Source organism: Trachypithecus francoisi, unplaced genomic scaffold, assembly GCF_009764315.1.
Source record: "Trachypithecus francoisi isolate TF-2019V2 unplaced genomic scaffold, Tfra_2.0 Contig00293, whole genome shotgun sequence".
In the NCBI taxonomy this organism is placed as follows: Eukaryota; Metazoa; Chordata; class Mammalia; order Primates; family Cercopithecidae; genus Trachypithecus; species Trachypithecus francoisi.
In genome coordinates, this window is record NW_022680549.1 from 67293 (window position 1) to 135704 (window position 68412).

The window sequence follows — 68412 nt, forward strand, 5'->3', positions numbered from 1 at the left end:
GCCTGACCAACATGGAGAAACCCAACTCTCCTAAAAATACAAAATTAGCCGGGCATTGTGGTGCATGCCTGTAATCCCAGCTAACCGGGAGGCCAAGGCAGGAGAAACGCTTGAACCCAGGAGGCGGAGGCTGTGGTGAGCCGAGATCACACCATTATACTCCAGCCTGGGCAACAAGAGCAAAACTCCAACTCAAAAAAAAAAGCTGTGTATGTTGAACTGAGAATGCAATAGACAGCAAGAAAGGTTCGGTGGCATCTTTGAAGGAGCCTTCATCTCCTATACTTTCAGGGTAGACATGATGGAAGACTGAGCCCAGGGCCTCATTGTGCATATAGGAGCTCCAAGTAAATGCTTAGGAGTGGGGACGTAGTGGGACCCTGAGACTTAGAATAGGAGCATCTAAGCGGTCACAGACAAGGCTGAGACTTTGGTACTTTTGAATTCTCAAATCCTGTCTGTTCAGGCAGGTCCTGCTTTGTAGAGGTAACTGTTATCCCTGCCTAAGGGACTTTCTGTGACTGCACCTAGGACAGTTGCTTCACTAAAAAGGGACACCAGATCTTCTCTTCATTCCTCAAACATCAAAAGGAGAATTAGATCCCAACATAGCGTATTTGGGCATTACAAGGCCTGCTCCAGAAAGAGAATGTCTATACACTAAAGAAGTTGCAGGACCTTGCCAATTCAAATCCACAAGGGTCTTGGGAGCACGTGTGGGAGTGGATTCTGAGCATCACGTTAGCCCAAAGATGGTAAATTCAAGGCTTGGCTGGGTGTGGTGGCTCGCACCTGTAATCCCAGCACTTTGGGAGGCTGAGGCGGGCGGATCACCTGAGGTCAGGAGTTTGAGACCAGCCTGGCCAATGTGGTGAAACTCTGTTTCTACTAAAAATACAAAAAATTAGCTGGGCATGATAGTGGGTACATGCCTGTAGTCCCAGCTACTCGGGAAGCTGAGGCAGGAGAATCGCTTGAATCCAGGAGGTGGAGGTTGCAGTGAGCCGAGATCACACCACTGCACTCCAGCCTAGATGAAAGAATGAGACTCTGTCTCAAAAAATAAATTAATTAATAAAATAAAATAAAAATATAAATAAATAAATAAAAGGCTTGATTGGGCTGAATTCACTGATATATTTACCCAGGTTTGGGTTTTGGAGTTGGCATGAATAGTCTACAACGACTAACTCAGACTTGACTTAATAGAGACGTAAAGATAAAGTTCCACCACCCAGTAGCAGCTGGCTTAGAGGGCAGTGAAATGGCTGCTGAAAGTTCATTTACAGGGTTAGCCTGGAGACGACACCCTGTCGGCTTCAAGTGTTGGCCTGCAGGATGCACTTATGCCTTTTAAAAGCTGCTAACATTGGAGTTGTCTCCTTCAAAACTAGAAAGTGTACATCTAGATGCTGGGCGCGGTGGCTCACAACTGTAATCCCTGCACTTTGGGAGGCTGAGGCGGGTGCATCAGGAGGTCAGGAGTTTGAGACTAGCCTGGCCGAGATGGTGAAACCCCGTCTTTACTAAAAATACAAAAAATTAGCTGGGCATGGTGGCGGGTGCCTGTAATCCCAGCTACTTGGGAGGCTGAGGCAGGAGAATCATGTGAACCTGGGAGGCAGAGGTTGTGGTACACCGAGATCACACCACTGCACTCTAGCCTGTGCAAGAAAGCAAGACTCCATCTCAAAAAAAAAAAAAAAGAAAAAGAAAGAAAAAAGAAAGTGTACATCTTGGAAACAGAGGGTGAAGTAGTAGCTACTCTCACTCTTACATCTAAGAACACACTTGAAGAACTCTTGCTGCCAATCCCCATGACCTTGAATTTGGAGTCTGAATATTCTAGTGCCTAAGGTGGGGACTGTTTCTACCAGGGGATTGTACTACCCTGGTCATGGTTCTGATAAATTGGAAGCTAAGGCTTCCCTTAGGCCATCTGAGGATCCTCATGTCACTGATCCAGCAGGCAGGGAAGGAAAGACGTGTGTCTTTCCTTTTGGCCACCCAACACCTGAACCTTCTTCCTATATATCTAGGGTATAAGCAGATGACCTGGGCTCGGTCATATAAAAACACTCAGCCCCTTGTCAGGCATGGTGGCTCATGCCTGTAAGTCCAGCACTTTGGGAGGCTGAGGCAGGAGAATCGCTTGAACCTGTGAGGCGGAGGTTGCAATGAGCCGAGACAGCACCAGTGCCTTCCAGCCTGGGCAATAGAGCAGGACTCAGTCTCAGAAATAAAAATAAAAAAGTTAAAAATAAAAACACTCAGCCGTAAGTCAAATGGAACATGAGTAGCCCCACCTCCAGTGGCATAGGATAGAGTTCCTAGAGCAGGTGCAGCAGTGCTTACTGGCAGTCTCTAGGATTCAGCACTGGAAAGGTGGGAGGAGCAAGCAGCAGCATCTACAGTTCAGAGAACCAGTCTTCCCTGTAATTCAGAGAGATGCCAGTCTCCTCCTCATGAATCATTTTACCACCTAAACCACTAGAGTTGACTCCTATGGTCTGCGACTGACAACTCTTAGTGAAGCTGTTGTACTATTCTCTATTTCTCTGCTTTTGAAGTATTTCATGATAAAGAAAATGAATAACTAAGGAGGAAAGATGTAGGATCATCTTAATAAAAGCAGAAAAAGCATACAATAACATTCAACATTCATAAATAACAGTAATAGGCTGTACGCAGTGGCTCACACCTGTAGTCCCAGCACTTTGGGAGGCCAAGGTGGGCAGATCACAAGGTCAGGAGTTTGAGACCAGCCTGGCCAATATGGTGAAACCCCATCTCTACTAAAAATACCAAAGTGTGGCCGGGCACGGTGGCTCACACCTGAAATCCCAGCACTTCGGGAGGCCGAGGAGGGCGGATCATGAGGTCAGGAGTTCGAGACCATCCTGGCCAATATGGTGAAACCCCATCTCTACTCCTACAAAAATTAGTTGGGCATGGTGGCAGGCACCTGTAATCCCAGCTACTCAGGAGCCTGAGGCAAGAGTTGCTTGAACCGGGAGGCAGAGGTTGCAGTGAGGTGAGATCGCGCCACTGCACTCCAGCCTGGGCAACAGAGTGAGACTCCATCTTAAAAATAAACAAATAAATAACAGTAATAACAAATCCATAGAAAACTAGACTAGCTGCCAACTTCCTTAACATGATGAACATTTTCTATCAAAACACACAGGAGAAATAATAATGGAAATGTGGAAGCCTTATCTTTAAGATGAGAAACAAATAATGAAAGCCCATTGTCATCATTTCTATTTAACATTGGAGGGCCAGGCTGGGCATGGTGGCTCATGCCTGTAATCCTGGCACTTTGAGAGGCCAAGGTGGGTGGATCACTTGAGATCAAGAGTTCGAGACCAGCCTGGCCAACATGGTGAAACCCTGTCTCTACTAAAAATACAAAAATTAGCCAGGCATGGTGGCAGGCGCCTGTAATCCCAGCTTCTCAGGAGGCTGAGGCAGGAGAATCGCTTGAACCCAGGAGGCAGAGATTGTAATGAGCCGAGATCGCACCACTGAACTCCAGCCTGGGAGACAGAGCAAGACTCTGTCTCAAAAAAAGCAAAAACAAAAAATCCCATTTACAATACCAACAATAGTTATAAAATGCTTAAGAATAAATCCAGCTGGGTGCAGTGGCTCACGCCTGTAATCCTAGCACTTTGGGAGGCCAAAGTGGGCAAATCACTTGAGGCCAGGAGTTTGAGACCAGCCTAGCCAACATGATGAAACCCTGTCTCTACTAAAAATACAAAAATTAGCCAGGTGTGGTGGTGTGCACCTGTAATCCTAGCTACTTGGGAGGCTGAGGCTGAGGCTGAGGTGGAAGGACTGCTTAAGCCAGGAGGTCTGCAGAGGCTGCAGTGAGTCATGATGGTGCCATTGTACTCCAGCCTGAACAACAGAGCCAGACCCCGTGTCAAAAAAAGAAAAAAAAAAAGTGTAGTATTTGTGCAGGGAGAACCAAAGAACCCAGTGGAACAAAATATAACCAGCAAATGACCCATGCCATATGAAAACAATATGTGGCAGAGAAGACATTACAGATAGTGAAAAGAAGACACTGGTGCTGGCCTAATTAGTTACCCAAATGGGAGAAAATAGTTTGATCCTTACTTCACAGCATACACAAAAATAAATTATAGGTGCATTGAAGACATAATTGTGGAGGCAAAACTCCAAAATGGTTAGAAAAAATATATAGGGATTTGCTTTATAGCAGAGTAGAAAAGAGTTTCTCAAATAAGACAGAAAAAGAATATACTATAAAATTATTTTAGAAACTTCTTACCAAAAGAAAGAAAGGAAACAAGAAGGAAAATTTAAAAACCATAACAACAGTGAAACTAAAGCCACAGACTTTAAGATTCATTTTCAGAAAATATTTTTTTAAACTCCCATAAAATCAAGAAGAAAATAACAAACAACCCAAGTGGAAAATGGGCAAAAGGATATTAACAGGAAACTCACAGAATGGTCAAGGGCATGTGAAAAGAGCCTCCAAACTCATTAACAGGGAAATGAAACTTAAAACGACCCGGAAAGACCACTTTACATCCTTCAGCTTGGCAAGCGCTTGAAGGACTGACAATGGCAAGTGTTGGCAAGGACACGCAGAAATGGGAACTCACACACACTGCTGGCCAGAGTGTAAATTACTACAGTCACTTTGAAGAACAATTTGGCCATAGCTAGTAAAATCAGTGGTGAATAAATCCTTCAGTCCACCAGTTCTGCTTCCGGATATACCACAAGCTCATACACTTGCCCGAAACAGAGTAAACAGCAATGCCCATTGTAATGCTGTCTGTAATAGCAAAAAACTGCAAACAACTCAAATATTCATCAACAGAAGGTTAGAGAAACAAATTGCACACAGTTGAAAAAAAGAAAAAGAACAAGAGCCACATATATCACTATGGATAAATTTCAAAAACAAATTTGAAAGCATGCTGAAGTGGTTTTTTGTTTGTTTGTTTTTGTTTTGTTTTTGACTGAGTCTCACTCTGTTGCCCAGGCTGGAGTGCAGTGGTGTGGTCTCGGCTGACTGCAATCGCTGCCTCTCCGGCACAAGCAATCCTCCCACCTCAGCCTCCTGAAGAGCTGGGACTACAGGCATGCACCACCACACCTTGCTACTTTTTTAGGTGTTTGCTTGTTTGTTTGTTTTGAGACAGAATTTCGCTCTTGTTGCCCAGGCTGGAGAGCAATGGCGCAATCTAGGCTCACCACAACCTCTGCCTTCAGGATTCAAGCGATTCTCCTGCCTCAGCCTCCCGAGTAGCTGGGATTACAGGTACCTGCCACCACACCCAGATAAGTTTTGTATTTTTAGTAGAGATGAGGTTTCTCCAGTTTGGTCAGGCTGGTCTTGAACTCCCAACCTCAGGTGATCTGCCTGCCTCGGCCTCCCAGAGTACTAGGATTACAGGCGTGAGCCCCACGCCCAGCTGAGTTGGTTTTTTTTTTGTGGTGGAGACTGGGTTTCACCATGTTGATGTCTTTCTCAAAATCTTAAACACAGAGTCGCACTGTATCTCCTTATGACCCAGCAATTCCACTTCTGGCTATACATCTAAGAATTGCAAACATACGTTTACACAAAAATTTGTACACAAATGTTCATGGCAGCATTATTCATAAAAGTCAAAAAGTGGATATAACCCAAATGCTCTTCAATTGACAAACGGATAAACAAAATGTGGTATCTCTATACACTGGAATGTTGCTTGGCAGTAAAAAAGGAATGAAGTACTGATCCACGCCACAACAGGGATAAACCTTGAAAACACGCTAAGTGAAATAAGCCAGACACAAACGACAACAGAGTGTATGATTCCATGTATATAAAATGTGCAGCGTAGGCAAGTCCATAGACACAGAGAGTAGATGAGTGGTTGCCTAGGGCTGGGGAGGAAGGGATCAATGGGGAGTGACTGCTAATGGATACGCAGTTTTTTTAGGGAGTGAAGAAATCTTCTGAAATTAGATAGTGGTGATAGCTGCATAACTCCGTGAATACAGTAAAAGTACTGAATTGTACACTTTACAAGGGTCAGTTTCATGGCACATCAATTATACCTCAATTAAAACACACACACACACATTGAGAATCTTATGTTAAAGTTTGGGGCCTGCTCTGCCCATTTCTATATCACTTCCACCATTTGCCCCTAGGAGGAGGTTCAGGACAGCATAATGGGAGTGTGAGCTGGACACTGTTCGAATGCTTGCCCTCCTACAAAGACCCTGAGGAAATGAAGCTGGAGTTCAGTGTCAGAAATCCAGTTTCATAGGCTGCAGTGTGGTCATCAAGAATGTTTGCCACTTTCTCCTATAGCCAAGCAAATGTTTAATTGTAGGAAACAAGTGAGCTTTGGAATGGCATATGATGGTTTAAAATGTTATTCCATATTTTATTTTATTTTATTTTATTTTTTGAGACAGAGTCTTGCTCTGTCATCCAGGCTGGAGTGCAGTGGCATGATCTCGGCTCACTGCAGGCTCTGCCTCCCAGGTTCAAGCGATTCTCATGACTCAGCCTCCTGTGTAGTTGGGTCTACAGGCATGCACCACCACACCTGGCTAATTTTTTTTTTTTTTTTTTTTTTTTTTTTTGTATTTTTAGTAGAGACAGGGTTTCACCACGTTGGCCAGCCTGGTCTTGAACTCCTAGCCTCAAGTGATCCACCCACCTTGGCCTCTTCAAGTGCTAGCGATTACAGTCGTGAGCCACCATGCCTAGCCTAAATGTTACTCCGTATTTTAGATCTGCTTAACTACTCTGAATTTACTTATAAGACTGCTATAGTCATGTCACAAAATCATGGCAGTCTCTTGATAAGCAGTCATTTTCATTCATTTTGTAAGCAGATCTGAATGCTGTGGTATTTCAAATGTCTAAAATATTTGTAAATAAAAATATGAAGCTGGGTGCAGTGGCTCATACCTGTAATTCCTACACTTTGAGAGGCTGAGGTGGGGGGATCACTTGAGCCTGGGAAATCAAAGCTGCAGTGAGCCCTTATCATGCCAGTGCCCTCCAACCTGGGCAACAGAGTAAGACCCTGAGAGGGAAAGAGAGAAAAAGAGAGAGAGAAACAGAGGGAGGGGAGGAAGGAAGGAAGGAAGGAAGGAAGGCAGGCAGGCAGGCAGGCAGGCAGATGGAGGGCTGGGCGAGGTGGCTCACACCTGTAATCCCAGCACTTTGGGAGGCCAAGGCGGGTGGATCACCTGAGGTCAAGAGTTCAAGACCAGCCTGGCCAACATGGTGAAACCCCATCTCTACTAAAAATACAAAAATTATCCGGGCGTGGTGGCAGTGCCTGTAATCCCAGCTACTCAGGAGGTTGAGGCAGGAGAATCGCTTGAACCTAGGAGGCAGAGGTTGCAGTGAGCTGAGATCAAGCCATTACACTCCAGCCTGGGCAACAAGAGCGAAACTCCAAATTAAAAAAGAAAAAAAAAAAGACAGATGGGATTATTCATTTTTATAAAATATTTAACCCAACAAATCCAAAATATCATTTCAGCATGTAAACAATACAGATGGTCCCCAATTTAACCATAGTTCCATTAAAGGATTTTTGACTTTAATAATGGATTTATCGGAACATAACCTCATCATAAGTTGAGGAACATCTGTATAAAAATATATTAATGAGATACCCTACATTCATTATCCTTTGCATGCCAATCTTCAACATACCATGTGGATTTTGCACTTCCCACACACCTCAGTATGGACCAGCCACATCACGTGCCCCCTGCCAGATGCAGCTAGTGGCTTCCACATTGGACAGCTCCATGCTAGAATGACAGTAAGCCACAGAACCAGACTCAGTCCCCTGGCTTCCAGCTCCCAATCAGCCACTTATAGCCATGGGAGCTTTGGAGAGTGCCTTAATAGTCATGAATCTAGGTTAGGCGTCGTGGCTCACGCCTGTAATCCCAACTCTTTGGGAGGCCAAGATGGGTGGATAGCTTGAGGCTTTTTTTTTTTTCTTAGACAGAGTCTTGCTCTGTTGCCAGGCTGGAGTGCAATGGCATGATCTCGGCTCACTGCAACCTCTGCCTCCCAGGTTCAAGCAATTCTCCTGCCTCGGCCTCCTGAGTAGCTGGGACTACATGTGTGCACCACCATGCCCAGCTAATTTTTGTATTTTTAGTAGAGATGGGGTTTCACCATGTTGGCCAGGATGGTCTCGATCTCTTGACCTCGTGATCCACCCACCTCGGCCTCCCAAAGTGCTGGGATCACAGGCGTGAGCCAACGCGCCCGGCCAGCTTGATGATTGAGTCCAGGAATTCAAGACCAGCCTGGACAACATGGTCGAAACCCTGTCTCTACTGAAAAAAATTAGCCGGGCATGGCGACACACGCCTGCAGTCCCAGCTACCCCAGAGGCTGAGGTGGGGAGGATCACTGAACTCTCGAAAGTTAAGGCTGAAGTGATCCAAAATTGTATCACTGCACTCCAGTCTGGGCGACCAGAGTGAGACCCTGTCTCAAAAAACAAACAAAAAAGCTCTGAATCTATGGGTTCTAGCCCTGGGAAATTCTGGATAAAATGGAGTTAACAGTTCACCTGCCTCAGGTGAGATAATGGAAAACTAGAAATGTCCATACCATTGTGATGTCTAATTGAATCTATTTATCAAAACAGTACCCAAATGCTGTATGTTCAAATAAACTCACAGTGTTAGGTAATAACCATGGACAAGATAAAAACTATGGGCTGGATGTGGTGGCTCGCACCTGTTATCCCAGCATTTTGGGAGGCCAAGGTAGGAGGATCACTTGAGGCTGGGAGTTTGAGAGGCCTGGGTAACATAGCAAGACCCTATCTCTATAAAAAAAAATAAAGATATATATAATATATATACATATATTTGTACATGTTTACTTGGGGTGAGGGGTACAGGGAGGGTGGAAAGGAGAAAGTCATAATATTAAGCATCAATAAACAACTCTAGAGCCGGGCACCATGTATCACTCCTGTGATCCCATTTTTTCAAGAGGCTGAGGCAGGAGGATCACTGGAGGCCAGGAGTTCAAGACCAGCCTTGGCAACATAGTGAAACTCTCCCATCTCTAAAACAACAACAACAAAAAAAATTAATTAAAAATTAAAAGAAGACCGGGCGCAGTGGCTCAAGCCTGTAATCCCAGCACTTTGGGAGGCCGAGACGGGCGGATCACGAGGTCAGGAGATCGAGACCATTCTGGCTAACATGGTGAAACCCCGTCTCTACTAAAAATACAAAAAACTAGCCGAGCGAGGTGGCGGGTGCCTGTAGTCCCAGCTACTCGGGAGGCTGAGGCAGGAGAATGGCGTGAACCCGGGAGGCGGAGCTTGCAGTGAGCTGAGATCTGGCCACTGCACTCCAGCCTGGGCGACAGAGTGAGACTCCGTTTAAAAAAAAAAAGAAAAAAGAAAAATTAAAAGAAAAGAAAACTCCATAGCCGTCTTCTCCAGGAAAACAAGTCCCAAAGCCACTTGTCACTGACACAGAGGTGTGCAGAGCCCAAGGAACACAGAGTCATAGTACCTCTGCAAATTGATTGTATTCCAGGCTAAAAGATGCTATTTCTCAAAGAAAGGAGCTTGGAGTGTCTCTGTTTATGAATTCATTTTTGAGGGGTGGAGTGATTTCAAGAGCCCAGGCCATTTCCTGACTGTGCACACTGAGCCGGCCTGGAAGCCTCAGGCCCCAGCCAGGCTGACCATGAGCTAGACCTGGAGTAAGCTTCGTCCCACACTCCCTATCGGTCCAGGCAGCCTGAGTTTCCTGGTGACCCTTGCCTGCACCCAGCTGATTCAAAGGCCTGGCAAGGCCTGGTGCCAGCCAAGAAAATCTGAGGTGGCCAGGTTTGTTATCTGAAATCTCTAAACCTTCAGACCTCTGTGCTTGGCTATATATGTGAAAGTTAAAACAAGGATGTGTGTCACGGTGGTGATTATAATTCAAGAAGGCAAAGATCCCTGCATGACCAGCCTTCAAATGTCAGCCCATGCTGAAGTTAACACATTTAACTCATAGAACAAAATAATTAAAATGAGCAGTGGATGCAAAATGGTACTGCCATTCTAGAAAACAGTTTGGCAGTCTCTTATAAAGTTAAACATACACTTACTTCAAGACCCAACAATCACCCTCCTGGGTATTTATCCCAGAGAAATGAAAATTTATGTTCATATAAAATATTGTACATAAATTATTATAACAGATTTATTGTAATAGTCATGTATCAATCTGGATTCTTCAAAGGAATAGGACCAACAGAAGACAGATATATACATAGTAAATCATATATATAAATGATATATGTAAGAAGCTATATATGTATACACACATATATATCTCAGGGTTCTCCAAAGAAATAGAACCAATTATATATATATTATATATATATATAAAATAAATCATGGCCAGGCATGGTGGCTCACACCTGTAAACCCAATACTTTGGGAGGCCAAGGCAGGAGGATCACTTGAGCCCAGGAGTTTGAGACCACCTGAGCAACATAGTAAGACCCTGTCTCTACAAAAAAAAAAAAATGTTTTTAATTAGCCAGGTGTGAGCCAGGCTCAATGGCTCATGCCTGTAATCCTAGCACTTTGCGGGGCTGAGGCAGCAAATCGCCTTGAGCTCAGGAGATCAAGACCAGCCTGGGCAATGTGGTGAAACTGTCTCTACAAAAAATACAAAAATTAGCCAGGCATGGTGGCACATGCCTGTGGTCCCAGCTACTCAGGAGACTAAGGCTGGAGAGTTTCTTGAACCAGGGAGGTGGAGGTTGCAGTGAGCCAAGATCATGCCACTGCACTCCAGCCTGGGTGACAAAGTGAGACCCTAACTCAAAACAAAACAAAAAAATTATCCAGGTGTTCTGGCGCACACCTGTGGTCCCAGCTACTCAGGAGACTGAGGTGGGAGCATTGCTTGAGCCCGGGAGGTTGAGGCTGCAGTGAGTCATGATCACACCATTGTACTCAAGCCTGGGTGACAGAGCAAGACCCTGCCTCAAAGAAAAAAAAGAAAGAAAAAAAGCAGGTATAAGAAATGATATATATTGATCTATATAGATAAATGATATGTATATAAATCATATATATATTTATAATATATACATTTGTCACAAAGAATTGGCTCACATGATTATGGAGGTTGACAAATCCTAAGATGTGCAGTCAGCCAAGCTGAAGACCAAAGAGGTTCAATGGTGTTGTTCCAGTGCCAAGGCCAGCAGGCTGGATACCCAGGAAGAGCAGATGTTTCAGTTCCAGTCCAAAGGCAGGAAAAAAACTGATGTCTCAGCTCAAAGGCAGTCAGGCAGGAGGAATTCTCTGTTATTCAGGGAAGATAGTCTTTTTGTTCTATTCAGGCCTTCAACTGATTGAATGAGGCCCACCCACCTTAGGGAGGGCAGTCAGCTTTATTCAGTCTATTGACTTAGATGTTAAACTCACCCAAAATCACCCTCACAGAAACACCCAGAATAGTGTTTGATGAACTATCAGGGCACCCTATAGCCCAGTCAAGTTGACACATAAAACTACCATCAAGTCAAAAATCGGAAACAAGCCAAATGTCCCTCAGCAGGTAAACAGATAAACACATGATGGTATATCCATTCAATGGAGTAACTCAGCAATAAAAGGTAAGGAGTAATTGATCCAGGCAACAATGTGGATGGGTCTCAGGGTTTTTTGTTGAGTGGAAAAAGCCAATCTCAAAAGGCCAATCTGATTCCATTTATATAACATTATTTTTTTTTTTAGATGGAGTCTCGCTCTGTTGCCCAGGATGGAGCACAGTGGCATGATCTCGGCTCACTGCAACCTCTGCCTCCCGGGTTCAAGCGATTCTCCTGTCTCAGCCTCCCAAGTAGCTGGGACTATAGGCGCACATCACCATGCCCAGCTAATTTTTGTATTTTTAGTAGAGATAGGGTTTCACCATTTTGGCCAGCATGGTCTCGATCTCGCGGCCTCATGATCCACCCCCCGCCCTTGGCCTCCCAAAGTGCTGAGATTATAGGCATGAGCCAACGTGCCCAGCCAACATTCTTTTGTTTTTTGTTTTTGAGATGGAGTCTTGCTCTGTAGCCCAGGCTGGAGTACAGTGGCACGATCTCAGCTCACTGCAACCTCTGCCTCCCTGGTTCAAGTGATTCTCGTGCCCTGGCCTCCTGAATAGCTGGGATTACAGGCATGCAACACCATGCCCGGCTATGTTTTGTATTTTTAGTAGAGACAGGGTTTCAACACGTTGGCCAGGCTGGTCTCGAACTCTTGACCTCAAGTGATCTACCTGCCTCGGCCTCCCAAAGTGCTGGGATTACAGGCATGAGCCACTGTACCTGGCCTTATATAACATTCCTGAAGTGACAAAATTATAGAGTTGGAGAATAGATCAGTGGTTCCAGGGGTTATAGTAGGAGAAAGGATATGACTGAGGGGTAACAGGAAGAAATTTTTTCTTTTTTTTTTTTTTGAGACAGAGTCTTGAACTGTCACCCAGGCTGAAGTACAGTGGCACGATCTCGGCTCACTGAGACCTCCGCCTCCCAGGCTCAAGCAGTCCTCCCACGTCAGCCTCCTTCATAGTTGGGACTGCAGGAGCGTGCCACTGGGCTCAGCTAATTTTTGTATTTTTTGTAGAGATGGAGTTTCATCACGTTGCCCAGACTAGTCTCAAACTTCAGAGCTCAAGTGATCTACCTGCTTCAGCCTCCCAAAGTGCTAGGATTATAGGCATGAGGCACTATATCTAGCCCCAGGAAGAAATTTCTTAGTGGTGATGGGATACTTCTGTATTTTTATTGTGGGGATGGTTACTTGAATCTATGCACGTGATAAAGTTTCATAAAACTTGTCCAGGCTCAGTGGCCTAGAATCCCAGCACTTTAAGAGGCCAAAGTGAAAGGATCACTTGAGGCCATGAGTTTGAGGTTACAGTGAGCTATGATTGTGCCACTTCTCTCCAGCCTGTCTCAAAAAATTTTTTTTCATAGAATTACATACCAAAAGAAAAAGATGAGTGGGTCTTTTGTGTGTATCTATTATGTTCCCAACACTGCTTTTGGGACTTTACACACAGTAACTGGCTGGGTGCGGTGGCTCACACCTATAATCCGAGCAATTTGGGAGGCCAAGGCAGGCAGATCACTTGAGTCCAGGGGTTCGAGACCAGCCTGGGCCATAGTGAGACCTCATTTCTTTTTTTTTTTTTTTTTGAGACAGAGTCTTGCTCTGTCCCCCAGGCTGGAGTGCAGTGGCGCAATCTCGGCTCACTGCAAGCTCCATCTCCCAGGTTCACGCCATTCTCCTGCCTTAGCCTCCCAAGTAGCTGGGACTAATTTTTGTATTTTTAGTAGAGACGGGGTTTCACCGTGTTAGCCAGGATGGTCTCGATCTCCTAACCTCGTGATCCGCCCGCCTTGGCCTCCCAAAGTCCTGGGATTACAGGCATGAGCCACCACGCCCGGCCGTGAGATCTCATTTCTACAGGAAAAAAATAATAATAATAATGATGATGGTGTGTGCCTGTAGTCCCAGCTACTCGGAAGCTGAGGTGGGAAGATTGCTTGAGCCTGGGAGGTCAGGCTGCAGTGAGCCAACATTGCATCACTGCACTCCAGCCTGGGCGACAGAGTGAGATTCTGTCTCAAAAAATAAAAACAAAAACAAACCAGACAGACAGTCACCTTAGGAATAAACATTATATCCCCACTTTATAGTCAAGGAAACACTGAGAGAGTATAATCACCACCCAGTCACATAGCTGGTAAGCGGTAAAACCAGGGTTTAAACAAAGTGTACCCGACTCCAAGGCTTTGGCCCTTTCTCATGTTCCCTGCTAACATACACACAAACTCCAAGAATGGGGCCTCCATCCCGCCCGTGGGAGATCTTTCTAGCCCTGATGTTGCCTCACACCACGGCGGAGTGTCCGCACTGTGTTTTCTGTACTCCCTGGATAAACACAGAAAGTCCTGCTCTGTGAAGAGGCCGTCAAAATTAGCACAGAGATGAGGCATTGGAGATCAAACTCCAGGACAAGTCCAGAGAGACAGATGGCTCAGCCCGAGGTCAGGGTCCTCTTTATACCTCACTTGAATTTAGACGGCAGGCCGGGCATGAGGGCTCATGCCTGTAATCCCAGCACTTTGGGAAACCGAGGCGGGTGGATCACCTAAGATTAGGAGTTCGAGACCAGCCTGGGCAATAGGGCAAAACCCCGTCTCTACCAAAAAACTAGCCAGGTGTGGTGGCACGCATCTGTAGTCCCAACTACTCAGGGGCCTGAGGCAGGAGAATCCCTTGAACCCGGGAGACAGAGTTTGCAGTGAGCCAAGATTGCTCCATTGCACTCCAGCCTGGGCAACGGAGCAAGTCTCTGCCTCAAGACAAAAAAAAAAAAAAAGAATTTAGATGGCAACCAACTTCCCAAGGGTGTGTGTCCCTGGGCTGCTTCCCCTGACTCCCTCCAGGCTGAGCTGCAGACCCCTCTTCCATGCTTCCACATCAGCAGGATTTACCTTAATTGAGGGCCTAATGTACGGTTCTAGAATCACCAATGTATAATTGTTGACGTGGGAGCCTCTCACAGAACTTGGCCTAGGTAGAAGCCCAGTAAGCGTTTGCTGAGTGAATGAATGAACTGCAAGAATCTCATGCAAGGGCTGTGGACTCAAACACCTTCAGAGGCCAGGCAGACACCACCAATGAATGAGGTTGGGGATGGTGATTCGTAGGGAGTGGAGAGGACAGGGGTGGAGTGGGGACATGTGCCAGAGCCACGGGGCAGCTGCCACTCCGCTTGCCCTCATGCTGCCAGGCAGGAATGTGGGCCATCTATTACCACATCTGATTTTTCAAAAGAAGCCAAAATCCAGTCTTTTATGATAAGCTCCTGATTTGTTCATGTTTTCATGTTGTGGACTAATTTTAAGTTTGTGTTTTTTTTTTTTTTTGAGACGGAGTCTCGCTCTGTTGCCCAGGCTGGAGTGCAGTGGCCGGATCTCAGCTCACTGCAAGCTCCGCCTCCCGGGTTCCCACCATTCTCCTGCCTCAGCCTCCCCAGTAGCTGGGACTAAGGCGCCCGCCACCTCCCCTGGCTAGTTTTTTGTATTTTTTAGTAGAGACGGGGTTTCACCATGTTAGCCAGGATGGTCTCGATCTCCTGACCTCATGATCCGCCCATCTCAGCCTCCCAAAGTGCTGGGATTACAGGCTTGAGCCACCGCGCCCGGCCTTTTTTTTTTTTTTTTTTGAGATGGTTTTTGCTCCGTGGCCCAAATTGGAGTGCTGTGGTGCCATCTCAGTTCACTGCAACCTCCACCTCCCGGGTTCACGCCATTCTCCTGCCTCAGTCTCCTGAGTAGCTGGGACTACAGGCGCCCACCACCATGCCTGGCTAATTTTTTTTTTTTTTTTTTTTTTGTATTTTTAGAAGAGACAGGGTTTCACCGTTTTAGCTGGGATGGTCTCGATCTCCTAAATTCATGATCCACCCGCCTTGGCCTCCCAAAGTGCTGGGATTACAGGCGTAAGCTACCGCACCCGGCCTAATTTTAGGCTTTTTAAATTAAGTGAGGGCCAAACGAAACACATATGCTAGTTGAATACTGCCCAGAGGACATGGTTTAGAATCTCTGCTTTGAAATTTCAGGATGTTCCAGCGTTTCTGATGCAGTAACAGTGATTTTCCTGATGACTACGAGACAAAGGTGTCCACAGCAGGTAAAGGAAAGCCAGTGTCACCAACAGCCATGAGCCAATTCCATGTGGACAGCCGCCTCTGCTGGCATCCCAGTGGGAGGGGCTCCAAGAGCCGATAAGAGCTCTGAAGGCAGGATTGCAGGGAGGACAGGGTGGAGGGTACAGATGACCCATGACTGCCGGCTGGAGTAGTATAAGACTCTTGTATAACTTGAATTCTCATGAAACATGCATTTTTGATGGATTATTAGATTATTTTCATCCTTGCACTAGTGGCACAAAGACCGGACAATCCCATGTAATGGACAAAAGATACTGCCACTTGCACCAGACAGAGGGAAGCTAAGACAAGGTTGGACAAGGTCCTGGGAAAGAGGCCACAGGTGGCAAATCCACCCCGCCTGAAGGACCTCATCTGGGTGCAGACTTCTACCTCCCACCCTTCGCTTCAATACCGGAGGTCTTTCTTGTTTTCCTCACCTAACAGTTCTTTTTCTCAAACTAAGGAAATGAGCGCACATCTCAGAGTGGCCCCAGTTCAAATCCTTCCTCTACCATTTGCTGACTGTGATGAACAGCTCTGGAATCCCCATTTGTCCATCTTTCCAACATGACTCGTAAATGTTGATATCACACCTCCCGGATGTGATAGGATGAGGGCACTTCATCTCTTAGGTGTTCTTCCCAAAATTCTGCAGTCCCAGTATAATCATGAGAAGACCAGAAGGCCGGGCGTGGTGGCTCAAGCCTGTAATCCCAGCACTTTGGGAGGCCGAGACGGGCGGATCACGAGGTCAGGAGATCGAGACCCTCCTGGCTAACACGGTGAAACCCCATCTCTACTAAAAAATACAAAAACTAGCTGGGCGTGGTGGCGGGCGCCTGTAGTCCCAGCTACTCGGGAGGCTGAGGCAGGAGAATGGCGTGAACCCGGGAGGCGGAGCTTGCAGTGAGCTGAGATCCGGCCACTGCACTCCAGCCTGGGTGACAGCGAGACTCTGTCTCAAAAAAAAAAAAAAAAAGAAGAAGACCAGAAACTGTCACCACTCAGAGGATACTAAGGACAGATGAACACTCAACGCAACACAGTGTCCTGATTTAGGTCCAGGAAGGGAAAGAGGCCATTAGTAAGACAACTGCCGTAGTCCAGTTGAAAAACCATGTATCTAGGCCGGGAGCAGTGGCTCATGCCTGTAATCCCAGCACCTTGGGAGGCCTAGACAGGTGGATCATTTTAGATCAGGAGTTTCAGACCAGCCTCGCCAACATGGTAAAACCCCATTTCTACTAAAAATACAAAAGTTAGCCAGGCATAATGGCACGTGCTTGTAATCCCACTACTCAGGAGGCTGAGGCAAGAGAATCACTTGAACCTGGGCAATGGAGGTTGCAGTGAGCTGAGATCCGGCCACTGAAGTCCAACCTGGGTGATAGAGCGAGACTCCGTCTCAAAAAAAAAAAAAAAAAAAAACACAGATAGCCGAGTGCAGTGGCTCACCCCTGTAATTCCAGCACTTTGGGAGGCCAAGGTGGGCAGATAACTGAGGGTTGAGAGTTTGAAACCAGCCTGGCCAACATGGTGAAACCTTGTCTCTACTAAAAATACAAAAAATCAGCCAGGCATGGTGGCGCACGCCTATAATCCCAGCTACTTGGGAGGGTGAGGCAGGAGAACAACTTGAACCAGGGAGGCAGAGGTTGCAGTGAGTGGAGATTGTGCCATTGCACTCCAGCCTGGGCAACAGAGTGAGGCTCCATCTTAAAATAATAATAATAATAATAATAAAATGAAAATTATGGGGCAGGGTGTAGAGGCTCACACCTGTAATCCCAACACTTTAGGAGGCTGAGGCAGGTGGATCACCTGAGGTCAGGAGTTCAAAACCAGCCTGGCCAACACAGTGAAAAAATGCAAAACTAGCCAAGCATGGTGGGGTGCGCCTGTAGTCCCAGCTACTTGGGAGGCTGAGGTGGGAGGATTGCTTGAACCTGGGAGGTGGAGGTTGCCGTGGGCTGAGATCGCACCGCTGCACTTCAGCCTGGGTGACAGTGAAACTCTGTCTCAAAAAATAAAAATAAAAGTTAAATAAAAATAAAAATAGTTAAGATGGCAAATTTTATGTTATATGTATTTTACCACAATTTCTTTTCTCTCTTTTTTTTTTAAAACAGAGTCTCGGCCGGGCGCGGTGGCTCAAGCCTGTAATCCCAGCACTTTGGGAGGCCGAGACGGGCGGATCACGAGGTCAGGAGATCGAGACCATCCTGGCTAACACGGTGAAACCCCGTCTCTACTAAAATATACAAAAAATTAGCCGGGCGAGGTGGCGAGCGCCTGTAGTCCCAGCTACTCGGGAGGCTGAGGCGAGAGAATGGCGTAAACCCGGGAGGCGGAGCTTGCAGTGAGCTGCTGAGATCCGGCCACTGCACTCCAGCCTGGGCGACAGAGCGAGACTCCGTCTCAAAAAAAAAAAAAAAAATAATAATAATAATAATAATAATAATAAAACAGAGTCTCGCTGTGTTGCTCAGGCTGGAGTGTAATGGTGCGATCTCGGCTCACTGCAACCTCCATCTCCCAAGTTCAAGTGATTATCCCGCCTCAGCCTGCCAAGCGGCTGGGATTACAGGCACCCACCACCATGCCTGGCTAATTTTTGTATTTTTAGTAGAGACAGGTTTTCACCATGTTGGCCAGGCTGGTCTCAAACTCCTGACCTCAGGTGATCCGCCCAACTCGTCCTCCAAAGTGCTGGGATTACAGTGTGAGCCACTGTGCCCAACCCACAATTTCTTAAAATAATAAAGAAATCAATACAGATGTGACTGTATATGTGCGTGTGCATGTGTGTGTACACGTCTATATTCCCCAGCTACATCCACTGAGAGGGACAAGGAACAGCCTCCTCCTAGTGGCAATGAGCATATGTAGCATCCAGATCTTGACTTCTAAATACCATTTTCAAAAAGGGGAACCAGGATCTTTGGAGAACAGACTGATTCCAGGGCTGGGACAAAAAAAATACAGATGCTTCTGTAACAGCTTGTACTAAAAAACTCAAAGAATGATGGGTCACCGCCAAAGGACATGGCTGTGAGCTTGAGTGGGCTCCCACTGGCCAAACTGGAAATTATTATTATTATTATTATTATTATTAATTGAGATGGAGTCTCTGTCGCCCAGGCTAGAATGCAGTGGTGCAATCTCAGCTCACTGCAACCTCTGCCAGGTTCAAGCGATTCTCCTGCCTTAGCCTCCCAAATAGCTGGGACTACAGTTGTGTGCCACCACACCTGGCTAATTTTTGGTTTTTTTTGTTTTTTTTTTTGAGACGGAGTCTTGCTCTGTCGCCCAGGCTGGAGTAGAGTGGCCGGATCTCAGCTCACTGCAAGCTCTGCCTCCCGGGTTTACACCATTCTCCTGCCTCAGCCTCCCAAGTAGCTGGGACTACAGGCGCCCGCCACCTCGCCCGGCTAGTTTTTTGTATTTTTAGTAGAGATGGAGTTTCACCGTGTTAGCCAGGATGGTCTCAATCTCCTGACCTCGTGATCCGCCCATCTCAGCCTCCCAAAGTGCTGGGATTACAGGCTTGAGCCACCACGCCGGCCAATGTTTGTATTTTTAGTAGAGATGGGGGTCTCACCATGTTGGCCAGGCTGGTCTCGAACTCCGGACCTCAGGTGATCCACCCGCCTCAGCCTCCCAAAGTGCTGGGATTACATGCATGAGCCACTATGCCTGGCCTGGGAATAATTTAATTATTACGGTGAATCGTGAGAGTCATGGATTATAACCTATTGCATTCACGAGTCCGTGCAGACATAAATAAATCACTTGCCCAAGATCACAGTGGGATAAGGTAGCACTGGGGACAAAGGACACTCACTCTCATTTTCCTTTAGCGCTTCCTTCCCCCCAGATGCTGTGAGTGGTAAGGACATAGAGCAAGCTGGAAGCCCAGAAAATTCCTAGAGAGAGCATCCAGGACATATGGACTTTTGAGATCTGTCCAGTGTCATTTCCTGTTTCAAATCACGCTGGGGGAAGGGGAGGTGCAGGAGGTGCAGTGAGGGAGGGGGTGTGGGGGTGAGAGAGGCTGGAGAGCAGTGGGGAGGCTGGTCCATCAGCTGCGGCTGCCAATGATGCTGAGGGACTGGTCGGGAGGGTACGGGCGAGGGACCTCCTGGAGAGCGAGGTGCCCACATCTGGTTCACATTGAAGGGTAAAAACAAACAGGTTTGTAAGCTGGAAGGAGCCCAGCAGCCTGAGCCAAGCTGTGCTGCTCGGACACTAGGGCACAGCATCCCCTCTTCCACGGGTCACTGGGCCTGGCCAGCTCCCAAGGGCTTGCAGAGGGGACGCAGTTGGAATAAGGCCATCTTCTCTGCTTAGAACCACATTATCTGGGTCCAGCTCCTCCTAATGTACAAACCAGCCTCATCGTGTGTCCGGAGAGGCTGGTTCTTTGATTTGTAGATGACTCATTTCAGGCCCTTGAATGAGACTGAGACTGCACATGTGCCAAACGTCACCATGTCCACCCAGAGGGCTTGTTTGTGCTTCGTGTAATGTCTCCCTTGGCTGGGAAAAGACAGCGGCTTGCTGTGGAATCTGGAGCAACTTTCTTAACTTCTATGAGCCTCAGTTTCCCCAGCTATAAAATGGAAACAACAGCCCCTCCTTAAGGGTCTTGGTTGGCCTATTAGAGTTACTGAGCGTCAGGCCCAGCCAGTGCCGAAAAGCTCTCAGTCAGCATCCACCATTCCTACTGGTCATGTGGACTCCAGCCTTCTCTCTTCTATTGGCTATTTAAAGTTAGCCTGTAGTCCCAGCTCCTTGGGAGGCTGAGGTAGGAGGATCACTTGAACTCGGGAAGCAGAGATTGCAGTGAGTCAAGATCGTGCCACTGCACTCCAGCCTGGGTGACAGAGTGAGACTCTGTCTCAAAAAAAAAAAAAAAAGTTTTAGGTAAAAAAGACTTTCCTCTAGGCCAGGCATGGTGGTTCACACCTGTAATCCCAGCACTTTGGGAGGCCGAGGCAGGTGGATCACCTGAGGTTAGGAGTTCAAGACCAGCCTGGCCAACATGGTGAAACCTTGTCTCTACTAAAAATACAAAAATTAACTGGGCGTGGTGGCATGTGCCTGTAATCCCAGCCACTTAGGAGGCTGAGGCAGGAGGATCACTTGAACCTGGGAGGCGGAGGTTACAGTGATCCAACATTACGCCACTGTACTCCAGCCTAGGTGACAGAGCAAGACTCTGTCTCAAAGAAACAAAGCAAAAGTTTTAGGAAAAAAAGACTTTCCTCTAGGATTTGTATTCCAGCAATTAGTACCATCCTTGGCAATATGAGGCAAGTGGCAGACAGACCACAGATGACTTTCCAGTTTTGCTATTTGGTGGCTGTGTGACACTAAAAAGCTTTTTTTTGAGACGGTGTCTCACTCTGCTGCCCAGGCTGGAGTGCAGTGGCGCGATCTCGGCTCACTGCAAGCTCTGCCTCCCGGATTTACACCATTCTCCTGCCTCAGCCTCCGAGTAACTGGGACTACAGGCGTCCGCCACATTGCCTGGCTAGTTTTTTTTTTTTTTTTTTTGTATTTTTTTAGTAGAGACGGGGTTTCACCGTGTTAGCCAGGATGGTCTTGATCTCCTGACCTCGTGATCCGTCCATCTCAGCCTCCCAAAGTGCTGGGATTACAGACTTGAGCCACCGCGCCCGGCCTAAAAAGCTTTCTTAACCTCTCTTAGCCTCAGCTCCTTCTTCTGTAAAGGCAGAATTCTTGCCCTGCGTCTCAGGTATTTGTGAGAATTCGGAGTGGTAATGCATATCAGAGAAGGGGATGGTTTGTGGTAAATACTGTTTTCCTTCCCAGACCCATATTAAAGGCTCAAAGAATAGTCGTTGGGTGGAGGGGAAACACATCAGGGAAGCACCTTTCAAAATCGCTGGGTACGGCCCTGTCTCTGCTCAGCGCTAGTTCTTTCCTCTTCAGTAAGTGGCACCATGGCCAGGCACAACAGCTCACGCCTGTTATCCCAGCACTTTGGGAGGCCAAGGTAGGGGGATCGCTTGAGCCCAGGAATTTGAGACCAGCCTGGACAATACAGGGAAACCCAATCTCTACAAAAAAAATTTTAAATTTAGCTGAGCATGGTGGCACATGCCTGTAGTCCCAGCTATATGAGAGGCTGAGGCAGGCGGATCACTTGAGCCCAGGAAGCAGAGGTTGCAGTGAGCTGTGATAGTGCCACTGCACTCCAGCCTGGGTGACAGAGTGAGATCCTGACTCAAAAATAAATAAATAAATAAATAAATAAATAAACAAACAAATAAATAAATCCAGGCTCCGTGGCTCATGCCTGTAATCCCAGCACGTTGGGAGGCCGAGGCAGGCAGATCACTTGATGTCAGGAGTTTGAGACCAGCCTGGTCAACATGGCGAGACCCTATCTGTACTAAAAATACAGCAATTAGCCTGGTGTGGTGGTTCATGCCTGTAATCCCAGCTACTCAGAGGCTGAGGCAGGAGAAATGCTTGAATCCGGGAAGTGAATGTTGCAGTGAGCCAAGATTGTGCCACTGAAGTGAAGGTTGCAGTGAGCCAAGATTGTGCCACTGCACTCCAGGCTGGGCGACAGAGCGAGACTCTGCCTCATAAATAAATAAATCGGCAGCAGACAGCAGGGAGCTGATTCATTCTGGAGAGAGCCCTGAGGCTCGCGTCCGGCCAGCACCTTGTAGAGCCCTCAGCTTCCTACCCTGAACTCACCTCTTGCTGTCCCCAAACTTACAGAAAAGGACGTTGCACCTTTGCCAGATGCAACCAGCAGGCTGTCCTCTAGCGCCCTCCAGGGTGTTCTTGGGGAGTCCGCTTCCGTAGGCCCACTTGTTCACCGTCAAAAGCCCTTGGCCGGGTGGCCTTGGTGGCTCACGCCTGTAATCCCAGCACTTTGCGAGGTCAAGGCGAGCGGATCACAAGGTCAGGAGTTTGAAACCAGCCTGGCCAATATGGTGAAACCCCGTGTCTACTAAAAATACAAAAATTGGCCCCGTGTGGTAGCGAGCGCCTGTAGTCCCAGCTACTCAAGAGGCTGAGGCAGGAGAATCGCTTGAACCCAGGAGGCTGCAGTGAGCCGAGATCGCACCATTGCAGCACTACTCCAGCCTGGGAGACAGAGGGAGACTCCGTCTCAAAAAAAAAAAAAAAAAAAAAAGCCCTTGTCCGGGAGCCCCTACAAAGCAAAAGTCTGAGACACCATCTGCCTTGATCCTTGGGAGAAGGTAAAATTAGACAAACTGGTTACACCTTGGCAAATCATGTGACCTCATTATGCTTCCGTTTTCTCATCTGTAGAAAGGACTTTTTTGGTTTTTTTTGGTTTTTTTTGAGACACAGTTTTGCTCTTGTTCCCCAGGCTGGAGAGCAGTGGCACGATCTCAGCTCATTGCAACCTCCGCCTCCCGGGTTCAAGCGATTCTCCTGCCGCAGCCTCCCGAGCAGCTGGGACTACAGGCGCCCGCCACCACGCCTGGCTAATTTTTTGTATTTTTAGTAGAGATGGAGTTTCACCGTGTTAGCCAGGATGATCTCGATCTCCTGCCCTCAGGCAATCCACCCCTCTCGGCCTCCCAAAGTGCTGGGATTACAGACGTGAGCCACAACTCCCTGCCCCTTCATGCAGTTTCTCTTACTCCTTTCAGAAGCAAGGAGTCTGATATTCCATCAGCATGGAACCCACTCCTATAAACCAGCCTGCAATCCCAGCTGGTGAACTACAATCCAATCAGGAATTAAATCTAAATTCCTCCCATCTGATCACTGGGATCCCTACCCATCCAACTCACCCCCTCCTCCTCCAGAAATGTTACCAATCCCCTAAATGCCTCCAATCACCTGCTGAACCACCAGCCAAGAGCTTACTACTTCCTGTCTCCCAAGCTCAGACACTTGATGTAATTGATGGACATGCAGCATTGGGAGCTTTCACATTAAGCTCTTACTCTGAAACTTTGAACATGAAAAAGAGCTGAAAAAAGCAGATCTCCCAATCTCAGTGAAATTATAGGTAAAACTCCAAGTAGAATACCCCAAATAAATTGCATAAGTAATGATAATATCTCATAATGTGTTTATTGTATGCATATATATTAGATATATTTGGAATATATAGGTACTATGTATTCTAAACTTCTATCATCTATCTATCTATCTCCATCTATCTATAGTCACCCCAAAGGCTAAAAGAAAGTTTTCCACACTCAAGAGTGAAATGGGGCTGGGCTCAGTGGCTCACACCTGTAATCCCAACACTTTGGAAGGCTGAGGCAGGAGGATTGCTTGAGGCCAGAAGTTCAAGACCAAGACCAGCCTGGGCAACATAATGAGACCCTGTCTCTACAAAAAAATATAAAAATTAGCCAGCTATGGTGGTGCACACCTGTAGTCCCAGCTACTTGGGAGGCTGAGGTGGGAGGATTGCTGAGGACAAGAGGTGGAGGCTGTAGTAAATCATGATAGCTCCACTGCACTCCAGCCTGGGTAGAAAACTGAGACCCTGTCTCAAAAAAAAAAGAGAGAAAGAGAAGGAGAGAGTGAAATGGAACAAATTATACATCCTTTGCATGACAAGAAAGAGCTAGAAGAATAACATTGTGCAGGGTCCTGGTTTCTCTGAAGTAACTGATGTAATCTGCTCTGTGATCAGAAAGGGACATGATTATAGGTGGAGGCTGGAAAAAGGCTCTTTGAGCCACTGTTTAGATTTTGGGTTAAACCATTTTGCACAACTTGAAAAATAGTATGCTCTCAGAAAAACTATGTATCCAACATCCATCTATCTATCTATCTATCTATCTATCTATCTATCTATCTATCTGAAATGAGTTGCCCCCTTAAACTCCTGCTTTGTAAACCAACACTGACTGAGAGCTTACTTGGTGAGCTGGGTATTCAAATCACCTTTAAAGCACCTCTAGGAGTTAGATACTAGTTTCATCCTCATTTTGCTGAGTTGGAAAGTGAGGCACAGAGCAGTTAAGCAACTTGCTGGAGGTCACACAGCTATTAGGTGTCAGAGCTGGATTGAAATTCAAATCTGATTCCAGAGCCAGCGCTATTTACCACTAAGCTCTACTGCCTCCCTGTGGCGGCTTTCCAGTCAGGAGGGAGTCTGCAGCAGCTTTCACAAATACTGTACCTCCCTCGCCCACAACACACGGAACTCAGTCTCCCCCTGTTGCTTTTCATAGCAAACCCTATGCCCTGTGTTCATACTTTTGACATGCATAAAATCTTGACCCACCATGAGAAAAAAATACTTTGTTGATGTGTGTGTGTTTTAACCAATAACTTCTACTTTCTGTCTTTCTAAACTATTAGAAGGAAAAGCATTTGTTCTCATCTTTCCTATTTTTTGTGTGTTTGTTTGTTTTTTGAGACGGAGTTTCACTCTTGTTGCCCAGGCTAGAGTGCAATGGCATGGTCTTACCTCACGGTAACCTCTGCCTCGCAGGTTCAAGCAATTCTCCTGCCTCAGTCTCCCAAGTAGCTGGGATTACAGGCACCTGCCACCATGTCTGGCTAATTTTTGTATTTTTAGTAAAGATGAGGTTTTGCCATGTTGGTCAGGCTGGTCTCAAACTCCTGACCTCAGGTGATCTACTCACCTTGGCCTCCCAAAGTGCTGGGATTACAGGCCTGAGCCACTGCGCCTGGCCCTCACCCTTCCTATGTAAAACCAAAAGCATTCACTCACTGTCCGTCCACAGCACAGGTTGGAAGCCACTTAGGAGCCCTGGGGGTTGAATCTAGTGAAGAGAATCTGATGATGCTTGGTGCACTTTGGGGTGGATTCATTTTGACACCTAGATCTGAAGTTTTAGAAATACCATTGTTCTTCATATTGATGTTTTAGATAGAGGAAGCACGTTCGTTTTTTCTTTTTTTTCCTTTTTTTTTTTTTTTTTTTGAGACAGAGTCTCACTCTATCACCCAGGTTGGAGTCCAGTGATGCAATCTCATCTCACTGGAGCCTTGACCTCCCTGGCTCAAGCGATCCTCCCACCTCAGCCTCCCAAGTAGCTGGGACTACAGGTGCACACCACTACGCCTGGCTAATTTTTGTATTTTGTAGAAATGGGGTTTTGTCATGTTGCCCACGCTGGTCTTGAACTCCTAGACTCAAGCAATCCTCCTGCTTTGGCCTCCCAAAGTGCTGGGATTATAGGAGTGAGCCACCGCACCTGGCCAAAATGTTCCATGTCTTTATCTGGATGGTGGTTACCTGGGTGTCCAAAAATGCATTTAGTGGCGGGGCACAGTGGCTCACTCCTGTAATCTCGGGACTTTGGGAGGCAGAGGCAGGAGGGTCACTTGAGTCCAGGAGTTCAAGACCAGCCTGAGCAATATAGCAAAACCCCATCTCTACTAAAAATACAAAAATTAGCTGGGCATTGTGACTTGGGCCTATAATCCCAGATACTCAGGAGGCTGAGGCACGAGAATCACTTGAAGCCTGGAGGCAGAGACTGCAGTAAGCCAAGATTGCACCACTGAACTCCAGCCTGGATGATAGAGTGAGACCTTGCCTGAAAAAAAAAAAAACGTTGAGTAGCACACTCCAGATTAGAGCACTTCACACTCATTACTGAATATAAATTGCTCCTTAAGGCCAGGGCACTGTCTCACGCCTGTAATCTCAACACTTTGGGAAGCCGAGGCAGGCAGATCACCTGAAGTCAGGAGCTCGAGACCAGCCTGGCCAACATGGCGAAATCCCGTCTCTACTAAAAATGCAAAAATTAGCCAGGCATGGTGGTGGGTGCCTGTAGTCCCAGCTACTTGGGAGGCTGAGGCAGGAGAATTGCTTGAACCTGGGAGGCGGAGGCTGCAGTGCGCTGATATGGTGCCACTGCACTCCAACGTGGGTGACACAGCGAGACTCGTCTCAAAAAAAAAAATTAAATAAGTTGTATTAATTAAATAAAGACAATCAAAAGGGAGGAATCTAGGAGAATAAGTTATTTTAAGGGCAAACAAGGTTCATAAAACACACACACACACACACACACACACATCCTGTGGTGGTTGTCAGGAGTGGTGTGGGACGACAGAGGAAGAGAAGGCAGGGAGACCAGAGTTGAAGGCTAATCTCTTAGGCAGGAAAGGGCAAAGATATGCCCTTTTCATTGTCACCAGCTTTACTTTTACTTTTTAAAAGTAAATTGTTGGCTGGGTGCAATGGCTCACACCTGCCCAGCACTTTGGAAGGCTGAGGCAGGTGGATCACCTGAGGTCAGGAGTTCAAGACCAGCCTGGCCAACATGGTGAAACCCCATCTCTACTAAAAATACAAAAATCAGCCAGGCCTGATGGCACACACCTGTCAGCTATTCAGGAGGCTGAGGCACAAGAGAATCACTTGAACCCGGGAGGCAGAGGTTGCAATGAGCTGAGATTGCACCACTGCATACCGGAGCCTGGGCAACAGAGCGAGACTTTGTCTCAACAACAACAAAAAGTAAATTGGATCGGAGTGCAGTGACTCACACCTGTAATCCCAACAATTTGGGAGGCCAAGACTGGAGGATTGCTTGAGAAGTCTTCCTGGCTGAAGTGAAAGTTTCCCAGGCTTTCTCACGAGAGAATGTCTTTTAAGTTTACAAAAGGAAAGGCTGAAATTAAATTCCCTGGTATCTTTCTATCTTGCTGAAGCCTGGGGTCTCCCTGGCAGCTGGGCCCGGAGGAGGCAGGAAGTAAATAGCTGTTCTCTGAATGGGCTCTTCCGAGAAACGGGAATGCCTGACTGTATTCAGTGCAAGAAACACAGGACCTCAAAGCTCTGGGGCCCAACCGGGAACTACACAAGTGGTTTCTTTTCCAGAAAGCCCACTCATAAGACGCAGAGGCATCTAATTACCCAGGAACATATGGCACAGTGAGAGGCGAGTCTTCACCACCCAGAAGCTCAGGACAATGTCATCGCTCACAGAGGCATCGATGGGAGGGCTGAGCTCAGGAACCCACGAGAGGCTCAGGGTGCTGCCATGAGCTTAGATCCTAGACTTGAGTGGGCTGAAAGGTCACCAGGCTAAGATTTAGGGCTAACACAGAGGAGACAAGCCAACGCTGAGTCACTTTGAAGCTTGAAATCAGGGTTTTTAACCCCCATGCTATTGACATTTTAGACCAGAAAATTATTTATTGTGGGGGTTGTTCTGTGCATTATGGGGCGTTCAGCAGCATCCCTGGTCACTATCCACTAGATAACCATAGCATCCCCCTTCCCCAAGGTGACAACCAAAAATATCTCCAGGCCAGGCACAGTGGCTCATGCCTGTAATCCCAGCACTTTGGGAGGCCGAGGTGGGCGGATCACCTGAGGTCAGGAGTTCAAGACCAGCCTGACCAACATGGAGAAACCCCATCTCTACTAAAATTACAAAAATTATCCAGACGTGGTGGCAGGCGCCGGTAATCCCAGCTACTCGGGAGGCTGAGGCAGGAGAATCGCTTGAACCCACGAGGTGGACGTTGCAGTGAGCTGAGACCATGCCATTGCACTCCAGCCTGGGCAACAAGAGCGAATCTCCATCTCAAAAAAAAAAAAAAAAAAAAATCCCCAGATTTTTGTGAAATGTCATCTTGGGGGCAATATCTCCCTGGATTGAGAACCACTGCTTTAAATAAAAGCAAACTCTTACACCGGGCGCAGTGGCTCACGCCTGTAATCCCAGCACTTTGGGAGGCCGAGGTAGGTGGATCATTTGAGGTCAGGAGTTCGAGACCAGCCAGACCAACATGGTGAAACCCCGACTATACTAAAAATACAAAATTAGCTGGGTATGGTGGCACGCGACTGTAATCCCAGCGACTTGGGAGGCTGAGGCAGGAGAATCACTTGAACCTGGGAGGCGGAGGTTGCAGTGAGCCTAGATCGCGCCATTGTACCCAGCCTGGGCAACAAAAGTGAATCTCCATCTCAAAAAAAAAAAAAAAAAAAAGCAAAATCTTAGACTTGTCCATTTTTGGGCCATTGCCTGAAATCTTGGACAAAGGCCTCACTGACCCAGTTAAAATACCAGTATCTGAGCCCCACTGTTAGGCTGAGGCAAACTGAGGAGGCAATTAATTACGTGTTGCCTAACTTGCTTCTCCCTTGCAGTTTCAATTGCATTAGGCAGCCAGCTTCCCTTCCCCTCCACGGTTTGAATTGTTGCTGTGCTGGGCAAAAACTGCGGCTGGTCCACCTCAGAGCTGGCCTCATTTCAATAACAGCCGGGAGGACTGGCATGGGGCTTTCCAAGCTTAATTAGCTCATGTTTGTAAAGTTCCTTAGGAAGCTCAGGCCAGTATGCTATGGGAAGTCCAAGTTACTAGGATTCTCGCCACACTTAAAAAAAGAACATTCCCGCATAAAAATGCTGGTAGAGCCAGAAAAGAGCGCTTCAGAGCGTGTGTGTGAATAGCGAAGGGTCCTTGTGAACCACATTTGAGACCGTAAAGAAAGAGAGTAATGCATTCCAACTTTCAGGCCCTCCTCCTATTCTCTAGAGCAGGAAATTATGTAAAGTATTTCCTGAACAGCTGAAGTATGTTAGAAACCTGCTAGCATCCTCCACAGTATCTCCAGGAAATGGACACCGACGAATTTCTTTGCAACAAGAAACTATTTGAGCTCTACTGGCTGTTTCTACCTGAATGAGTTGGATACTCTCAGCCTGGGACCTGGAGAATACAATCTTCTTAGATCATGTTTATGTCAAACTCAGCATCCTACAGCAAGGACACACACGGGAAGAGAATTCCTCTTGTGTATGCACATATATATGAAGAATTCTCTTCTAGTGTGTGTGTGTGTGTGTGTATATAGTATATATGCACATATACACATATATTAGTATACATCAAGAGAGACGGAGACAGAATGAAGAACTTTGTTAGGTAATTTAACAATGTCAGTAATAGCTTGCTAGTTAGTTATTCCCGCTCAGTCTTCGGGTGGGGCAAGAATGAGGTCAGCCTCTTCTGTTTTAGGCAGAATTCTAGAACATGCAACAAAAGGAAACTGCTTGGCCCCATCCCACCTCTAGAGATTTGTTCTCTCCAAGGCCTGCCTATAAATCTCCCAGGGTGGGGATCCAGAAGCATGGTGCCCCGGCAAGCCAAGCTTGAACCTCCCAAGCAAATCAGCGTCGGAATGTTGGTGGGGTCACAGGATCAAGAGCCATCTGGGAGCCAGCTGTGACTTGGGCTGATTCCCATGGTTTCCTATGAGAAGGGTGAGTGTGATCACTACGGCCGAAATACCAAAGAAAAATGGCAATTGTTGCCTCCGGAGCAAAGAACAAGGCCTAGAGCAGAGCCGGTTCCTACAGAGAATGACAGATTGGATTATGCTGGTGAAGGCCAGGCAAGTTCTGTGCTTCCTAACCAGTTAGAAGCCTTTCCTCCTGCGGCGGCCGAGCTTGGATCCAGAGCTTGGGAAGTGTGGGACTTGCCTCTCTGAGACCTGGCTGTCAGCAGGAGGATGAGGAGCCAAACACTTCCCATTGTTAACCCACCCTCTGGGGCTTGCAGGGAAACTGCACTCCTGGCCGAACGAGAAATATAAACCCTTGCCATCTTCTCTTTCCGGGAACAAAGGCGCCACAGATTTTTAGTATTTTATCATGCTTTTGGAACGAATGTCAACTAAATGCCATCTTTTAGGGACAGCAGCTAAACTGTTCAACTGGAGTTCTTTAGTCAAATGGCAGTTACATTCATTGATCTGATGTCTTAAACTACTTAGGCTCAGGGAGTGACATTTAAAAAAAAAAAAAAAGCGGCTGGGTGCAGTGGCTCATGCCTATAATCCCAGCACTTTGGGAGGCCACGGTGGGCAGATCACAAGGTCAGGAGTTCGAGGCCAGCCTGGCCAACATGGTGAAACCCCATCTCTAAAAATATAAAAACTAGCTGGACACAGTGGTGCATGCCTGTAATCCCAGCTACTCGGGAAGCTTAGGCAGGAGAATCACTTGAACCCGGGAGGTGGAGGTTCCAATGAGCCAAGATCACACCATTGCACTCCAGGCTGGGCAACAAGAGCAAGACTCCATCAAAAAAAAAAAAAAAAAGGCCGGGCACAGTGGCTCACACCTGTAATCCTAGCACTTTGGGAGGCCTGGGCAGGTGGATTCCCTGAGCTCAGGAATTTGAGACCAGCCTGGGCAACAACGGTGAAACCCCATCTCTACTAAAATACAAAAAATTAGCTGGGCGTGGCAGCATGTGCCTGTAGTTCCAGCTACACAGGAGGCTAAGGCAGGAGAATCGCTTGAACCTGGGAGGAGGAGGTTGCAGTGAGCCGAGATCACGCCACTGCACTCCAGCCTGCGCAACGGAGCAAGACTCCATCTCAAAAACAAAAAAAGAAAAAAAAAAGCACATTTACAAATGTGTAGAAAATAGGCTGGGTGCAGTGGCTCACATCTGTAATCCCAGCACTTTGGGAGGCCGAGGTAGGTGGATCACCTGAGGTCGGGAGTTCAAGACTAGCCTGGCCAACATGGTGAAACTCTGTCTCCTACTAAAATACAAAAATGAGCTGGGCATGGTGGTGCATGCCAGTAATCCCAGCTATTCGGGAGGCTGAGGTGGGAGAATTGCTTGAACCTGGGAGATAGAGGTTGCACTGAGCCAAGACTTCACCACAGCACTCCAGCCTGGGCAACAGAGTGAGACTTCATCTCAAAAGAAACAAAAAAAGCCGGGCGCGGTGGCTCACACCTGTAATCCCAGCACTTTGGGAGGCCGAGGCAGGTGGATCACCAGGTCAGGAGATCGAGACCATCCTGGCTAACACGGTGAAACCCCATCTCCACTAAAAATACAAAAATGAGCCAAGTGCGGTGGTGGCGCCTGTGGTCCCAGCTACTCGGGAGGCTGAGGCAGGAGAATGGCGGGAACTCGGGAGGCACAGCTTGCAGTGAGCCGAGATCGCGCCACTCACTCCAGCCTGGGCGACAGAGCGAGACTCCGTCTCACAAAAAAAAAAGAAAAAAGAAAAAAGAAAAGAAATGGAAAGGAACTATACCTGAAGCTTGTAATATTTTGAAGGTAGCTCTACCTTTGAGAACCTAATTTTCCCCAGGCTATGATCCCCTTTCTTTGAAAAGCACCCACATGTATTTAACAGTAAACTTTGCATACAGTTTCAGATGTTCAGGAGCCCCGTAACCTATCTTGGATCTCAGGTTACACAGGTTAAGAATTCTTATTCATGCCAAAATATACAATCCATGGTAGAATTTTAGGTTATTATTTTAATCTTTGTGGTATTGTTTTTCAAATTTTCTAAAATTAAGATTATTTCTGTAACTAGGAAAATACATTTTAAAGAGTTACCAGGAAGAAAAGAAAGAGAAAAGGAAGAAAGAGGAAGGAAGGAAGGAAGAAAGGCAGGAAGGAAGGGAGGGAGGGAAGGAAGAAGGAAGGAAAGAAGGAAGGAGGGAGGGAGGGGAGAGAGAAGGAGAGAAAAAAGAAAGAGAAAGAGAAGGAAGGAAGGAAGGAAGGAGGGAAGGAGGGAAAGAGAGAGAAAGTAAAGAAAATGAATTAGCTTTGTGTTCCCTAAGTTAATCTTTGCTGAGTGGCTGAGATGTTGGTTGAAAGGATGGGGAAGAACAGAGTAGGGCGACAGTCATTGGTCACCTACAACTGTAGTCTAAGCCAAAGGGTTGAAAGCGACCATCTTGGCCGGGCGTGGTGTCTCATGTCTGTAATCCCAGCACTTTGGGAGGCCCAGGTGGGCGGATCACCTGAGGTCGGGAGTGTGAGACCAGCCTGACCAACATGGAGAAATCCCCATCTCTACTGAAAATACAAAATTAGCCAGATGTGGTGGCGCATGCCTGTAATCCCAGCTACTCGGGAGGCTGAGGCAGGATAATCTCCTGAACCTGGGAGGCGGAGCTTGCAGTGAGCTGAGATCACGCCATTGCACTCCAGCCTGGGTAACAAGAACGAAACTCCATCTCAAAAAAAAAAAGAAAAAAAGACCATCTCATTTACACGTTTTTCTACATTTCTCCTGTATTTCAACAGTTTTGCTTTTAAAATATGTATTTTTTGCAGCCACAATCAGGAGATGCCTTCTGGGTATCATACTTTGACCATTAACTTGAATTTTGAATTTATTCAAAGTTTTCTTATTTATCCAATCTTTCCTCATATTCCCTTGTTTTTATGGATAAGCTTCCAATATTTCTGCCTAAACTTGTTCAAGTTCTAAACATGAGTTTCTTCATAGTAGAAAATATGGCTTTGTGGTTGCTGTCTCAACAGTCAAGTGTTCGCTCATTTAAGAAACTTCATTAACACTAGTATTGGGGCCTATCAGGTATTGATACTGACAAGCTTCCATTACCAAGTTGGACTTGGGTGGTTCAGTCCTGTTTTCATGGCCAATGAGAAGTGAGGTGAGGAGGTGCTCCAATTATTCTGTCCAATAGAATTAAGAGAAAGGGAACCAGTGGGCACAGGAAGACAGCTGGACCTCTCACTGGGATACTGCAAAGGCTAGGAACAGCCAGTCTAGAAACTTAGTCATAGTGGGCCCTCCTTGAGCCAGTTCCACTGTTCAGAGAGCTATGCCAAGCCCCTAAAAGACCTAAAGACTGACAAAACATTTGACTTTTCGGTAGAATCCTATCATTAGGTCAATCCAGTATGGTGATCTTGTTTTTACTTGTATCTGACTGACAAGGGGAAAAAAAGAGGCCGGGTGCGGTGGCTCAAGCCTGTAATCCCAGCACTTTGGGAGGCCGAGACGGGTGGATCACAAGGTCAGGAGATCAAGACCATCCTGGCTAACACGGTGAAACCCCGTCTCTACTAAAAAATACAAAAAACTAGCCGGGCCAGGTGGCGGGCGCCTGTAGTCCCAGCTACTCGGGAGGCTGAGTCAGGAGAATGGCGTAAACCCCGGAGGCGGAGCTTGCAGTGAGCTGAGATCCGGCCACTGCACTCCAGCCTGGGCCACAGAGCGAGACCCCGTCTCAAAAAAAAAAAAGAAAAAGAAAAAAAGAGAAGAGTACTAATAAACTTAGCCTAGACGGTAAAATATATCAAAATAAGGGTCTATGTAAGAACAAACAGAAATCTTTGGTGTTAAAAGGTTGGAGGCAGCCAGGTGCAGTGCCTCATGCCTCTAATCCCAGCACTTTGGGAAGCTGAGGCAGGAGAGCTTGAGGCCAGGAATTTGAGACAAGCCTGGGCAACACAGCAAGACTGTTTCTTCAGTAACTATGGCTATTCCCAACAAACAAAAAGTTTTGAATAGCTGTAATACTTATCTGGGATATTTCTATTATGTAGGAATTAGTATCTATACTTTTCTTATGCCAGGCACTTAGCTGCCCCACCAAAAGGTCTTTCACTGACATAATAAAGAGGCAGGATTTGAATTCAGACAGATCTGACTCTTAAATACTAGTCCAAGCCGGGCACGGTGGCTCAAGCCTGTAATCCCAGCACTTTGGGAGGCCGAGACGGGCGGATCACAAGGTCAGGAGATTGAGACCATCTTGGCTAACACGGTGAAACCCCGTCTCTACTAACAATACAAAAAACTAGCCAGGTGAGGTGGCGGGCGCCTGTAGTCCCAGCTACTCGGGAGGCTGAGGCAGGAGAATGGCGTAAACCCGGGAGGCGGAGCTTGCAGTGAGCTGAGATCCGGCCACTGCACTCCAGCTCGGGCGACAGAGCAAGACTCCGTCTCAAAAAAAATAAAAAATAGCCGGGCGCGGTGGCTCAAGCCTGTAATCCCAGCACTTTGGGAGGCCGAGACGGGCGGATCACGAGGTCAGGAGATCGAGACCATCCTGGCTAACATGGTGAAACCCCGTCTCTACTAAAAAATACAAAAAAAACTAGCCGGGCGACGTGGCGGGCGCCTGTAGTCCCAGCTGCTCGGGAGGCTGAGGCAGGAGAATGGCGTAAACCCGGGAGGCGGAGCTTGCAGTGAGCTGAGACCCGGCCACTGCACTCCAGCCTGGGCGGCAGAGCAAGACTCCGTCTCAAAAAAAATAAAAAATAAAAAAAAATAAAAAATAAAAAATACTAGTCCATTTCACTGCACCATGCTACCTCCCACAACTAGGATGGGAAAAGACATTTACAATTGTGAAAAGCCTGGAATGCATGAACTGATCAGTTTAAGAGGGTTCGATGCATACACCTCCTACACAGTGTTATGAAACTGTCCCAAATATTTAGGAGGAACTGGGTGTTTACAGACACGAGAATTAGCTTTCAAACTAGGCCAAAAACATGTCGTTTAACATACAAGTGCTCAACATTAAATTGTACTTCCACCCTCAAAAAACCCTAGTTGATAGCTTGGGTGTTTCTTATCATCTTTATTAGCTGGGGTTATGAAACTTAAATGGGTGATGTTGCTGAAACATTTTTCTCGAACACTTTCCCATGCGGAGTTAGAGGGAGGCTGCATGATTTGGCCGGGTTTTCTTCATCACAAATTAGGTCAACAGCCCAATCCCAAAAGAAAGCACCATTAATGAAATGACATGTTTCAAGGGCTTTCCAAAATCAGTCCATGGGGTTTGGCAAGCTCCAGCAAGGGTGGAGAGGGGAAAGGACAGCCAGGCCTTAATGGCCTTCTGAACTTGGGTCCTGTATCTGACAAGGTTTCCAATGGTTCATATGAACAAAACTGACTTTGCTCTTACTGCCGTTATGCAATTAAAGAGGCCAAATGCTGAAATAAAAATCTTACTTAACAGTGAGGATTTACAGTAACAAAAAATTATCCCACGTCTTCTCTTCAGTGATGATGCAGTCACAGAAAGACTGAGGATGAGAGAAAAAAAAATCAACATTAGGAAACAGAATGTTGATTTCCTTTGTTCTAAAAATAATCAAGTAGCTTGATTATTTTCAGCCAAAATGCAATATAGCAATGAAAGAATGAATACTTCGTGAAATGTTTCACGCTGATGTCCAATCTTTTAATGTTACCCTTTTATTTCAACAAGCAAAATAAGTGTTAGCAGTTTTTACTTTGATAATTGCCAGATGATTTTAGGACTATTACCTTTCCTCTCTTGCTTACAACAAAAACAAATACAAAAATGAAAGTTATAGGTAAAGATACGTAATTTATCAATTTTTTTTTTTTTTTTGAGATGGAATCTTGCTCTTGTCATCCAGACTGGAGTTCAGTGGTGCAATCTTGGCTCACTGCAACATCCACCTCCCGCCCCCACGCCCAGTTAATTTTTTGTATTTGTAATAGAGACAGGGTTTTGCCATGTTGGGCAGGTCTTGAACTCCTGACCTCAGATGATCTGCCTGCCTCGGCTTCCCAAAGTGCTGGGATTAAAAGCGTGAGCCACCATGCCCAGCCTATCAAAGTCTTTTTTTCTTTTTTTCTTTTTTTTCCCTTTTTTTGTTTAATTTATTTAAGACCACCTCCTTACAATTTCCAGAGACAAAATACAAAACAAGAAACAGACTTGATTTCAAATACATAACCAGGTGCTGGAGTTAAAGCATTACTGATAACATTGTTACAGAAGGACAGCTTACTCCAGGGCACTTCAGTATTCCTGAGGAGTAAACATGATTTCTCCTGTCTTCCCACTGGGATGTTCTCAAGTGAAGTCACTGCTCCTGCTCGTTGACATATTTTCCATATAGAAGATATGGAGCCTGGAAATCATGCTGACAGTTGGAGTAAGCCATTCCTAATCCTGTGCCAGAACTGAACGCTAATGGCCACATTCTTTTAAAGAAGGTAAGTGAGAAAACAATTCCTAATCCAAAACCAGTACCTATCTTCACCACCGCATCTGCCAGGCACCAGTCCCACTTCCTGCCAACCACCCGTGCCTCCAGCTTTCCTCTCCACCGGCCCCACACTCTGTAACACTATCAAAATCTTAAATGACATTTCAAACTGCTAGATGGCTGGGCACGGTGGCTCATACCTGTAATCCCAGCACTTTGGGAGGCCAAGCTGGGTGGATCACTTGAGGTCAGGAGTTTGAGACCAGCCTGGCCAACATGGCAAAACCCCATCTCTAATAAAAATACAAAAGTTAGCCTGGTGTGGTGGCAGGCACTTGTAATCCTGGCTACTCGGGAGGCTGAGGCAGGAGAATCGCTTAACCTGGGAGGTGGAGGTTGCTGTGAGCCAAGATTGCACCACTGCACTCCAGTCTGGGCGACAAGAGTGAAACTCTGTCTTGAAAAAAAGAAAATAAAAGAAAAGAAAGAAACCCCATCTCTACTAAAAATACAAAAATTGGCGGGTGCAGTGGCTCACGCCTGTAATCCCAACACTTTGAGAGGCTGAGGCCGGCGGATCACGAGATCAGGAGATCGAGACCATCCTGGCTAACATGGTGAAACCCCATCTCTACTAAAAATACAAAAAATTAGCTGGGCGAGGTGGCGGGCGCCTGTAGTCCCAGCTACTCGGGAGCCTGAGGCAGGAGAATGGCGTGAACCCGGGAGGCGGAGCTTGCAGTGAGACGAGATCACGCCACTGCACTCCAGCGTGGGAGACAGAGCAAGACTCCATCTCAAAAAAAAAAGAAAAGAAAAGAAAAGAAAAATTAGTCAAGTGTGGTGGAGGGAGCCTGTAGTCCCAGCTACTCGGGAGGCTGAGGCAGGAGAATCGCTTGAGCCTGGGAGGCTGAGGTTGCCGTGAGCCAAGATCACGCCACTGAACTCTATCCAGCCTGGGCAACAAGAGCGAGACTCCGTCTCAAAAAAAAAAAAAAAGAAAAAGAAAAAAGAAAGAGATTTCAAACTGCTAGGAAACTAAAAATGTTGGTACATTAGTAAATCACTGGCAATTTAGACGTTAACACTACAAGAGGGAGAAGTTGGTGGCTACATAATGTTTTTATCGTGACTTTTACAAATCAAGCTGGTTATAAAGTCATTCTGTCATTCTCAAAGATATTAAGTTACCTACATATAAATTAAATAAAAATCTCCCAATGCCTCTATGGATCTAACGACTCCAAGGAAACTAGCATGTTAAGCATTTTATCTAAAATATGAAAAAAAACTTTTTTGGAAACCAGCTATCTCCTGCTCATTACCTCACTATTGAGTCATGCCTCCTTTAACAAATCCAGACTTTACACTTTCTATCCTTTTACATCAGTCCCTCTGAAGCCATTAAAACTCTCCCATGTTAAAGCAAAAATCTAGGATGTCCAGGTTTACTTCCCCATCACCTTTTCTCAAGCTGAAGACTTTTGGATTCAGTATCCAAGAAGGGACTCGAGTTGGGGAGAGGAAGCGAGGAGCAAGTAAGTAGGAAAGGAAGGGCCGTTTGTACTGTTAATGTCTCTTCCCCCTTCCCTTTATGGGAGCCTTTGTACAGGAAAAGCTGAGAAAGTAATCAATGGTTCCAAACAACATGCTCTATGCTTAACGAGGACCATGTGTAACACAGGGGTTTAGTGTTCCATTTTATTTTTTGTTGTTTTTTGTTTTTGTTTTTGTTTTGTTTTTGAGACAGGGTCTCATTCTGTCTCCCAGGTTGGAGTGAAATGGCGCGATCTCAGCTCACTGCAACCTCCGCCACCCAGGTTCAAGCGATTCTTCTGCCTCGGCCTCCCAAGTAGCTTACAGGCGCCCACGACTGCATCCCACTAATTTTTGTTTTGTGTGTGTGTTTTCTTTTCTTTCTTTTTTTTTTTTTTTGGGACGGAGTCTTGCTCTGTCGCCCAGGCTGGAGTGCAGTGGCCGGATCTCAGCTCACTGCAAGCTCCGCCTCCCGGATTTACGCCATTCTCCTGCCTCAGCCTCCCGAGTAGCTGGGACTGCAGGCGCCCGCCACCTCGCCCGGCTAGTTTTTTGTATTTTTTTAGTAGAGCCGGAGTTTCACCGGGTTAGCCAGGATGGTCTTGATCTCTTGACCTTGTGATCCACCCGTCTCGGCCTCCCAAAGTGCTGGGATTACAGGCTTGAGCCACCGCGCCCGGCTGTGTTTTTTTTTTTTTTTCAAAGTAGAGACAGGTTTCACCATGTTGGCCGGGCTGGTCTCAAACTCCTGACCTCTAGTGATCTGCCTGCCTCAGCCTCCCAAAGTGCTGGGATCACAGTGGTGAGCCACCACACGCGGCCTAGTGTCCCATTTTAGCAACTTGGCTGTAGGGGGTGCTTCAAATAAGTATTAGCCAGTGCTCTATACCTAAACAAGGGAAGGATTAAACATCATTCCATGCAAGGATTTTAAAATGCAACTGTTACCTGCAAAAGGCAAAATATATTTATATGCATGTTGATGAACTAGGGGAAGAAAATCCTTGTGTTTGTAGCCAAGAAGGTAAATGGAGACTTGTTGCAGTATATTACTACTGACTTGAAAAGATGTCTTGGCTGAGCACGGTGGCTTACACCTGTAATCCCAGCACTTTGGGAGGCCAAGGCAGTGGATCATGAGGCCAAGAGATCGAGACCATCCTGGCCAACATGGTGAAGCCCCATCTCTACTAAAAATACAAAAATAAGCTGGGTGTGGTGGCACACACCTGTAATCCCAGCTACTCGGAAGGCTGAGGCAGGAGAATTGCTTGAACCCAGGAGGTGGAGGTTGCAGTGAGCATTTCACTTAAAGACTTGTGTGGTACTACTGTAGTTAACACTTTGTGGTTTCTACTCAGAATCCATTGCCTGTTCCAGTGACAGCACATTCCTTAAGAGTGGTGGCTATCAGCTGGATGCGGTGGCTCACACCTATAATTCCAGCACTTTGGGAGGCCAAGGTGGGTGATCATGAGGTCAGGAGTTCAAGAGCAGCCTGGCCAAGACAGTGAAACCCCATCTCTACTAAAAATACAAAAATGAGCCGGGCGTGGTGGTGGGTGCCCGTAATCCCAGCTACTCAGGAGGCTGAGGAAGAGAATCGCTTAAACCTGGGAGGCAGAGGTTACAATGAGCCAAGATCGTGCCACTGCACTCCAGCCTGGGCGACGGAGCGAGACTCCATCTCAAAAAGAATAGTGTCTATCAACCTACACTGTACAGGAGCCCTTGGGAATTACATTTTTAAAAAGGACCCAAGGTGGACCCTCACGCCCCTCATCAACTAAACAGAACTGGGTACTTTCCCAGGTGAGGCCCGTGTGCAGCCATGATTGACCTTGAAATCCCATTCAGCCTTGAAGTTTGGGAGGAATGAATTCCGCTTGTAGCTCCAGGAGAGATTTATGATTAAATTTAAGGTGTTTAGCCCATCTCCCTGGCCAAGGAGACTTAAGGAGACACTGGCTGAGGGTTTCTGGAAAACGTTATTCATTCTTCTGTAAAAACTGCAGCCAGGACTACTCTGGTTCATCACACCAGTTTGGATGGGTTACCTTTTACCAGCGACACATTAAAGGCTCCAAATTAGAAAGCCACACACAGGCATGGTGAAGTAAAGAAAAGGGTGGACTTTAATGTTTATTTATAGGATGCTGCAAGATATGAAATTCCACATAGAAATCAGAAACCTAGTCAGAGGACAAGCTTCATACAGTATGTACAGTTGGAACTGTTCAGGTATAGTTTCAGTGTAAAAAGTGCTACAATAACAAACCACATTTAAAAAGAGTTCTTAGTAGAGAAACAATAAGACAAAATACCAAACATGGTACACAACAAATGTATGCCTCAGCTACGTGTTCTAAAAGGTAAAGGTCCCAGGAGCCCCATCTTCAACTTGGAGGGTGTAGCCTTCAGAGGTAGTTTCCGGCACAACGTTTTGATCTTCCTCTTCCTGGAAATATACTAAAAAATAAATATAAAAAGAATATAATTATTTCAAGCAGCAGCCTATCTAGAAGTCTGTGTTTAATCTCTAGGTCTTGATCTGCATATTATACCTTTAATCCTGTATGATATTCTAGTATTTGAGATAGGGGAGGGAGGGTCTCTGAAACTTTGCCAATTCCTGAGTGCCTGGGGAGTTGCGGGGACCGGGGATAAGGAATGCTACTACAGTCACAGAAACAGGCCGAGATTTTTTTCTTCCCCAACTGTCACTTTTCAATAGGAAAAGACTGTATTAGGCCCAGAGCACGGCGGTGGGTTTGGCCTACTTCTCTATCACCTCCTACAATGACACCCACTAACTTACCCTCCAGATAGTCTAAGATTCTCAAGGCTATCCATTTGAAACCAATCTGGTGACTTTTAAAATCTCACCTCAATGCCAAGACCAAGGTTCGAGGGCTTATTGAGATCATCTCCAATGCAGCAGAGTACGAGAACATTCCCATCTGGCACCATGAAGACAACTTCCTGAGGCAGTTGGCTCAGAAGGTCCCCCACAAGCTGAATAACCCTAAGTTCAATGATCCACACATCAAGGCCAACTTGCTCCTGCAGGCTCTCCTGTCCCGCACGCAGCTGAGTGCTGAGTTGCAGTCAGATATGGAGGAAATCCTTAGTAAGGCAATCCGACTTATCCAGGCCTGCGTGGATGTCCTCTCCCGCAATGGGTGGCTCAGCTCTGCTGTGGCAGCTTTGGAACTGGCCCAGATGGTCACTCAAGCCATGTGGTCCCAGGACTCATACCTGAAGCAGCTGCCACACTTCACCTCTGAGCATATCAAACGTTGCACAGACAAGGGAGTGGAGAGTGTTTTCGACATTATGGAGATGGAGGATGAAGAATGGAACGCATTGCTTCAGCTGACTGACAACCAGATTACAGATGTGGCTCGCTTTTGTAACCGCTACCCTAATATCGAACTATCTTATGAGGTGGCAGATAAGGACAGCATCCGCAGTGGCAGGCCAGTGATGGTGCTGGTGCAGCTGCAGCGAGAGGAGGAAGTCACAGGCCCCGTCATTGTGCCTCTCTTCCCACAGAAACGTGAAGATGGCTGGTGGGTGGTGATTGGAGACACCAAGTCCAGTAGCCTCATCTCCATCAAGAGGCTGGCCCTGCAGCAGAAGGCCAAGGTGAAGTTGGACTTTGTGGCCCCAGCCACTGGTGCCCACAACTACACTCTGTACTTCATGAGTGACGCTTACATGGGATGTGACCAGGAGTACAAATTCAGTGTGGATGTGAAAGAAGCCGAGATGGACAGTGATTCAGACTGAGTCCTGAGGCATTTACTCTTGGGTAAAGGAGAGTTGAGCCTGAATTAGGAATGTGTACATTGTAAGGATCCTGGTGGTTATGGGGACCAGGTCTGTGGGCCCGACATCTGGCCAGCCAGGCCTAGTGCTGTCCCCGCCCACCTCCACTTCCTTTTTCCTTGTTCACACTCTGGATCCAGTGACAGCAGGGGTCATGGTCAAGCATAAATCATATATAGCATTTTCAGGCATGTTACTGGTAGTTCCTTTTGAGTCTGACATTCTAATAAAGTAATTTGTAGAAACCAAAACATAAAAAATAAAAAGATTTTATTACTATCAAGCCAAACATCAGAGGGGCAAATAAATACATTATGTCCTATGCACACTGATATTTTACTATATTTAACAAAGATATGAAGCTCATTTTTAAAATTATGAGGGAAAAAAGGGCTTGACTTTAGATGTTTCCAAGTTGTTATTAATATTACCATGCATTACTCACCTCTACACAGAAATACTTCTCAATTAAGCTTAACGAAGCCTTATATACAGACTCATTTTCATGGTTTTGTAGAGCTTCAATTTTGTCTAAGCCTCCACACTCTTCAATCATTATACTAAGTTTCTCAGTTTCACCTAGTTTCTCAGCAGCCTAAAAAAAAAATTCCAAGTTTACTGGTATATACTCTGAATGTTTTAATGAAGAAAACATTGAAAATTTTGAATTTTGATATGTCAGGCAGAAATAAACACCTTAACAGTTCCTTCATCAAGCATATCATAGTTTTATGTCCATCTTACATTTTGTTGAAACTCAATGTGATTGGATCTATACCTGCTTTTAGCACTACTTCAACCGGAGCCAAAGATCTTACAATCAATGGATCTCAACTTTTTCTATGTATCAAAATCACGTGGGCAACTTTTAAAACACACTACATTCCAGTCCAACTGCTCTGCTATGGGAACAGGGGATTATTGTTCTGTAAAAAATCCTTTATCATCACAAGGTGTAGCCAAGGTATCAAAGGCAAAGATGGCCTATGGAGTGCTAAACTAAATGTCTGACCAGAATGTGTGTTGGTATTAAGGATTTATTGGGCATATGGAATGGTATGTAGGTTAGTTTCTCTTTAAATTTTCAACTTTTAAGAGACACATAAATATCTATAGATGAAATAGCAGATTTACTTGAAAATAACTTAGGGGATTAGATGAGGGGAAGAGGAAATACTGGCCACATATTGACAAATTATTTATACGCAGTGACAGATATGCCAGCATCCATTATTGTAGGCTCAATTTTTTTTTTTTTTTTTTGAGACAGAGTTTCACTCTTGTTGCCCAGGTTGGAGTGCAATGGCACGATCTTGGCTCACTGCAACTTCTGCCTCCCAGGTTCAAGTGATTCTCCTGCCTCAGCTCCCGAGCAGCTGGAATTACAGGCGACTGCCACCACATCCGGCTCATTTTTTGTATTGTTAGTAGAGTCAGGGTCTCACTATGTTGGCCAGGCTGGTCTTGAACTCCTGACCTCATGATCCACCTGCCTCGGCCTCCCAAAGTGCTGGGATTACAGGCATGAGCCAGCACGCCCAGCCTGTAGGCTCAACTTCTATATGTAAAAATCTCTAGAATCCAAAGTTGATGAGAAGGGCTTACCTGCCACCAATCACTATGACAAAGTGCCATATGCTGGTATGCTTGGATCAATTAGGGGTGGAACCAGAAGAAAAATATAATTAAGTCATTCAGAATTTTTTTTTTTTTTTTTGAGACAGTTTCACTCTTTTGCCCAGACTGGGGTGAAGTGACGCAATCTTGGCTCACTGCAACCTCCACTCCCCTGCCCAGGTTTTAAGCAATTCTCCTGCCTCAGCCTCCTGAGTAGCTGGAATTATAGGCCCCCGCCACCATGCCTGGCTAATTTTTGTATTTTTAGTAGAGACAGGGTTTCGCTATGTTGGCCAGGCTGGTCTCGAACTCCTGACCTCAGGTGATCCACCCTCCTCGGCCTCCCAAAGTGCTGGGATTACAGGCATGAGCCACTGCGCCAAGTCATTCAAATTTAATTTCACCAAAATTCGGTATGAAATTGGGACATTAAATCAACCAAGTAAACAGATGTGATGAGTCCACATAAACGCCCGACTTCGATTCAGGTCCCATCATCCACTTGTCATCTCTTTCATATCTTTGATAATGCCTGCCACATTTTTAATCAAAGGTGTGGCCCACCTAAACATGCTTTCTGAATCTGTGGCTTACTAGTGAGTAAACTTACAACAGCTGCCCTCCCTCAGGTCTAAATAGTAAACTGATTATTATCAAGTTCACACTCAAACAAAGCCACCTTGATAGGACTTACCTGAAAGATATTTGAAATGGCATCCAGGATAACCAGAATAATCTTGGTATCTTTTGCAGTTAAGAGGTTCATCAACGGTTCTATTATGCCACAGTGAACGAGGTACACAATCTGCTCAACTGTTCCACCACTAGTATAGTTGGTCACGGCCCATACAGCCTCCTTTTGTGTCTTAAAATCTGCCTATTCAACATAAGGAAATGGTTTTATTTCAGAACAGTCGCACAAATAAGATTCCAAGAGTACTTTTTCACAAAAACAATGACTGAAAGGACCAAGGTTCTATCCAACCTTAAGTGAAAGGGGTTCCTGGGTATCTTTCAGCAAAGGACTCCAAGTAGAACCCAAGATTCTTGCACATGAAGAAGCTTATCAAGCACAGCTTTCTATAAATACTAAAAAATAACTTGATTAAATCCTAAGACTTCATTACCTTAGAGAGAACACTAACAAGGAATGGGACTAATCCATGATTCACAACTTGCTGTATCTGGTCCTGACGGCCAGCTGTGATGTTTGACATTGTCCATGTAGCTTCCTTCTGAATGTTAGTTTTGGGGTTGGTGAGCAGGCTGGGAAAGACAGCGAGTGCTCCTGCATCAATTACAACCTGAGTCTGTTCATCTGTACCAGTGACAATATTCCCTATGGCTCTTAGGGCAGGAGTCTGGAAAAAAAAAAAAAAGTTGATGCTGGTTTTCTTCCCAGCACTTCAGAAATTCTGTACCCTAAAAATTTTAACAAGAGGTCCATCATGGCCTGAAATAGGTAATATTTCAATATTAGTATCAACTGATAACGATTTTTTTTTTTGAGAGACAGGAGTCTTGCTCTTGTCACCCAGGCTGTAGTGCACGATCTCGACTCACTGCAGCCTCTGCCTCCCAGATTCAAGCAATTCTCCTACCTTAGCCTCCCAAGTAGTTGGGATTACAGACACGTGCCACCACATCCAGATAATTGCTTTGTATTTTTAGTAGAGATGGGCTTTCCCCATGTTGGCCAGGCTGGTCTCTAACTCCTGACCTCAGGTGATCCACCCGCCTTGGTCTCCCAAAGTGCTGGGATTATACAGGTGTGAGCCACCGTACCCAGCCCTGATCATGCTTCTTATACTTATGTCCTAATCTACAAGTAAATAACTTACCACAATCGGCAATTCAGAAGCTCCTAGAAGCTTCACAAGTTGGGGCACAACTCCTGTTTTCACGACCATGTCAATTCGTTCATTCGGACCGTCAGTAAGGTAGGAAATAGCCCAGCAGGTATCCGCTAATACTTCTGGGTCATCATGATGCAGGAGCCGAACTAAGGTAGGAAGAATCTGCTCAACAGCATCTATCGGGGGTGCAGGATTCTTGTTGCGGCAAAGATTTGAAAGTGTCCAGGTAAGATTACGTAAGTAGCCACACTAGGGGAAAAAAAATAGGCAATGAGAGGTTCTGTCTTTTGAGAAGATGGGGGAAATTAGAATGAAGAAGTGAGTAACTTTATTCATGGTAGTAACTTACTGCTAAAGATGACATATCAGGAACCGCAAGGAGAGCCAGCAGCGGGTCAACCGCACCATACTTAATAACCAAGTCTCGGAACACTGAGCCGTCACCTGAAAAAAAAGGCAAGATTAATTTTATTACCTTGTCCAACACCATTAACGTTCAGTGACTGAATGCACCAGCAAAAACTCCCAAACGTACTTAGATGCCCCTCTGCTGCCTTTGTAAAGACAACACTTTCATTCCTAATAACGGCTTGAAAGCAAGCTCAAAACTTGACGAAGTCGTTGTTACTTTCTTCCAACTCATTACGCTTAGATACATTCAGTCAAAAGAACTTCATGTCCAAGTACCTGCAATGTTTCCTAGAGCCCAGACGGCTTGTTCACTGATGTGAGCATGGGGAGATGCCAACAGAGAGATGAATGCTGGGATGGCACCTCCATCTACCACAGCCTTGGTCTGTTCTGATGTCCCAGAAGCAATGTTTGTGAGTGCCCAAGCAGACTCAAACTGAATGGGACTACAATCAGTTCTGCCCAAGAAGGACACAAATTTTGGAATCAAACCAGCCCGGATTATGTTGTCTATGGGGGGCTGTTTTTCTCTAGAAAGTAGTTTCCTAAAGGGGAACAAAAAGAGAAATAAAAGTTGAAAGTGGTTAACAAAAGGAGTTTGCGTAAAAACCAATTTAAAATGCAATTCAACAGTTTAGAACTTCAGACAACCTTTTAAGTAAATCAGTAAGGCCGGGCACAGTGGCTCAAGCCTGTAATCCCAGCACTTTGGGAGGCCGAGACGGGCGGATCATGAGGTCAGGAGATCGAGACCATCCTGGCTAACACGGTGAAACCTCGTCTCTACTAAAAATACAAAAAAACTAGCCGGGCGAGGTGGCAGGCGCCTGTAGTCCCAGCTACTCGGGAGGCTGAGGCAGGAGAATGGCGTAAACCCGGAGGCGGAGCTTGCAGTGAGCTGAGATCCGGCCACTGCACTCCAGCCCGGGCGACAGAGTGAGACTCTGCCTCAAAAAAAAAAAAAAAAAAGTAAATCACTAAATGCAGAGACATTCTGGAACCTAAGAGACGCTGAACAGATTACCTGTATGGTGCTATATATGCGGTATAATTAACTACCATTTTTCCAAAAATTAATGTAGCTTACCCTCCTCTCCATCCCTGCAGAAATCTATAGATCTTGTCACTTTTTAAAAAAACTTTTGACATTCTGACAGGGTTATACTCCCATGGTTAACTGAATTTGTTCTCCCTGATAGTTGTGGTTAAGCACATTTTTATTTTTTGAGACGGAGTCTCGCTCTGTCGCCCAGGCTGGAGTGCAGTGGCCGGATCTCAGCTCACTGCAAGCTCCGCCTCCCGGGTTTACGCCATTCTCCTGCCTCAGCCTCCCGAGCAGCTGGGACTACAGGCGCCCACCACCGCACCCGGCTAGTTTTTTGTATTTTTAGTAGAGACAGGGTTTCACCGTGTTAGCCAGGATGGTCTCGATCTCCTGATCTCGTGATCCACCCGTCTCGGCCTCCCAAAGTGATGGGATTACAGGCTTGAGCCACCATACCCGGCTACATTTTATTTTTTGAGACAAGATCTCACTCCACCCAGGCTAGAGTGCAGTGCCATGATCACAGCCCACTGCAGCCTCAACCTCCTGGGCTCAAGTGATCCTCCCACCTCAGCCTCTTTAGTAGTAGCTGGGACAAGTGCGCACCACCACACCCAGGTAATTTTATTTATTTATTTTCTGAGACAGAGTGTTGCTCTGTCGCCAGGCTGAAGTGCAGTGGCAAGATCTCAGCTCACTGCAACCTCCGCCTCCTGGGTTCAAGTGATTATTGTGCCTGGGTCTCCCGAGTACCTAAGATTACAGGCACGTGTCACCACATCCAACTAATAATTTTTTTTGTAGAAATGGGGTCTCACCATATTGCCCAGGCTGGTCTCAAACTCCTGGGCCCAGCCTAGAACTTTTTAATGATAATTTACCATTGAAATTTGTTCTTCTGCACACTGTCAAGCTACAGAACTTTTTTTTTTTTGAGATGGAGTCTCGCTCTGTCACCCAGGCTGGAGTGCAGTGGCGCCATCTCAGCTCACTGCAAGCTCCGCCTCCCGGGTTTACGCCCTTCTCCTGCCTCAGCCTCCCCAGCAGCTGGGACTACAGGTGCCCACTGCCACACCCGGCTAATTTTTTTGTATTTTTAGTAGAGACGGGGTTTCACGGTGTTAGCCAGGATGGTCTCGATCTCCTGACCTTGTGATCCGCCCACCTCGGCCTCCCAAAGTGCTGAGATTACAGGCGTGAGCCACCACACCCAGCCAAGGCTACAGAACTTATTAATCCTTTCTATTATATCATAAATATCTGTGTATGGTGGGAGGTAAAGGTCAAATTATACTTATCTCCTAAATGGATCTATCATTCTAAATGCATGTCTCAATCCCACTTACTATTTATTTCTTCCTTTCCCCACCAGTGACCTGAAACATTACTTTGGTAAAAATTTTATGGGCAGGTGCAATGGCACACACCTATGATCCCAGCACTTCAGGAGGCTGAGGTGACAGGATTGCTTGAACCCAGGCATTCGAGACCAGCCTGGGCAAAACAGCAAGGCCCCTTTCTCAAAAAAATTAATAAATAAAAAATACTATTTGGCGTATGGATGGCTGGCCTAATCTTTCCTTACACACTATCTGTCCCTTCCTGCCCCCACTAAAAAAAAAAAAAAAAAAAAATCTAAAAATCTGAATTTCTTGGGCTACCCACGCTATTGCAGACAGACTTACCTGGCAGCTTGAGTAGCTTGGAGCTGATTTTCCACATTGCTGCTATTTATGCCTTTGACAATGTCATCAACAGACCAATTTACAGTACCCTAGAAGAAAAGTGAAAGTTTGCACATTATCATTAAGATTAAATACAAACAATAAAATCCACACTTACTTGTGTAAACATCATTAGGCTTATATAGCCAGCTACTACATATTTAGCCCTACATTTAATTTTGCCTGTTAAATATTCATTATTTTATATGTAGAACAGTTTCCAAACTCGGTGTCATGACTCACTAGAGTCTCAAGTTATGGAGTATCCAACTGTTTTGTCGCTAACAAAGGGAGCTTTGAACCATTTAAAAAATGAACTAGGCCAGGCATGGTGGCTCACACCTGTAAGCCTAGCACTCTGGAAGGCTCAGGAGGGAGGATGGTTTGCGCTCAGGTGAGACGACCTCCCCACGACAAAAAAAAAAAAAAAAAAAATCCAGGCATGGTGGTGTTTGCCTGTCACCATACAAGACCAAAGATTATTTCTTCATTAGTCTCAATCACTTGCATTCAGATATACTTTGAGGGAGAAAGAATGAAGTTATAGGCAACGTTCTGAGGATTTTCTTTTTTTGAGATGGAGTTTCACTCATTCCCCAGGCTGGAGTGCAGTGGTACGATCTTGGCTCACCACAACCTCCACCTCCTGGGTTCAAGCGATTCTCTTGCCTCAGCCTCCTGAGTACCTGGGATTACAGGCATGCGCCACCATGCCCAACTAATTTTTTTTGTATTTTTAGTAGAGACAGGGTTTCTCCATGTTAGGCTGGTCTTGAACTGCCAACCTTAGGTGATCCACCCGCCTGGGCCTCCCAAAGTGCTAGGATTACAGGCGTGACCCACCACGCCTGGCCAAGGATTTTCATATCTAATTTTATAATCTGTGTATTTCCATGGTTGAGTGTTGTTGCAAATATAAATGTTTTATGTTCAGCTGGGCGAAGTGGCTCATGCCTGTAATCCCAGCACTTTGGGAGGCCGAGGTGGGTGGATCACCTGAGGTCAGGAGTTCAAGACCAGACTGGGAAACATGGTGAATCCCCATGTCTACTAAAAATGCAAAAATTAGCTAGACATGGTGGTGATCCCCTGTAATCCTAGCTACTTGGGAGGTTGAGGCAGGAGGGTCACTTGAACCCAGGAGATGGAGGCTGCAGTCAGCCGAGATCGCACCACTGCACTCCAGCCTGGGTAACCGCTCAAGACCCATTCCCCGACCCCCACAAAAAAAAAAAGTTTTATGTTGTGAATCACAGTAGAAAGGAGGTTTGAGAACCAGTGCTACCCATAATTCAAAAAGACAGTATCCCTGTCTCTCCAGGAGCCTGACGCCTCACAGAGGGAAAGTGACAAGCAGACAAACAGCGTAAAACAAGTGGTACATAGATGGGCTACACAGCATTTACTTCCCATTTTGGGTGCAGAACCAAGGAGCTAGAGAATCCTGAGAAAGAAGTGTCTTTCCTGCTAGGCTAAGGAGTGCTATAAGGAGATGAGCTTTGAGTATTAGTACCCTAGATATAGAACATAGCTAGTATTCAATTAAAAAAAAAAAAAGATAAATGTGGAGTGCTAAAGGAAGCATAATGTGGCTGGGCGTGGTGGCTCACACCTGTAATCTCAGAACTTTGGGAGGCCGAGGCAGGCAGATCACCTGAGGTCAGGGGTTAGAGACTAGCCTGACCAACATGGCAAAACCCCGTCTCTACTGGAAAAAAACAAAAATTAGCTGGGCATGGTGGTACGTGCCTATAATCCCAACTACTCCGGAGGTTGAGGCACGAGTATCGCTTGAACCCAGGAGGCAGATGTTGTGGTGAGCCGAGATGGTGCCTTGCACTCCTGCCTGGGCAACAAAGCAAGGCTTCATCTTAAGAAAAAAAAAAAAGGAAGCATATTGTGAGAAAAAGATGTAGGAAAGTGCCCAGATGAAAGATAAATTTGAAAATCTAAGATAGGTCTACTTTATGGAAGACCTTCATGGAGTAGGGATTTTTATTTTTACAAACAGGGTCTCACCGTCACCCAGCACAGAGTGCAGTAGTGCAATCACAGCTCACTGCAACCTCAAAATCCTGGCAAATGAGCCTTCTGTCTCAGCCCCCTGAATACCTAGGAGTAAAGGCCAGTGCCACCATGCCCAGCTAACTTTATTTTTTATAGAGACAAGGTCTTGCTATGTTGCCTAGGCTGGACTCAAACTCCTGGCCTCCAGTGATCCTCCCATTTCAGCTTCCCAAAGTGTTGGCATGAACAGGCATGAACCACCATGCCCAGCTGGAATATGAATTTTTTTATTTTTATTTTTTTCCTTGATTGTTGCCCAGGCTGGAGTGCAATGGGACGATCTTGGCTCACTGCAACCTCCGCCTCCCAGGTTCAAGCAATTTGGAGTATGGATTTTGAGAGAAAACACATGTCTAAAGCAGTACTTTAGGAAAAATTTCAGGAAAATATTATATTGGCACAGAAAGGAGGAAATGATAAATTCGGAGGCTACCGTAAATATTTCAGAAGGAAAGTCCTGAACAAAGCTGGTGACAAATACAAAAAAAGAGAGAATACCAAAAAAGGCAGACATAAACCAAAAACGGGCAGGGCCTAGTGGCTCACGCCTGTAATCCCAGCACTTTGGAAGGCCAAGGCAGGCATATCACGAGGTCAGGAGTTCAAGACTAGCATGGCCAACATGGCGAAACCCTGCTTCTACTAAAAATACAAAAACAGGGCCGGGCGCGGTGGCTCAAGCCTGTAATCCCAGCACTTTGGGAGGCCGAGTCGGGTGGATCACGAGGTCAGGAGATCGAGACCATCCTGGCTAACACGGTGAAACCCCGTCTCTACTAAAAATACAAAAAACTAGCCGGGCGAGGTGGTGGGCGCCTGTAGTCCCAGCTACTTGGGAGGCTGACGCAAGAGACTGGCATGAACCTGGGAGGTGGAGCTTGCAGTGAGCCGAGATCCGGCCACAGCACTCCAGCCTGGGCGACAGAGCGAGACTCCGTCTCAAAAAAAAAAAAAAAAAAAAAAAAAAAAAAAAAAATACAAAAACAGGCCGGGCAGTGGCTCACGCCTGTGATCCCAGCACTTTGGGAGGCTGAGGCGGGTGGATCACGAGGTCAGGAGATCAAGACCTTCCTGGCTAACACGATGAAACCCCGTTTCTACTAAAAATACAAAAAAATTAGCTGGACAGGGTGGTAGGTGCCTGTAGTCCCAGCTACTTGGGAGGCTGACGCAAGAGACTGGCATGAACCTGGGAGGTGGAGCTTGCAGTGAGCTGAGATCACACCACTGTACTCTAGCCTGGGCGACAGAGAGAAACTAAAAAATACAAACAAAAAAAAAATACAAAAACTAGTCAAGCATGGTGGTGCGTGCCCGTAATCCCAGCTACTCAGGAGGCTGTGGCAGGAGAACTGCTTGAACCCAGGAGTCAGAGGTTGCTGTGAGCCGAGACTGTGCCACTGCAGTCCAGCCTGAGCAATAAAGCGAGACTCCGTCTCGGAAAAAAAAACAAAAGAAATAAACCAGAAACTGGTTGGCTCTGGACACAGTGGTCAGGTCAAGATACCCAGTTAGTAGCTAGAAATGCAGGGAAGTCTGAAGGAAGGTCAGAGCTAAAGGAAGATCCTAAATCAGCTTCAGTGGATTATGGAAGGCAGGAGGGAAGACAATTACTAATTGCGAACAGAGAAAAAGATCTTCACAGATAGGTACAACCATAAGACTAGAACAACTATAAGACTAGAAATGTTAAGTTTACTTGAATTTCTAAGAAAAGTTCCTACTGATTTTCTGGATTTCATGTAACTCATACACTAAAATACATTTTTTACCTGGTTGTTGCGGTTTTCCTGCAGCGGAGAAGTAGCATCATCAGGAAATGAGCTTACGTTTCTCCTCTTCAGCATCTGGTCATCCTTCTTAGCTTTCCTCAGCTCCACATTGACCTCTATTCTGCGACGCCTCATTTCCTTGAGAAAAGATAACATGCCGTTTCACCTATCACATCAGTTTTTGTTGCTAAGTGAGGGTATTTTTAAAAAGATCCCTAAGTTTTCACCCCTTTCCAAATGTCCTCCCATTTAAACAGCACCACAGGAAAGCAACAGAAGGTACTCACTGTACTGTCTTTTCCCTTGTTCTTGAATCTGTGAAGACGGGGAGCTGGTGTATTAGCATTCTCGTTGGTGGACATGGTTATGAGACAAAGGGAGAAAGCTAAAAGGTGAGGAAGAGAAAAAATATTTCCTTTATCATTTTCCTTTGTCAATAATAGTACCAAATAAGAATGGAATTATCAAGCATCTACTGAATCCACACCTGTATACTAGAGGAGGGATCACCATGTTTTCAGTACTAAGAAATAGCTTTACCCAAAAGGGAACTGTCCCCCCTTCCCTCTGAAGGGCTGAGACTTCCTGGAGAGGGCTGTCCATCAGAAATAGAATGCAAGCTATATAAATTCAAACTTCCTAGTAGCCATACTTTTTAGAAGGCGAAAAGAAACAAGTGAAACTAATTTCAATAATTTTACTTAACCCAACATATCCAAATAGTATTTCAATATGTTAGCAATATATAAAATAACTGACATCTTTTACATTCTTTTTCCATACCCCATCTTTGAAGTCTTTTGTGTACCTTAAGCTTACAGAGTATTTCAATTTGGACTAGCCACGTGTGTCCACCGTTTCTGACAGCCTGACTCGATACTCCAGAGTCCCTAATAGTTAATCCAAGGCAAAGTAGGGGAACCAAGTTAACTTACAGCTAAAAATTATGTGCCAGGGCAATAAATTCAGATTCTCAGGAGGCTCTCACTACTTTACTGTCTTTACTTGGCCAAAATAGGTGCAGATTCGAAAACTAAATAAAAATTTGCTTCATCATTACATTATGGTCAACATTAAAAATGCAGTGCCGCATGTCGCATATTTGATTTGCATTTCCAGAGACTAGGAGTGAATGCACTTAATTAGGACGACATCAGCTGTGCGTCATTCAGAAGACGACGAAAGTCAAAGCCCTCCTTACAATTTGCTATCTTTGCTTTCATTACGCTCGCCTACGACTTGGTGGCACAGCCACCCCGGGGCCTAAGTGTCAGAGACGGTGCTCCCAACTGCCACCCCCAGCCCCTGCCCCTACGTCGGGGAAGATGCAACGAGAAAGCGGGAGGCGAGGCCAGGACCGCCACGAGCCCTCCCGGGACATTCGCCCTCAGGCCTGGCTCGCTCCGATTCTCCCGGCCGCGACGCGTTATGGTCTCCGCCGCCGTTTGAAGAGCGTCGGCGCCTAAACCCGCAGACCCCGCGAAACTCAGCCGCCTGGTCAATGAACCAGTCGCCCCCGAGGCCTAGTCAACGCGGAGGCTGAGCCAGGCTCGGCGTGGACCCGGGGCCTCCCTCCCCCCATCCAAAGGCGAACGCCGCCCGCGGACAAGCCGTTAGCGCTCCGGCCGGGCCGCCGCCTGAGTCTGTACCTGCGAAGCGGGCTCGGGCTTCCACGGGAGGCGAAGCGGGGAAATCAGCGGCTGTGGGACGGCTGCGCTCAAAGGGTGCACCTCGACTCAGCTCAAAGACCGTGTGGCTCGTGCAGCCGGCCGGCGCGATTTAAATTTCCCGGTGACTCCGCATTCCGATTGGCTGGTTCGAGCCCAAGCTGTGTGCCCATTGGTGGATTTGAAAAACACGTTAAGAGAGGAGGGAGTCATAGGGCTTAGGGGCGAGTGGGATGGGGGGGAAAAAAAAAAAAAAAAAAGGAGGATGGCATCGCGAGATGAGGGAGCGGCCGGGCGGTCCCCGAGCGCCTGGCGGGGCGGAGCGGGAGGACTCTAGATCCCGTCAAGCAACGCGAAGGGGCGGTCCCCTGGGCCGTTCGTGTTTCCACGGGGTTGAAGCGCGCATGGTCCCTCGGCGTTTTCCTGGGCGACAGCCTTAAACAAATACGGCAAAATGATTCTCAAAGTCATTATTTTAAAAAAAGCTTTGTTGTTGATCTTCATGAAAATTAAAAAATGATAATTAGTAAATAAGTAATCTTTATAGAAAGACATATTGCTTTGCGTTTTTTTCCTGTTATGACATCCGAAGAACTTGGCAGGGGTTTCTGGCCACTATGGGAGGGAAGAGGGAAGGTTATATTTTTTAGTTTAGTTTTTTTTTTTTAATTGCGTGTGTAAAAGACTGTATAGAAGCCGCAAATATGGTAACAAAAGGTTTATTATTCCTGTTTCTCCAAACACTCAAGTTTTGTATTTTTAAATAATTTCAAATGCAGCAGAATTGCAAATCCTTATCCAGATTTGCCAAATGTTAACATTTTGCCACATTTGCTACTGCTGTCTCTATACATATATATGTATACATATGCACGTGTGTGCCTATGTGTGATTTTAATATGTTACTTTTTGAAACATTTGAGAGTTTCAGAATCATGTCCTTTTTCCTCTGTTTCACGGTGTATCTCCTAAGAAAAGACATTCTCTTATATAACCACACTGCAGTCGTCAAATTCAGAAAAACTGAAATTTCATGCTGTTGTTTAGTATGTAGTCTGTGTTCAAGTTTTGTCAACTGTTCCAGTAACATTCTATGCTCGTTACACATTTCTGAATTTTGCATTTTTTGCCATATGCTCAAACGAACAAAGATGGTCAACAGAGCACCAGGATTATGGGCCATTTTTGTTTCTGCAATTTTTTTGTGTTCTAAAAGATTACATTTTAGAAAAGTTGTCCGGGTTTATTTCTTACTATAAATAAATTCAAACATCAAATCTGTCCATTCTTGCAAGCAATAATGCCAGCCTCATTCATTGTATAGCAGCCAGAGTTCATAAAGGGTTGTACCTACTCTTAATCAGCATAATCCCATCCCCCTAAATGCAAGAATGTGGAAGGAATTCACCCCTAAACCAATCACTGTGAGGCATTCTCTCAGCTACTGAGAATGGTTCAGGGGCAGGCACATGACCTAAATTCATCCAGTTGGACAGCCTGTGCCTTTTGTTTACTGGTTGGAGGTAGGAAAGCAGCCTCTGTTCTTCTGAACTGAGGGATGTGAGTCCTAGAAATCTGAATAAGAAAACTAGGGAAACCTTGAGAAGTCTGACCCGCTCTATCTCTGAAGGTTTGCAATTATGAGATCCGATACACATTTCTTTTGTATTGTCAAGTTGAGTTTCTTCTCTTTTTTTTTTTCTTTTTATTTCTTGTCTTTGAGACAGGATCTGGCTCTGTCACCCAGGCTGGAGTGGAGTGGCACGATCTCGGCTCACTGCGACCTCTGCCTCCTGGGCTGAAACCATCCTCCCACCTCAGCCTCCCAAATAGCTGGGACTACAGGTACACACCACCACGTCCAGCTAATGTTTGTATTTTTTGTAAAGACAGGGTTTCACTATTTTGCCCAAGCTGGTCTTGAACTCCTGAGCTCAAGCAATCCACCCACCTTCGCCTCCCAAAGTGCTGGGATTACAAGCCTGAGCCACCATACCAAGCCAAGCTGAGTTTCTTTTGCTTGAAAATACTGACTACTATGTGTCCGGAAGTGTTCTGAGTGTTTACCATGTATTAATACACTTGATCTTCACAACTGTGAGGTAGTACTGTTATTTGCTCTATTTCATAAAAGACAGCACTGAATCACAAGTGTTTATGTAACTTGTCCAGGGTCACACAGCCAGTAAATGGCAAAGACAGGATTCAGCTGTAAGCAGTCTGGTTCCAGGATCTGTATTCTGAACCACTATTCTGTACTTGCACCTAAAAACAACCTGAAACAGAAGTATGATGCCCAAAATTGCCTTTGAAAGATACGATATAGTTGGACGCGGTGGCTCACACCTGTAATCCTAGCACTTTGGGAGGCTGAGATGGGCAGATGACCTGAGATCAGGAGTTCGAGACCAGCCTGGCCAACACAGGGAAACCTCGTCTCTACTAAAAATACAGAAAATTAGCTGGGCGTGGTGGCGGTCACCTGTAACCCCAGCTATTTGGGAGGCCGAGGCAGGAGAATCGCTTGAACCTGGGACGCAGAGGTTGCAGTGAGCCAAGATTGTGCCATTGTGCTCCAGCCTGGGCAACAAGAGCGAAACTCCATTTCAAAAAAAAAGAAGACTAGCCTGTCCAACGTGGCAAAAACCTGTCTCTACTAAAAATACAAAAAATTAGGCAGGCGTGGTAGCACATATCTGTGGTCCCAGCTACTTGGGAGGCTGAGGTACAAGAATCGCTTAAACCTGGGAGGTAGAGGTTGCAGTGAGCCAAGATGACGCCACTGCACTCCCACCCAGGTGACAGTGTAAGACTCCGTCGCCAAAAAAAAAAAAGAAAAAGACCTATCACTTACAACCAAGTTTTAGCTAATGTATTAGTCCACTAGCATAGTCTGCTTAGGTTACCATAACAAAGTACTACAGGCTGGAAGGCTTAAATAACAAACATTTATTTTTCTCACATTTCTGGATCACAAAATCTGAAATAAGGGTGCCAGAGTGGTCAGTTTCCAGGAAGGGCCCCCTCTTTGGAGTCCAGATGACCATCGTCTCATTGTGTGCTAGCATGATCTCTTCATTTTATTTATTTATTTATTTATTTATTTATTTATTTTTGAGATGGAGTCTCGCTCTGTCGCCCAGGCTGGAGTGCAGTGGCCGGTTCTCAGCTCACTGCAAGCTCCGCCTCCCGGGTTTACACCATTCTCCTGCCTCAGCCTCCGGAGTAGCTGGGACTACAGGCGCCTGCCACCTCGCCCGGCTAGTTTTTTGTATTTTTTTTAGTAGAGACGGGGTTTCACCGTGTTAGCCAGGATGATCTCGATCTCCTGACCTCGTGATCCACCCGTCTCGGCCTCCCAAAGTGCTGGGATTACAGGCTTGAGCCACCGTGCCCGGCCGATCTCTTCATTTTAGCACAGAGGAGTGAGAGTGAAAGCTCTCTGGTGTCTCTTCTTCTTTTTTTTTTTTTTTTTAGACAGAGTCTCACCCTGTCACCCAGGCTGGAGTGCAATGGCACGATCCTGGCTCACTGCAACCTCCGTTTCCTGGTTTCAAGCGATTATCCTGCCTCAGCCTCCCAAGTAATTGGGATTACAAGTGCATGCCACCACATCTGGCTCATTTTTGTATTTTTAGTACAGATGGGATTTCACCATGTTAGCCAAGCTGGTCTCGAACTCCTGACCTCCTGATCCGCCCACCTCAGCCTCCCAAAGTGCTGGGATTACAGGCGTGAGTCACTGCGGCTGGCCTGGTGTCTCTTCTTATAAGGACAATAATCTCATCATGAGGGCCCCACCCTCATGAACTCATCTCATCCTCCCAAAGGCCCCATCTCCAAATACTATCATACTGGGAGTTAGGTTTTCAACATATGAATTTTTGAGGGGGATGCAAACGTTCAGGACATAATATTAATTCACCATCTTGGGCAACATAGCAAGATGCCCTCCCCCAAACCACCGTCTCTACAAAAATAAAAATTAAAAAATTAGCCAAGGCCAGCGGTGGCTAACGCCTGTAATCTCAACACTTTGGGAAGCCGAGGCAGGTGGATCACTTGAGATCAGGAGTTCGAGACCAGCCCAGCCAACGTGGTGAAACCCTGTCTCTACTGAAAATACAAAAATTAGCCAGGTGTGGTGGCTCGTGCCCATAGTCCCAGCTACTCAGGAGACTGAGGCACAAGAATTGCTCGAACCCAGGGGCAGTGGTTGCAGTGAGCTGAGATTGCGCCACTGCACTCCAGCCTGAGCAACAGAGTGAGACTCTATCTCCAAAAAAAAAAAAAATTTAGCCAAGCGTGGTGGCGTGTGCCTGTAGTCCCTGCGACTTGGGAGGCTGAGGTGGGAGGATGACTTGAGCCTGGGAGGTGGAGGCTGCAGTGAGCCGAGGTTGCACTACTGCATTCCAGCCTGGGTGGTAGAGTGAGATGCTGTCTCAAAAAAAAATTTTTTTTTAATCCATTCAGATTCTCTTCCTTGAAAATATGAATGTTGAGTGAAAACACACAAAGAAAGGAAGGAGCTGGAGCTGAGTTGGCTGAAAGACACAGGGCCACTAGCTACTGAAGCTGAGGTCCTTTGGTTTCTGTCTTTCTAGGCCATCTTGTAAACTCATGTTTCAGTTCTGTAAACTATACAACATCCCTCAAATACACCACTTTCTCACTTTTTTCTTCTTTTTGAGACAGGGTCTTGCTCTGTCATCCAGGCTGGAGTGCAATGGCACAATCAGAGCTCCCTGCAGCCTCAACCTCCTGGGTTGAAGTGATTCTCAGACATCGGCCTCCCAAGTAGTTGAGACTACAGGCATGCACCACCACACCCAGCTAATTTTTGTATGTTTTGTAGAGATGGGATTTTGCCATGTTGCCCAAGCTGGTCTAGAACTCCTGGGCTCAAGAGATCTGCCCGCCCCAGCCTCCCAAAGTGCTGAGATTACAGGTGTGAGCCACCGTGCTCAGCCAAATACAGCCCTTTCTGATTTAATTTAGTGTGGCAGCAATCCCTAGTTATCCACCAAAACTCATGTTTCACCTTCCATTTGGTCTCCTTGTTGCTGGCAGATGGGTGCCTAGCCAGTGACTCTACTTTTCAGTTTCCTTGGATCCAGGTGAGGCCATAAGTCTAGTTGAAGTGAAAGTAATGCATTTGTCTAATGGGTTAGTGCTTACAAAATGGTGTCTCTCTCTCTCCTTTCCCTGGCTTGAAGCAGACAAGCTGGCCACACTGGGAACCCTATGAAGAAGGTGATAGGGCTGCAACATGGAAGAAACCTGGGTCCCTGTGTCAGCTGAAGAGTCTCCAAACCCATCCTGGGTTTACTTGCCTGTTCCTGAGTCTGCAGGTGGGACGGATGTTCCCAGCTGCTGGTGGAACCCCCACGCTGGCTTTCTTACCCTCTGCGTCAGGGCTACGGTGGCAGGCTTGGCTAAATCAAAGTCAATGGTGCTCCCTTCCCCACAAAAAGAGTAACTCAGAAGCAAAACTGCATCCTTGGGGAAACTGCAGAGATCAGTGCCACATATGGAGACTCTTCAGTAAGGAACTGTCCTCGTTTTGAGAAAGAGCTCTTGGCCACCTTACTGATCACCAAATAAAAATGTAACCTGCCAGGCGAGGTGACTCATGCCTGTAATCCCAGCACTTTGGGAGGCCAAGGTGGGTGGGTCACTTGAGGTCAGGAGTTTGAGACCAGCCGGGCAACACGGTGATACCTCGCCTCTACTAAAAATACAAAAATTAGCCAGGAATGGTGATGTGTGATTGTAATCCCAACTACACAGGAGGCTGAGGCAGGAAAATCACTTGAACCTGGGAGGCAGAGGTTGTAGTGAGCTGAGATTGTGCCACTGCCCTCTAGCCTGGGTGACAGGGTGAGACTCCATCTCAAAGCTTCTTGAAGCCCTCACCAGAAACAGATACTGGCACCATACTTCTTGTACAGCCTGCAGAACTATGAGTGACCAACCCCCTCCAATCCCGCTTTTTTAAAAAGTATGAATTACCTAGCCTCAGGTATTCCTTTATAATAATACAAAATGGACTAATACACAGCTCTGAAGGAAAGTAAGTAGTCAAACTCCCTAGTGGGTAGAACCTTGAAGCATGCAGCTGGTACACATTTTTCTCAAAGGACAGATATCCCAAGGTGAGATCTACACTGATTCCCAAACCAGTGAAAACCAATTTGGCTGGCTGGTTGGTATAAGGATCATTAATTCTTTTATGTTGCCCAGCGGATATGCACACTTCTGTTAAAAGAGTAATTCCTAACTTTCCTGCAGGAACCAGTGCTCACCCGCACCCAGTCCATGTGCTTGGATGAGGTTGACTCCATACCCTGGGTGGACTCTAACTGACATAAGCCAAGGAGGATAACGCTTCCCCTAGGTCACAGGGATGGTTTCATGGAGAGCATATAACTCAATAGGGACCGGTAAGAATCAGGCCTGGGACTTTGACCAATAGGGGAGAGACGTACTTCCTCTATACTTGGAATTATGATAATGGATGTAAAGTCTGGAGCTACTGTAAATATTTTACCACTGTAAGGAAAGAGCCTGGAGCCTGTCTGAAAATGGAGCAACAATAGAACAAAGCAGAACAGGTTCAAGAGAGACACCAGATTCTGATTTCTTTTCTTATTTTATTTAATTTATGTATTTTTTATTATTATTATTATTATTATTATTTTGAGATGGAGTCTTGCTCTGTCACCCAGGCTGGAGTGCAGTGGCGCAATCTTGGCTTACTGCAAGCTCCACCTCCTGGGTTCACGTCATTCTCCTGCCTCAGCCTCCCAAGTAGCTGGGACTACAGGCGACCACCACCACGCCCGGCTAATTTTTTTTTTTTTTGTATTTTTATTATTTTTTTATTTTTATTTATTTTATTTTTTTTTTGAGACGGAGTCTCGCTCTGTCGCCCAGGCTGGAGTGCAGTGGCCGGATCTCGGCTCACTGCAAGCTCCGCCTCCCAGGTTCACGCCATTCTCCTGCCTCAGCCTCCCGAGTGGCTGGGACTACAGGCGCCTGCCACCTTGCCCGGCTAGTTTTTTGTATTTTTTAGTAGAGACAGGGTTTCACCGTGTTAGCCAGGATGGTCTCGATCTGCTGACCTCGTGATCTGCCCGTCTCGGCCTCCCAAAGTGCTGGGATTACAGGCTTGAGCCACCACGTCCGGCCTTTTTTTTTTGTATTTTTAGTAGAGACGGGGTTTCACTGTGTTAACCAGGATGGTCTCGATCTCCTGAACTCGTGATCCGCCTGCCTTAGCCTCCCGAAGTGCTGGGATTACAGGTGTGAGCCACCACGCCCAGCTGATTTCTTTTAAACCCCTAATCAAGACACATCTGAAAGCAGACTTATCTCTGGACTTTTTGTTTTGTTTTGTTTTGTTTTTTGAGACAGAGTTTTACTCCATTGCCCCAGGCTGGAGGGCAGTGGCACGATCTTGACTCATTGCAACCTCCACCTCCTGGGTTCAAGCGATTTTCCTACCTCAGCCTCCCAAGTAGCTGGGATTACAGGCACTTGCCATCACGCCTAGCTAATTTTTGTATTTTTAGTAGAGACAGAGTTTTGCCATCTCTACTGGAGGTGGCCAGGCTGGTCTCGAACTCCTGACCTCAGGTGATCCACCGGCTTGGCTTCCCAAAGCGCTGGGATTACAGGCACGACCCACTGCACCTGGCCTGGACTTTTGTTATTATTATCTTTTTTTTTAGAGACAGGGTCTTGCTTGGTCACCCAGGCCGGAGTTCAGTGGCTCAGTCATAGCTCACTGCAGCCCCAAAGTCCTGGGTTCAAGCAACTGTCCTACCGCAGCATCCCAAGTACCTGATACTACAGTGCACACCACCACACCTGGATAATTTTTTTTTTTTTTTTTTTTTTTTTTTTTTATTTTTTTTATTTGAGACGGAGTCTCGCAGTCGCCCAGGCTGGAGTGCAGTGGCCGGATCTCAGCTCACTGCAAGCTCCGCCTCCCGGGTTTACGCCATTCTCCTGCCTCAGCCTCCCGAGTAGCTGGGACTACAGGCGCCCGCCAACTCGCCCGGCTAGTTTTTTCTGTTTTTTAGTAGAGACGGGGTTTCGCCGTGTTAGCCAGGATGGTCTCGATCTCCTGACCTCGCGATCCACCCGTCTCGGCCTCCCAAAGTGCTGGGATTACAGGCTTGAGCCACCGCGCCCGGCCTTTTTTTTTTTTTTGTAGAGAAACAGAGTCTCCCTCTGTCGCCCAAGCTGGTCACACAAATCCCTGGCTTCAAGTGATCCTCCTACCTCAACCTACCAAAGTACAGGGATTACATGCATGAGCCACTGCGCCCAGCCTTCTTATTTGAGGTGGTTAATTCCTTTATTCATAAGCCAACTTCGAATTGGGTCTTCTGCCTCTTGCAACCAAAAGAGTCATAAACAATCCAGTCAGGAAGTTGTGAGAGGAAGATAGGATTTGACAACAAAGGTGGTTTGGAGAAGGGGTAGATGTATGGATCTCTTGGAATGAACTTAGAGGGTGTGGATATTTGAATTATACGGATGTTCACCCAAAGGCCTCCACCGTGGAGTAGGCTATTAATATTCAGGTGGCCATGATGGCCTGCTCTGTAGATGTCCATCATCCTCCTCTCCCTGCCAGGCCAGTGCTTGCTTAATGGGATCATGAACCACATGGCCAAGGCAGCAGAGACAGAGGCTATGCATAGGCTCAGTATTATTCACTTCCTACTACTGAGTGTGGTCTGGCTACTATTCCTGCTGGGGCCCAACCAGCCCTGATGTTGACTTCACACCCTGAAGGCACCATTCAATTACCTGGTGATCATGACAATAACATTGGACGCTTTCCATAATAGATCAGGAGGAAGAGACATTTTATCTGGATTGGGCCATATTTACTTTCCAATATGTCAGTCTGCTGCCAGCACCAACATCCATTCACTGTCTTTTTTTTTTTTTTTTTTTTTTTTGAGACAGTCTTGCCCTGTTGCCCAGGCTGGGGTGCAGTGGCATGATCCCGGCTCACTGCAACCTCTGCCTCCCGGGTTCAAGCAATTCTTCTGCCCCAGCCTCCTGAGTAGCTGGGATTACAGGCGCGCGCCACTATGCCCAGCTAAATTTTTGTATCTTTAGTAGAAACAGGGATCCACCATGTTGGCCAGGCTGGTCTTGAACTCCTGACCTCATGATCCACCCGCCTCGGTCTCCCAAAGTGCTGGGATTACAGACATGAGCCACCGCGCCGGCTCTTCCATTCACTTTCTGCAAGTCTTTTATGCTGTCATGGATTCCCAGACAGACAACACTGCTCCAACCAAGAAACTCACCTCACAGCAAAATTATGGAATGGCAAATTAAAATAACGAGACACCACTACACACCTATTAGACTGGCTAAAATGCAAAACACTGACAACACCAAATTCTGGTGAGGATATGGAACAAGAGGAACTGTGATTCATCGCTAGTGGGAATGCAAAATGGTACAGCCACTTCAAAAGACAGTTTGGCAGTTTCTTACAAAGGTAAACATAGTCTTACCATACCATCCAGCAGTCGCAATCCATGGTATTTATCCAAGTGAGCTGAAAACGTGTCTACACAAAACCCTGCACCTGCATACAAATGTTTATAGCAGCTTCATTCGTAATTGCCAAAATTTGAACCAACCAAGATGTGCTTCCATAGCGAAATGGATCAACAAACTGTGGTACATCCATATAATGACAGGATCTTGCTTTGTTGCCCAGGCTGGAGTGTGGTGGTGTGATCACTGCTAATTGCAACCTCAAACTCCTGGGCTCCAGTTATCCTCTGCCTCAGTCTCCCAAGTAGCTGTGTACAGGAATGCACCATCATGCCCAGGTAATATAATTTTTTATTTTTTGTAGAGATGGAGTCTTGTGATATTGCCCAGGCTTGTCTCGAACTCCTGGGCTCAAGCGATCCTCCTGTCTTGGTATACGAACGTACAATGGAATATTATTCAATGATAAAAAAGAAGGCTGGACCAGGCACAGTGGCTCATACCTGTAATACCAGCACTTTGGGAAGCCGAGGCGGGCGGATCACCTGAGGTCAGGAGTTTAGGACCAGCCCAGAGAAACCCCGTCTCTACAAAAAAAATACAAAAATTAGTCAGACGTGGTGGCATGCACCTGTAATCCCAGCTACTAGGGAGGCTGAAGCAGGAGAATCATTTGAACTTGCGAAGCAGAAGTTGCAGTGAGCTGAGATTGAGCCACTGCACTCCAGCCTGGGCAACAGAGCAAGACTGTCTCAAAAAAAAGAAAGAAAAAGAAAAAGAAAAGAAGGCTGGACATGGTGGCTCATGCCTAGAATCCTAGCACTCTGGGAGGCCGAGGTGGGCGGATTGTTTGAGTCCAGGCGTTTGAGACCAGCCTGGGCAACATGGTGAAACCTGGTCTCTACAAAAAATATAAAAATTAGCCAGGCATGGTGGTGTACACCTGTCATCCCAGCTACTTGGGAGGCTGAAGTGGAAGGATCACTTGAGCCTGGGAGTTAGAGGCTGCAGTAAGACGTGCTGAATCACTGCACTCCAGCCTGGGCAACAGAGTGAGAACCAATCCCAAAAAAAACAGACCAGGCGCAGTGGCTCACACCTGTAATCCCAGCACTTTGGGAGGCCGAGGCAGATAGATCACTTGAGGTCAGGAGTTCGAGTTTGAGACCAGCCTGGCCAAAACAGTGAAACTCTGTCTCTAATGAAAATACAAAACATAGGCCGGGTGTGGTGGCTCATGCCTGTAAATCCCAGCACTTTGGGAGGCTGAGGTGGGACGATCACCTGAAGTCAGGAGTTTGAGACCAGCCTGGCCAACATGGAGAAACCCCATCTCTACTAAAAATACAAAAATTAGCTGGGCATAGTGGCATGTGCCTGTAATCCCAGCTACTCCAGAGGCTGAGGCAGGGGAATCGCTTGAACCCAGGAGTAGAGGTTGCAGTGAGCCGAGATCGTAGCCACTGCACTCCAGCCTGGGTGACAGAGTGAGACTCCATCTCAAAAAAAAAAAAAAAATTTAGCCAGGCATGGTGGCACACACCTGTAGTCCCTGCTACTCGGGAGTCTGAGGCAGGAGAGAGAATTGCTTGAACCCAGAAGGTGGAGGTTGCACTGAGCTGAGATCTTACCACTGCACTCCAGCCTGGACGACACAGCAAGACTCCATCTCAAAAGCAAACAAACAAATAAACAAACAAGCAAGCAAAAAAGAAATGAGCTATCAATCCATGAGAAAAACACACAGAGGCCGGGCGCGGTGGCTCAAGCCTGTAATCCAGCACTTTGGGAGGCCGAGACGGGCGGATCACAAGGTCAGGAGATCGAGACCATCCTGGCAAACACAGTGAAACCCCGTCTCTACTAAAAATACAAAAAACTAGCCGGGCGAGGTGGTGGGCGCCTGTAGTCCCAGCTACTTGGGAGGCTGAGGCAGGAGAATGGCGTGAACCCCGGAGGCGGAGCTTGCAGTGAGCTGAGATCCGGCTACTGCACTCCAGCCTGGGTGGCAGAGCGAGACTCCGCCTCAAAAAAAAAAAAAAAAGAGAAAAACACACAGAAACCTTAAATGCATATTGTGAAATGAAAGAAGCCAGTCTGAAAAGGTTACACACTGTATGATTCCAACTACAGTAAATGACATTCTAGAAAAGATAAAACTATGGAGACTAAAAAGATTAGTAGTTGGGGCCAGGTACGGTGGCTCACGCCTGTAATACTAGCACTTTGGGAGGCTGAGGCGGGCGGATCACGAGGTCAGGAGTTCGAGACCAACTGGCCAATATGGTAAAACCCCATCTCTACTAAAAATACAAAAATTAGCCAGCCATGGTGGCTTGTACCTGTAGTCTCAGCTACTCGGGAGGCTGAGGCAGGAGAACTGCTTGAACCCGGGGGGCAGAAGTTGCAGTGAGCCAAGATCGGACCACTGCACTCCAGCCAGAGCGACAGAGCAAGACCCCATTTCAAAAAAAGAAAAAAAAAAAGAAGTAGTGGTTGGAAAGGGTTTTAGGGGAGGAAGGGGACAATGAATAGGTGGACGACAGCATTTTAAAGGCAGTGAAACTATTCTGTGTGATACTGTAACAGTGGATATATGACATTATACCTTTGTCAAAAACCATAGAATGCACAATACAAAGAGTGAACCCTATAGTGTCAACTATGGACTTTAATAATAATGTATACTATTAAATATTAATTATTATGCTATTATTACATTATTGTTAATAAAGTTAATTATAATGTATCAGTATTAGTTTATCAATTGTAACAAACATACCATACTAAGGCAAGCTGTTAATAACGGAAAATTGGTGAGGGAAAGAGAAGGAATATACAGGAACCCTCTGTACTTTCCACTCAATATTTCTGCAAACCTAAAACTGCTAAAAAATAAGTCAGTTAATTAAGAAAATATGCTGCAATGTGAAAACTACAGCATATCACCAAACTTTCCGTATTCTGTTACATTGAAATCCATTAGTCTGGCCATGCACGGTGGCTCATTAGTCTGGACTCCACTTGGATGCATATTTTACTTTTACTCATGCAGGAATATTGAACATTATGTATTGGTCGTTTGGAACATATTGGACTTTGAGGTATGCAGATCTTCCAAGTGTGAACACATTGAATTGTACAACATCAAAACATTGCACTCATTAAACAGAAATGTCTTTAGGTATTTGAAAGCTATCAAGCTTACAGTGTTGGATTAAAGGCTTCAGGCTTTTAAATTTTCCCTTGAAAGTTTTTTGTTGTTGTTTGTTTTGAGACGGAGTCTCGCTCTGTCGCTCTGTCGCCAGGTTGGAGTGCACTGGCACCATCTAGGCTCACTGCAAGCCCCGGCTCCCAGGTTCAAGCGGTTCTCCTGCCTCAGCCTCCCCAGTAGCTGGGATTAAAGGCACTCGCCACCACGGCCGGCTAATTTTTGTATTCTCGGTAGAGACGGGGTTTCACCGTGTTGGCCGGGCTGGTCTTGAACTCTTGACCTCGTAATCCGCCCGCTTTGACTTCCCAAAGTGCTGGGATTACAGGCGTGAGTCGCCGCGCACGACATTTTTTTTTTGTTTTTTGTTTTTTGTAAAGGTTGTCTGCTCTATCACCCAGGCTGGAGTGCAGTGGCGGGATCTCGGCGCACTGCAGCTTCCGCCTCCCGGGTTCAAGGATTGTCCTCTCACCCTCCGGAGCAGCTGGGACTACAGGCGCTCGCCACCACGCCCCGCTAATTTTTGCATTTTTAGTAGAGATTAAGTTTCACCTTGTTGGCCAGGCTGGTCTCGAACTCCTTAACCTCAAGGGATCCGTCCGCCTCGGCATCCCAAAATGCTGGGATTACAGGCGTGAGCCACCGAGTCCGGCCCAATTTCGATTTTCTTTACTTGGCTTACCCATTTTTTTTTTTTTTTTCCGAGACAGTCTTGCTCTGTCGCCCAGGCTGGAGTGCAGTGGCGCAATCTCGGTTTACAGCAACCTCCGCCTCCCGGGTTCAAGCGATTCTCCTGCCTCAGCTTCCCTAGTAGCTAGGATTACAGGCGCACGCCACCATGCCTGGCTAATTTTTTTGTATTTTTAATAGAGACGGGGTTTCATCATGTTGGCCAGGCTGGTCTCCAACCCCTGACCTCAGGTGATCCGCCCGCCTCAGCCTCCCAAAGTGCTGGGATTATAGGCATGAGCCACCACGCCCGGCCGGTTTAGCCATATTTTATACAAACTTGTGAAGAACAAGTGTTACGTGTCTAAGAATAAAACGAAATTGTGTATTTGTAAAAATCACAAATGCAGCACATTTACATGCAACAAGCATACAGATACTGTGCATGGCACCAGAAAGTCCCCAAACCTTTACTCAAAACTTAACTTCACGGTGTTGGTTGGGGGCGAAGGGGAGCCAAACCCGTACCATTTTGCACTTAGGGACCTTGTTATGTTAATTTTCCCTTTACTCCAGAGGGAAAGAAGAGTCGGAGGAGGAAAACGGCCGAGGGTGAATGGCCGTGGGGACACAGGTCAGATTTGAAATTCTCTGGGATGGAAAAGCCTGTTCACCCAGGAGTCCAACAGTTCCCAGCACATAACAGGTTATCACATTAATCTCTGCTAAATAAACGCGGGGAAGAAAGAGAAGAAAGGGACAAGAAGGTTGGCGGGAGAAGGAGGCTGCGGGAGGATTTCGCGATCTGCAGGGCTCCCAACGCCGCCTGCCCTGCAGAGGGTCCCGGGGAACTTTGTAAACTGAAGGCGCCCAGGTCCGCCCAAGTTAACTGAACTAGAATGGGATGGGGTAGGCACTGGAACCTTGTT

At 46.4% G+C, this 68412-nt stretch overlaps 2 protein-coding genes across 3 annotated transcripts; both read right to left on the minus strand.

Moving 5' to 3' along the window:
- Positions 1-36170: 36170 nt before the first annotated feature.
- Positions 36171-39912, minus strand: LOC117083123 (MICOS complex subunit MIC10-like). Its single transcript, XM_033210424.1, has 2 exons — positions 39884-39912; positions 36171-36676 (listed from the first exon to the last, which is right to left on the minus strand). The coding sequence occupies exons 1-2, from the start codon at positions 39910-39912 to the stop codon at positions 36418-36420; spliced, it is 288 nt and encodes a 95-aa protein (XP_033066315.1). The 3' UTR covers positions 36171-36417.
- Positions 39913-40191: 279 nt separating this feature from the next.
- LOC117083132 (importin subunit alpha-1) lies at positions 40192-54363 on the minus strand. 2 transcript variants are annotated; one of them, XM_033210458.1, is made up of 11 exons: positions 54052-54363; positions 52690-52787; positions 52403-52540; positions 48525-48613; positions 46071-46339; positions 45733-45827; positions 45369-45632; positions 44655-44888; positions 44222-44404; positions 42356-42505; positions 40192-40537 (listed from the first exon to the last, which is right to left on the minus strand). In XM_033210458.1, the coding sequence occupies exons 2-11, from the start codon at positions 52762-52764 to the stop codon at positions 40445-40447; spliced, it is 1590 nt and encodes a 529-aa protein (XP_033066349.1). In that variant the 5' UTR covers positions 52765-52787; positions 54052-54363; the 3' UTR covers positions 40192-40444. The 2 variants fall into 2 exon arrangements, with proteins under 2 accessions (XP_033066349.1, XP_033066352.1); XM_033210461.1 differs by lacking the exon at positions 40192-40537 and adding an exon at positions 41613-42133.
- Positions 54364-68412: the final 14049 nt, after the last annotated feature.

Coding starts and splice junctions, on each gene's coding strand:
- LOC117083123 (XM_033210424.1), bottom strand. CDS start 39,912: ATGGCTGCACACGGGCCTCACCTGGGAAA. Junction 36,677..39,883: donor CACGGGCCTCACCTGGGAAA/GTACCCAGTTCT, acceptor ATAGTGTTACAG/AGTGTGGGGCCGGTGGAGAG.
- LOC117083132 (XM_033210458.1), bottom strand. CDS start 52,764: ATGTCCACCAACGAGAATGCTAATACACCAGCTCCCCGTCTTCACAGA. Junction 45,828..46,070: donor GGCTCTAGGAAACATTGCAG/GTACTTGGACAT, acceptor CTTTTTTTTCAG/GTGACGGCTCAGTGTTCCGA. Junction 42,506..44,221: donor CCATTTCAAATATCTTTCAG/GTAAGTCCTATC, acceptor TTTTTTTTTTAG/GCTGCTGAGAAACTAGGTGA.